General features: G+C 34.4%; 5 protein-coding genes across 9 annotated transcripts; 4 read left to right on the forward strand and 1 right to left on the reverse strand.

The window, feature by feature from the left end:
• Positions 1 to 1593: 1593 nt before the first annotated feature.
• On the forward strand, positions 1594 to 8187 carry LOC140055494 (uncharacterized). The gene is made up of 9 exons (XM_072100836.1): positions 1594 to 2003; positions 2363 to 2463; positions 3043 to 3229; positions 3694 to 4665; positions 4776 to 4939; positions 5058 to 5230; positions 5414 to 5450; positions 5930 to 6242; positions 6898 to 8187. The coding sequence occupies exons 1-8, from the start codon at positions 1759 to 1761 to the stop codon at positions 6226 to 6228; spliced, it is 2178 nt and encodes a 725-aa protein (XP_071956937.1). The 5' UTR covers positions 1594 to 1758; the 3' UTR covers positions 6229 to 6242; positions 6898 to 8187.
• Positions 8188 to 8375: 188 nt separating this feature from the next.
• LOC140054882 (uncharacterized) lies at positions 8376 to 27166 on the forward strand. 2 transcript variants are annotated; one of them, XM_072099988.1, is made up of 8 exons: positions 8376 to 9948; positions 20640 to 20869; positions 21494 to 21597; positions 22206 to 22416; positions 23151 to 24075; positions 24503 to 24676; positions 24869 to 24905; positions 25228 to 27166. In XM_072099988.1, the coding sequence occupies exons 2-8, from the start codon at positions 20643 to 20645 to the stop codon at positions 25524 to 25526; spliced, it is 1977 nt and encodes a 658-aa protein (XP_071956089.1). In that variant the 5' UTR covers positions 8376 to 9948; positions 20640 to 20642; the 3' UTR covers positions 25527 to 27166. The 2 variants fall into 2 exon arrangements, with proteins under 2 accessions (XP_071956089.1, XP_071956088.1); XM_072099987.1 differs by lacking the exon at positions 8376 to 9948 and adding an exon at positions 10016 to 10188.
• A 322-nt stretch (positions 27167 to 27488) lies between these two features.
• LOC140053938 (uncharacterized oxidoreductase YjmC-like) lies at positions 27489 to 34834 on the forward strand. 2 transcript variants are annotated; one of them, XM_072098693.1, is made up of 12 exons: positions 27504 to 27606; positions 28090 to 28218; positions 28440 to 28594; positions 29262 to 29450; positions 30089 to 30204; positions 30975 to 31073; positions 31453 to 31518; positions 31731 to 31811; positions 32272 to 32379; positions 32791 to 32886; positions 33092 to 33202; positions 33738 to 34834. In XM_072098693.1, exons 2-12 carry the CDS (start codon positions 28115 to 28117, stop codon positions 33786 to 33788), a joined length of 1176 nt encoding a protein of 391 aa, XP_071954794.1. In that variant the 5' UTR covers positions 27504 to 27606; positions 28090 to 28114; the 3' UTR covers positions 33789 to 34834. The 2 variants fall into 2 exon arrangements, with proteins under 2 accessions (XP_071954795.1, XP_071954794.1); XM_072098694.1 differs by lacking the exon at positions 28090 to 28218 and having other exon boundaries at positions 27489 to 27606.
• Positions 34835 to 34842: 8 nt separating this feature from the next.
• LOC140053939 (calumenin-like) lies at positions 34843 to 40372 on the reverse strand. 3 transcript variants are annotated; one of them, XM_072098697.1, is made up of 7 exons: positions 40284 to 40360; positions 39852 to 40188; positions 39520 to 39601; positions 38195 to 38306; positions 36896 to 37135; positions 36439 to 36638; positions 34845 to 36031 (listed from the first exon to the last, which is right to left on the reverse strand). In XM_072098697.1, the coding sequence occupies exons 2-7, from the start codon at positions 40079 to 40081 to the stop codon at positions 35927 to 35929; spliced, it is 969 nt and encodes a 322-aa protein (XP_071954798.1). In that variant the 5' UTR covers positions 40082 to 40188; positions 40284 to 40360; the 3' UTR covers positions 34845 to 35926. The 3 variants fall into 3 exon arrangements, with proteins under 3 accessions (XP_071954799.1, XP_071954798.1, XP_071954797.1); XM_072098698.1 differs by lacking the exon at positions 38195 to 38306 and adding an exon at positions 37677 to 37785 and having other exon boundaries at positions 34843 to 36031; positions 39852 to 40372; XM_072098696.1 differs by having other exon boundaries at positions 39852 to 40372.
• A 1560-nt stretch (positions 40373 to 41932) lies between these two features.
• On the forward strand, positions 41933 to 50363 carry LOC140054666 (F-box only protein 47-like). Its single transcript, XM_072099741.1, has 10 exons — positions 41933 to 41975; positions 43359 to 43546; positions 43708 to 43884; positions 44166 to 44242; positions 44670 to 44817; positions 45158 to 45358; positions 45794 to 45943; positions 46644 to 46786; positions 48277 to 48427; positions 49130 to 50363. The coding sequence occupies exons 1-10, from the start codon at positions 41953 to 41955 to the stop codon at positions 49228 to 49230; spliced, it is 1359 nt and encodes a 452-aa protein (XP_071955842.1). The 5' UTR covers positions 41933 to 41952; the 3' UTR covers positions 49231 to 50363.
• The last annotated feature ends 1100 nt before the right edge of the window (positions 50364 to 51463 follow it).

Consider the following 51463-nt stretch of genomic DNA (forward strand, 5'->3'; position numbering starts at 1 on the left):
TACGTCGTACGTTGGGTGTGCGCGAATATTTTTTGTGAACTGATTACATTATTGTATCTCGGTATTTCACCTAATAATTTGTCAAAATAACAAATTAAAATCTAGTTCATTTTGTATACATACACTTTACATACATTACTCGTTCTGAATGGTATTAAAAAATATTTTTTTAAATTCCGGATTTTTTCTAACTCCGCTCAGTATAGCTTACATAAGTAATAGATATGTTCACGCTCAGCGTGGTCCTCACTCTGTTGTTTCATAAAACGTGGCCAATTTACACAGACGAGCGATAACGTGGCCAAAATAATTGTAAAGGCCAATTTAAAAGTAATACAAATATAGAAGCTTATGTTATTTCTTATGACCATTACACAAAACGCGGGGCGGGCGGACGATTTCCGCTCAGGACAGATACAGATTCTACGTGTGGGACAAGCTATGCGGTTTTCCGGTTACTCTCGCTAAATTTACCTTTAAGCCATTTTAAAAGCGGATTTATCGGACGTTAAAAAGTTTTGTATTTGGATTTTTTTTGGAAAATTATTGTTCAGATTTGGTAAACAAGCGGTGTATGGGTGTAATCCATAATGACCTGAAGTAAGGCTAAATATAGCAACAACAAACGCAGTATTTCGCAAACTTCGGTAATTATAAAATATGGTGTTTGTAATCAAAGGGATTTTTTTTATTTAACTTGAATAGACAACGAGATAGCATTTTAAATGAATTGCTTTGTGTATTGTTAACCAGTCTTACAAAACGTGTCATAAAAAGGTAGGCCTAAGGGTAATTTCATTGTCGCCACTTTCAAATAATACCTTTTCTGTATATATTTAGTAGCCTATATGCCTATATATATTATATCTAACGGCAATTTACTGAACAATTTAAATGCTGTGAGTATCAGTGGCTGGATATCAATGGAGATACAAATAAACTAAGCAAAAAGCTCAATCAAAACGATAAAATAAAACATCCAGAAAAACACTATAGCCCTAATTCAGAGAAAGTAGAGTACTTGGATATGACGGCGAATATAACGCAGACAATTGCTATATATCCAGTAGATTTGAAATTTATTTTATTAACATAATATAATATACTTCCCGAAGTTTCTTTGGATGGATGATGATGGATGATTTATGAAACCAAACACAATAAACATTTAAGATTCGGGACTTTCCCCAATGACGCAATTCACACAGTATTGATAGCATAATAATATCCGTCTGTTTTGCTGTAATTCTTTAAGTCTGGTATTAAGTAATGTTAACAATCCCAGATGCTGTAATGTTACTATTTTTAATATGCCTAATTCTAGTTTAAATATTCACCGTATTGCAACTTGAACATTAGTATTATTATTAAACTACAAGAGAAAGTTAGTAAAGATAGTGCGGTTACTGCAGTCAAGGTTTTCCATTGTAAGTAATGTTTTCCATTGTAAATAATGTTTTTTAACTTGTTACATAATTACTACTGTAAATGTATAATGCAAAGGTATAACGATATTTTAAGACATGACCCAGAGCATGTCAAAGCCCGATAATCATCCTGTATTTTTCAACAGGGAGCCTATATGTAGTCCTACTCTCGTTATGATAGACAAACGAACTAATTTGGTATGATCAATTGCATTAAAAGGCCCGTCTGAAAATGAGGCGTCATAATTTGAAGTAAATTGTTTCTCGTTCTATTAAATTCTAGCTTAGAGTAAAACAAAATCAGAACAAAATTTTATATTTTTTATAGATTATGACGCCTTTAAAAATCGTTTACTTCTGTTTACTTGCAATCAGTATGGTCAACGGAGTGTGTAGTATGCCTACAGGTCACAATTCTGGATCGGACATCCTAAATATCATTGGACCAAGAAATAATTGTTCATCTGTGAGACTGTGCGATCTTCATCATTATGAACTAGCTTTAACAGCGACTGAAATCAACAGGTTTCCTAAAGAGCCGATTTCATGTTATTTAAATAAAAATCAACAAATTAGGTAAGATTATTATAATATTAGTAAAAGGTTTTGCCCTACTCTGACGTTTGTACTTTATACTGGCTTGCTAGTGATCATGATGTCGTGGGTTCGAGCCGGACCCGAGAATTTTTGCGCAAGTAGGTCTACTCTCAATGTACTTAGTAGTACAAATTAGAGACTGACGAAATGGTACTTCACAGTATCTACAAACAATTACAGTTATTATATTATAGAGATATTGATAATCATAATAATATTGATGATGATTGATAATGATATGCTTATTATACATGTTTCGATTAATGAGGAATATCTTCATAGAGATTGATTTTTAAAAATAAACTAAACTACCTCAATATTGTATCATATTTTTACAGATACTACATTTGTCGCAAGTGCTCTGTGTGTGAACCGTTATCTGCTGTTCTTCTTGAATGTGGAAGAAAACACGATACAATCTGCTCCAATCATTCAAAAGGTAATTTCAAAACATAATTTTGTACTAAATAATTCTTACCTTAGCATTAAAATTCTGAAGTTGCTTTGATAGACTCGAGTTCTGGTCGCTAGGGCGGCCGGATGTGATGGAGGAGAGGAAGCTTCTTTAGTGGAAAAAAAACCACTATAAATTCACTTTTAATTTATCGCATTTTAGAAAGCAGTGGGAGGGGAAGACGGTTCGTCGGCTACGAGCCTTCGTCATTCCCCTCAAATATTCATATTATGCACATATAACCTAATCAATGTTTAATACCATAGAATATATTGTTAATTAAAGATGTATTGTCCCCCAAAAACATGACAAATTAGGAATAATTAAATTTGAATAGGTTATTTTGTAAAAAAAGTTTTCACTTATAAAACGACAAAATAAATGGCAAAATTCAACCAAACAATTATTGGCTGGCCAATTTTAATGTTTTTTGCGTTAAATTATATAGATACATTTTTTGGTCAAAGTGAATAACTATTCAAATGGCATATTCAACAAAAATTGTTTAAAGAATTATTTTTTTCAGGTGGAACAATACATTATTAAATATTGTTTTTTTAACAGTTGAGTCAAGAGGCACCGTTGCATCTTCAATAAAAAGCTTGTCCACATTGACCATCGAAGAAACAATCCCTGTGGATGCAAATACAGAAAATAAAGATAGTAAACGGTCGCTATATATCATTGTTACTGTTGGTGTAGTCTTTCCAAATGTGATTCTTGTATATTTCTATATCACGCTAAGGAGATGGTTAGTTATACTTTCTTATTTTTACTTTTATGTTGAAACCTGACATGCGAACGAAAAACAATCACTTTAGTTATAAATCTAACGTAAGCCTATGTATACGCTATGCAATGGTGGTATAATGCCATACAGACTGGAAAATAATAATGGTATTAAGAAAATATTGTCCAAAACGAAAAGATTTGAACACGAAAACTTTAAAGAAAATATACTATTAACTGACCGTTCAATGATGCGTACTATATTGCACGCTATGTGAGCCACAATCGTCTAATCAAATCACAGGAATTGTTTAATTACATAAGTTATAAATTCACATTCTTTTGACAAAATAATAGCTTCTTTCAAACGCGTCATGGATAGGTCTATACTTGATAAATATTTTGTTTACAGTATTATGAATATTTAAAATAACTATGATGTAGGCCTACGCAGTAATTTTGAATATCAAATTATTCCTCTTTCAGGAAACGTCTTTTCAAAAGAATTTGTGCAACAGCAAAGCTTACAAATGAATCCACTGTCAGCGTAATTCCCGCATCGTCTGAAAGAACATCAGTGGGAGTAACCACAACTTGCAATGTGTCTTTAGGAGGCACAGCCACTACTCCGATGACTATGATAACAAGCACTAAGAAGACATCATACAATCCATTCTGGCTTGAAATGAAAGCAACCATTGGACCAGAAGGTGGTGTTGTCAGTGACCCTAGATCTGGCGTGAACCTGATTATTCCACCCGGTGCTATTCCAGAAACTCACCCCAAACAAGAGATTATCGTCCGAGTTGCACTTAAACCATCTAATTTTGGGCTTAACCAGCAAAAGGATTTAACTCTGCTAGGACCAGTGGTTGAGTGTTTGTCGCCTGGTTTAGCAGAATTCAACTCTAATGTCACTTTGGTGGTGCCACATCGTGCTAAACTCAACCCAGACTGGAAGTTCCAGGTTCTACATTCCGAAGACAAGTACTCGGATCCCGTTTCCAAGTTTCGATGGACAGTAACAAGTTCTAATCACGATGCGAAACATGGTGTGCACTTTGAGGTTGACGAAAATTTCTTTAGGATCAAAACAAGTCACTTTACAACATACACATGTGCTGGGAGCTGTTCTAGAAAGGCGCCCTTGAATTTGCAGGTTGTGGTGTATGGGGACTATGTTCATATTGACGGGAGGAAACAAACAGTCGATCTACGGTGTTACGTCTGTGATACAATAAAGGATTATTCTCATACATTTCGTGTTAACGAGCGCAATGGTCCTCTGTGTGTACCACGACCAATCAACCATTTCTTTGACAAAAAGACAAAGAAAATTGAATTGTTTTTTCCAGAAGATGATTTTGGAACAGACTTCCAGTGGACATCTGAGACGTTTAACGATTCTCTTCCGAATTCAAGGGTAATTATCAATATTGATCAGTCACCATTAACACCGTTATCAGAATAAACATCATCATGATAAACATCATCATGATACACATCAGCATGCTCAACACAAGCATGATAAAAACCATCATGATCAACACCATCATGATCAACACCAGCATTATCAACACAAGCATGATCAATACCAGCATGACCAACACTAGCATGATCAACACTAGCATGATCAACACCATCATGATCAACACCATCATGATAAACACCATCATGATCAACAACATCATGATGAACACTATTATGATGAACACCAGCATGATCAACACCAGTATGATCAACATCATCATGATTAACACCTTCGTCATTAACACCATCATGATCAACACCATCATGATCAACACATATTGAACTCATTTTGCTAAGTTTATTGATTACACATTTATAAGAAATATCTTTGAAGCACGTAGCCCGATGTTGTTCAGAGGCGATTCCACATTACGAGGCCTTCACACTGAAACCTAAAGACGAGGGAACACGGGTCGACAGTTTAGAGATGACATTGAAAATTGTTGCGAATGGTTTAACAGAAATCATTGGTCCAATAAGGATGATTACAATGGTACGTTATACGAATAATATTGTAGTTGTTTGAAATCTATAAACTACAGTATAAAATCTAATTCATGGCAGTGTTAAACTAATGATATATTAAGTTGTAAGTACTCATTGTTAAACTAATAACGCAAATAGACAAAACTGAATGTGGAACCTTATTGATCAAATTAATGAATTTTTTATTTAGGATACTGGACGATCTCAATCACCAGCTAACTATACAGGTAGGCCTATGTGACATTAATTTAAAATAAGAAAATGTCACAAAAAATGTGATGACATCAGACATGATGATATCATAACACTACCATATTTGGGCATATCAAAACCATATTTGGGTACATCACACTTTTGTTCAAACTAGTTTAATTTAATGTCGTATGCACAGCTAATCCTTATATTTAAAATTTACATAAATGTGAAATAGTTATCTTCCTGTATAATGACGTTACTGTTCTAAAATCATATACCATGTATTCCCGTAGTGCATCCCGTATTGCGGGGATACCTAGAATTTTAGAACGGCGTAACCTTTTATGAAATGTATGCATATTTACATAATTATGATGCGGCGTTGATACTTCGAGGTATTGCTTCCAACGCATCTCCCTTTTATGTCTACACAAAATAGCATAAAGTAAAACTTTGCATCATTACATTATTGTATATAATAATAAAAATAATGTTTTTTGTTTAAATATAGATATTGTGAGTAACGAAACATTAAGAGAAATTTCACGAGAGATTCCCAGAGATAAGTGGAAAGATGTCTACCGCACATTACATGACTTTGCGAAGTTTGAAGGAAGCGCGAACATTGATATTGAAAATATCGAGCACAACAATCAATCAGAAATGGGAGAAATGAAATACCAGGTATTGATGCTATGGCGTACTAAAGCGGGCAGACAAGCTACGAAGACTGCATTAACGCAAGCCCTCAGGAGCTGCCAACTTAACAGTATCGCAGACGATTGCATCAAATTAGAGAGCACAATATAATTACATTCCATATTGTAAGCCTAGTTTATCGTTTGTGTTTATATTGTAAAGCTTAGTTCCCACTAGCGACGCGTAAGAAAATGCCCTTCCAATAATGTTGTTATCCCCGCCTGCGTAAAATCAAACCTACGATGTATTGCGTCGTCGGTTCCCATTTGTGATATTACGCAATACAACACTTTCCGTCGACACGTCACTGCGTTGCGTTCTAGTGGGAACCACGTTTTAGTACAGACAGACATGAACAGAACAGAACACATCTTGTGAATTGTTGTGACGACGTTAGGTTAATCCAGTTACCCCAAATAGGGGTGTTTTACGTGCTGTATACGGGTCGTCCCTGCTTAAACATTACCAAGACCTTATATTGATCATTTTGAATTAAAAATACAAACAGTGACCAAGCTAAAATTTAATTCAATCCATGTAAGCCATTTTGTAAATGTTCTTCATTCCCTTGTTCCGTTTATTACATTGTCTCCCCTACCGATACATTGTTTTATTGCAATTAGTCTACGTTATTAAAACACTTATATATACCAATTGTTCTATTCAAATAATTCTTTCTAGGAAATGTTCTTAGACATCAGTGTGTACAGTAAAAGCTTTTAATCACATCATGATGTAGGCTCATTTATTTATTTTTGTTTTTTTCCATAAAACTTACAGATACCAAACAATTGGGCGGCATTGGTTGATTGATTCTCTATACAAAGATAATAATAACAATATTATTCAAGTAATTTTCTTTTGGATGATCCAAAGTCAAGCTTTCGCTGGTCAACGACGCAGTTAATCGTGAGTGAGTCTCTGTGACCATGAGGAACCTCCATGCTGTGACTTGGACTTGTTACCATTAGATCTCGTATTTGGTATAGCGCCATCTATGGAACGTTCAGGTTTACCCAAATGGGATTGTCGGGGCCTCCTCTTTAGTAAGTTGTATAATTTTGGGAGTTCCAAACCGCCGTCTTCTCTGTTCATAGTGTTAGTTAATTAAATAACACTATGAACAGAGACGACGGCGGAGTCTGTCCATGATAACATTACATTTTTTGAATGCATTCTTACCGTAATTGTTTACCCTATTTAAAAATAGAAGTTTTGCCTGTGACGTCATTTATAACAATTGCTTCTCCAGTGAAGTGAATTACGACATTGTCGGGGTTTTCCGTAAGATTTAAATAGATAGCAAAATGTTAGATAGCAAACAATTAGATAGCAAATAATCGGAGAGGGTAGGGAGGGATGGTGCTGAAAGCGAAGCGAAAATCACTTGCCAGAGGGTCAGGTTGCCGCCAAGAGCGAGATTTACCGAAGCAACGGCGTTCTAGCGTAATTTGAGACCGTTTTAATATATTTTAGAGGCGAGTTTTTAAAGTGCAAAAAATACCTAAGAATATTAAAAGTTTGACTGACAGGTAAAAAAAGCTACGCCGATGAACGAATTACTAAAAATCGTAAAAAAATCCTCTTATTTTAGGGTAAAGTAGGCCTACGGATATTGCGCCTCTTTTCATCCATCAACGAATGTTCTCAGTTTAGAAAATTTGAGCGTATCTCAACATTGAATAATTGACAATAATTTTCAGTGACAAGTATTTTTATATAGGCAAAAAGTGTGCATCTTCGACTGGTAGTTGTTGATATCATTTAAGCCAACAAACGCGAAATTATTACTGGTCACTGATCCTACTTTTTAACTGAGAGGTATCAAGTGCATTTTGTTTAGTCCGTAGTAATTAGTACAGTCTTTTTGTTTATTTTTAATTCATTTATGTGTAAATTTACTTTGTATGGACCAGAGATTCCGAAATAAAAGATTGAATGAATAAAATAAATGAATAACCAAGAGGACGGCATTGTTCATTGTCCTCTTATTGATACCCAATATAATATGGTTTTACAGATTTTAACATAAAGATTCATCAATATAACTCTATATATCTTTATATTTTGCAAAGCACGCTCGTTGAGCTTGTGCACTTTTTGTGCTCATAATCAATGTACCATGTCCCGCATAACTGGCTCAGCCTATATATTGTGCCAGTTCTGCGGTACATATTATTTCGAAACCTGAACTGCACTGACGAGATCTAATAACATCGAAACAGTACTGTCTGCAGATTGGATATTACGCTCCTCTACTTTCTGCTATATATAGTATTTTGTTTTGTAGAGCACTCTTCAGTTCGAAACGGTGCATTTTTTGTGTGAATACTATTAGCATTTTGCAAAGCACGCTCGTTGAGCTTGTGCACTCTTTGTGTTCATAATCAGTGTACCATGTCCCGCATACCTGGCTCAGCCTATATATTGTGCCAGTTCTGCGGTACATTTCATTTCGAAACCTGAGCTGCACTGACGAGATCTAATAAGATCGGAACAGTACTGTCTGCAGATTGGATATATATATATATATCGAAACTTCACATAAACCATTTAAACGATTTGTTACGAAAATGACGTTCCAAAACACTATTTTACAATCCTACTTTTAAATTGTCCCGGCCCCCCGGCTGTCGTGTCTGTAGTGTCGTATTGAAAATTGCTTTGGGAATAATTAGAACCAAAATGCAAAATAAGAATTGTTATTATAATTATTTAGGAATTATAGCCATACTCACCTGTGGTGGCGCCAGGTTGGAATAGGTGAGGGAAGGGGGTTGTTGCTAGTACGTGAAGAAATTTTCGTAAATGGTTCACTACACGGGGTTTCGACGTGCGGAATGCATTTCATACACGTTTAAGATTTATTCATTGAAAATCAAGTTCTTTAATGAGGTAGAGTAACATATGTTAAAATCTGTAAAACCATATTATATTGGGTATCAATAAGAGGACAATGAACAATGCCGTCCTCTTGGTTATTCATTCATCATTCATTCAATCTTTTATTTCGGAATCTCTGGTCCATACAAAGTAAATTTACACATAAATGAATTAAAAATAAACAAAAAGACTGTACTAATTACTACTGGACTAAACACAATACACTTGGTACCTCTCAGTTAAAAAATGACCAGTTATAATTTCGCGTTTGTTGGCTTAAATGATATCAACAACTACCAGTCAGAGATGCACACTTTTTGCCTATTTAAAAATACTTTTATCACTGAAAATTATTGTCAATTATTCAATGTTGAGATACGCTCAAATTGTCTAAACTGAGAACATTCGTTGATGGATGAAAAGAGGCGCCATATCCGTAGTTCTATACTTTACCCTTTGATAGACTATGTAAGAGGAACGAAATAATCTAATTTTCATTAAAAATGTTTGGGTTTTATTTGTGGGAAATATTTGATTTGTTCAGCCAATCACTATGTTAAACAACCTCATTCATTCTAAACCGGGCGGTTTAGAATTAATGTTCTTTGCCTGTTGTGTTTTATATATATATATAATATATACATATATATAAATCCAAAGGCAAATTACTGAAAAAATGGCAATGCTGTGGATATCAGTGACTGGATCTCAATGGAGATACAAAAAAAAAGCGAAGAGCTAAATCAAAACGATAAAGTAAAAGTTAAAAACAGCCAGAAAAGTTAGCAGAGCTTTCGGGCAACACTAGCCCTCCATCAGTGCAAGTAAAGGAATTTGGATAACGTCATAGTATAAGAAATGGCAAGTGCTGCCTGGGTGGACAGGAATAAAAGAAATACAACAAAAGGAGACAGAATGGAGTCTGAATAAGAGTAGAAAACAAAGAAGGTAGTATATTATATATATAATTATTATACTGTTGGTTTTTCCATAAAACTTAAATAGATACCAAACGATTGGGCGGCATATATTGGTTGATTAATTCTCTTATACAAAGAAAATAATAACAATATTCATTCTTTTCTTGCGCCTAATTGGTTCTAAAAATTCCCGAAACTTTAATATTAGTCGACACTAGAAGCTTCACTGATGCAGCCGTGTACGGGACAAGCTGTAAAAGTAGGGATTGTAAGTAGTGTTTTGGAATGTAATTAGTGTTTTGGAATGTAATTTTCCTAACAAACAAATCGTTACAAATTAGGTAGTTTACTGGAAGTTTCGAATTACCGACTGCGATAAAGTACACTTTGAAATCCCGAAATTAAACCAGTGAAGAAATGTTGGACTTAACTATGGCAAACAGCATTTATTTGAAACTTCGAGTTTGCGACTTAAAGAAGGTTGTGCATACTAGAGTCTGTCCATGATAACATTACATTTTTTTAATGCATTCTTACCGTAATTGTTTACCCTATTTAAAAATAGAAAACTTGTCCTGTGACGTCATTTATAACATTACGACATTGTCGGGGTTTTCCGTAAGATCTAAATAGATATCAAAAAATTAGATAGCAAATAAGATAGGAATGCAAGGGCGATATTTACCGAAGCAACGGCGTTCTAGCGTAATTTGAGACCGTTTTAATATAATATTTTAGAGGCGAGTTTGTCATTTTTTAAGTGAAAAAAATACCTAAGATTTATCGTGACATTGTTATGTAATAAATATAAATATTGAAAGTTTGACTTGGTTTAGTGGCCAAGTATTATCAATAATTATTATTCTATAGAATGTTAAGATCAGGTAAAAAAAGCTAAGCCGATGAACGAATTACTAAAAATCGTAAAAAAATCCTCTTGTTTTTTCATTGCATTGCACATTGCATGAGGTTGTTTAACATAGTGATTGGCTGAACAAATCAAATATTTCCCACAAATAAAACCCAAACATTTTTAATGAAAATTAGATTATTTCGTTCCTCTTACATAGTCTATCAAAGGGTAAAGTATAGAACTACGGATATGGCGCCTCTTTTCATCCATCAACGAATGTTCTCAGTTTAGACAATTTGAGCGTATCTCAACATTGAATAATTGACAATAATTTTCAGTGATCAAAAGTATTTTTAAATAGGCAAAAAGTGTGCATCTCTGACTGGTAGTTGTTAATATCATTTAAGCCAACAAACGCGAAATTATAACTGGTCATTTTTTAACTGAGAGGTACCAAGTGTATTGTGTTTAGTCCAGTAGTAATTAGTACAGTCTTTTTGTTTATTTTTAATTCATTTATGTGTAAATTTACTTTGTATGGACCAGAGATTCCGAAATAAAAGATTGAATGAATGATGAATGAATAACCAAGAGGACGGCATTGTTCATTGTCCTCTTATTGATACCCAATATAATATGGTTTTACAGATTTTAACATATGTTACTCTACCCCATTAAAGAACTTGATTTTCAATGAATAAATCTTAAACGTGTGTGAAATGCATTCCGCACGTCGAAACCCCGTGTAGTGAACCATTTACGAAAATTTCTTCACGTACTAGCAACAACTCCCTTCCCTCACCTATTCCAACCTGGCGCCACCACAGGTGAGTATGGCTATAATTCCTAAATAATTATAATAACAATTCTTATTTTGCATTTTGGTTCTAATTATTCCCAAAGCAATTTTCAATACGACACTACAGACACGACAGCCGGGGGGCGATTTTTTTTTTCGTACATAAGTTGGGGACCCCCTCATGAAACGTCACAAAATAAACATGAATAATTCATCAGTTAAATTTTCTTGTTCCGTGTGCACCCAAGCGTATAGCAACAAGAAGTGATTACAGTAGTTTACACAAGTGCGGTACGATTCTAGGCCTATCTCCGCTGTGGTTGCCGCGTGCGATTTCATAATAGAATAGCGGCGTTTTGTGTGGATTGTCGAAATAATCAGCCTTTAGTTTATGGTGTGTTTAATATAATTTATTACTAAAGAATTACGTGTTAAAATTATAGTTTCTATTGATACTATTAGGCCTAATTACTATTCTCTAAACCCATGTCTATTCTAGTAGTAGCTGTGTTGGTGTGTGTGACGTGTGTGTTAGAGTCAGCAAAATTAAACAATAAACATTCAACAAAAATACATTTTTTATTCTCGTGGGTCTAACCTTCCCATCTCATGTGTTCATATACGCGCTGTTACCGTAGGCGTCCATCATAAATAAATTACAAATTTTGTAGATACTGATGTTCCTTTATTTATTCTCTGAACTATCTCTTGTATCTCTACAAATTACAGTATCATTAGCAACTTGAATAAACACCGTGAAAACTATAATAAAACAAAGATTAGCATTACAATGTAGGCCTAATCATATCATCATTGTACAGGCAGACAAGCACAGGTCTGACTCATGGGGCCGGGGAACATGGTACCCTAAGGCCTAGGGCTAGCTCTCAGCAATGAAGTAAAACTCAACTAATTAAAAATACAAGTCATAAGTTATAATTACAATCACATGAATAACCATGTGTAAATACCTTGTAGCCTATTTGGAGCCTATGGTAAAGATACTTTTAACAATGATTATCTCTAAACTTTATGTCATAAAATGTGTCTTATTCTCTCTTATCACTTTTTATCTATCTGAGCTCTAGAGGGCCTCCTGTAAGTAGGCTGCAGTTACACTCCCACCCAAATCATCTATGATTTAACCTAAACTTCCACCCGTGCCAGAATAAACACTAGCAATGCAAAACTGGAAGTACCTTAACAATATTTACCAAAACTATTGAAAGAATAAGTTAACAGTTTGTATTTTCTAAAATCAAGGTTAGTTTATGAATTGGCCTTTCCAAATATGTTGCGCGTTTCAACCGTTTTCCATCATTATCGATATTTGTGTCTGCAACAATTAACCTAACTTTTCTCACTAGTCCGTCCTCACTTGGCATTAATTCAGATATTCTGGCCAATTTCCAGTCTCCGCGTATCAAATGTTCTTCTTTTAGTAGTACTATGTCTCCTATCTCAAGGTTTCGGCGTACTTGGTTCCACTTAGCTCTCGATTGAAGGTTGGTCAAATATTCCTTTTTCCATCTTGACCAAAATTCATTGGCCAGAAACTGAACTCGACGCCATCTTCTTAATGCATATACGTCTTCCTTGACAAAGAACCCAGGCGGTGGAAAAACGATTTTCGATTTCATTGTGAGTAGCTGGTTTGGAGTTAAGGCTTCGGGTCCATGTGGATCATTTAGATTTTCGGTTGTTAGAGGTCTACTATTGACGATAGCCATCGTTTCGTACAGGAATGTACGGAGAGACGTGCTATCTAATCTTGACTTGTATTGATTAAGAATGGAATAGAGAACGTTACGGATTGTTCTTATTTGTCTTTCCCAAATGCCTCCCATATGACTGGCGGAAGGAACATTAGAAAAGAAGTTACAGTTTTGATCTGCTAGGAACTTTCGCACCTTATCTTCTTTAATCTCCTTAAAGGCCTTTGTGAGCTCATGTTGTGCTCCCATAAAGTTACTGCCTTGATCACAACGAAATTGACGAACATTGCCACGTATAGCAATGAAGCATCTAAGAGCGTTGATAAAGGCGTCTGTTGTCATGTCGTCGAGCATCTCTATATGAATGGCTCTTGATGCCATACATGTGAATAACAATCCATACCTTTTTAATTCTCTTCTTCCCTCCTTAACCAAAAATGGTCCAAAACAGTCAAACCCAGTATATGTAAACGGAGGGGTTGGTTCCAATCTTTCATTTGGTAAGTTTGCCATTTTTTGGTCTTGATTACGCCCACGTAATTTTCTGCATTGAACACACTTGTAGATATGGCTTGATACAGCTGAACTTATTCCAACTATCCAAAATCCATTGGATCTAACTGCATTGGTCGTAAAGCCTCTTCCTTGATGGGCTGTTTTCTCATGGTAGTGTTTAATTATTAAATGTGTTACATGGCTTCTTTTTGGCAATATTGCAGGATGTTTAACACCCATATCTAGAGAGGTGGCTCGTTTCAGGCGACCACCAACTCGCAGTAATCCGTCAACATCTACGTACGGGTCTAACTTCGCAAGATTGCCTGTGCACTTGGAAGATTGCTTGTAGAGTTGGTCGATGTCTTTTTTGAAGAACTTATGTTGGACCATTTTGATGATGGTCTTTTCAGCTTCGATTCTGTCTTCTACAGAGGTAATGGTATAATGATTTTTGGTTTTTCTTGTTTTGATGAATTTCTTAAGAGCGGCAACTCCTGTAACTGCTCTCTTATAATCGGAAAAACGTTCTACACGATTTAGCAAGCAATTTTCTTCAGTGGAATTTATCGCAAGCACGCTAGCTTGGTTTACTTCCGGATCGTTGGAAGATACGTCAAATTTTTGATTATTTTCCACTATATTTCCGCATTTCCAAAGGAGTTTTGGTCCTTGAAACCAGTTGGATGTCTGTAAGTCCTTTGCTCCAAGACCTCTTGAAGCATGGTCGGCTGGATTCTCATTCGTAGATATGTAGTTCCATTGTTCAGGATTTGTGGTATCTCTAATGCGTTGGACGCGATTAGCTACGTACACATGGAAACGTCTGGCTTCGTTTCTGACATAACCAAGTACTACCTTCGAGTCAGTCCAGAAGTAGTGTGCTGAATTTTTATATTCTAGTTCTTGATATAGAATGGTACTGACTTTCGTTGACAACACCGCGGCTTGTAGCTCTAATCTTGGAATACTAACAACCTTTTTGGGTGCCACTCGGGCCTTTGCCATTATCAGCGCACAGTGAATCTCAGAGAAGTCATTTTCAAGTCTTATATACGAGCACTGCCCATAACCAGAATTACTTGCGTCGGAAAAGTGATGAAATTCGACCTTTCTTTGTTGGAAATCTTTTGGTTTGAAGCACCTATTAATCGTAATGGTGGCAAGCTTTGGAAGGTCTAATCTCCATTTCTCCCATTTTGGACGAAGCTCCTCGGAAAGTTTTTCGTCCCAGTCTGTTCCCTCCTTGCACACTTCTTGCAGTATTTGCTTACCCTTGAGTGTAAATGGGGCAAGAAGTCCAAGTGGGTCGAAAATTGATGCTACAGTGGATAGAATTCCTCGGCGTGTCAATGGAGTGTCTTTCATGGTGATTCTAAATTGAAAGTTATCTGACTCGACGCACCATTGTATTCCAAGGGCCCTTTCAACTGGTAAGTCTTCGAATGATAGGTCTCGATCTACGGTTCCTTTAGCCTGTTCTGATTTTGGGATGGTAGACATAACGTCTCGTTGGTTGGAAATAAATTTATGTAGTCTAAGTGAGCCCTTTGCACACAGTTTTCTGGCATCTTCTATTAATTCAACTGCTTCAGGTACAGTTTCTACGCTCTTTAGACCATCGTCTACATAAAAGTTGTTCTTAATGAAGTTAACTGTCTCTGGTTTGTGTTGTTCGGCAAAGTGTTCCGCCATGTATTTTAGTCCGAAATTAGAGCAACCTGGTGAGGAAGCGGCTCCAAACAAGTGGACCTTCATTCTGTAATCTATGGGTTGCCTTTCGAGATTTCCATCTTCCCACCACAAGAAGCGTAGATAGTTTCTGTCATTCTGGTTAACATGAAACTGGTGAAACATCCTCTCTATATCACACATTATGGCTATGGGTTCTTGTCTAAATCTGCATAGTACACCTATGAGTGTGTTGTTTAGGTCTGGTCCAGTAAGAAGATGTTAATTCAAGGCTGTACCTTTGTAGTTAGCGGAGCAGTCAAAGACAACACGAATTTTGGTGGGTTTCTTAGGGTGGTAAATTCCGTGATGAGGTATGTACCATGCTGGCTCTTTTTGTATTTCATTTGCTGGTACTTTCTCGGCATCTCCATTTTGAAGTATTTCTGTCATAAATTTTTGATAATCTTCAAAGTACTTCTCATTCGTCAGGAAACGTCGTTTTAGGTGGTTCAATCGATGCAGTACACAAATTCTGTTATTCGGTAATACTGGCCTCTTTTTAAAGGGTAATGGCATTTCGATATGTCGGTCTTCATTGATATGGACTTCCTTTTTTAGAGTATCCATAAACTGCACGTCTTCTTGAGAGAGAACTGTGTCTCTTGTAACTTTCTCCGTGAAGTCGTACTCCAAGGCTCTTATTGCATCTAATGGAGTAACTATTTCTTTAACAGCTGTTTTTAAGACATAGTGAACTTCTTTGGTTGGTTCCGATTTCAAATTAGATTCGTACGTTAAGTGTAGATCGTTTGGAATTTCCTTCACCATTACTCTATGACTGTGACCGATTTTATCTTGAGGAACATAAGATGTCTCAGCTCCTCCTCCTACCACACTCCAACCCAATTGAGTTTTGATAGCGAATGGTTCATTTCCATTTCCTGAAATATGGTCTATGGGTGCCAGAGCCTGTGGAACGTTATACCCAATAAGCAACCCTATTTCACAGTTTTGTCTAGATGGTATCTGTTGACTTATCCTTTGTAGATGAGCATAACATCTCGTCTTTTCGGGTGTAGGAATATGTGATTGGTCAACTGGTATGTATTCTCTAGTATATGCCGTTGGTAGCTGAATTTTTGTTTCTTCAAAGAAACCTCTAATCATTAGGTTGTTATACTTCTTGCAAGATACGACTTCCCTTTTAGACGTCATCGTAGTCAATCTTAGTGTTGCTGGTTCGCAACTTGCACCAATTTGGTTTGCAGTATCTTCTAGCACAAAGGTTGTGTCGGATTGTGTGTCTAATAGGGCATATACAAGATGTTCCTTTTCAGGTTTATGTTCATTGGATATCCAGACGGGAACTATCATTGAAGACATTGTGTTGTTTGTGTTTCTGCGGACATTTTTGCAGTTTGAAGTCTTTACTGATTTTACCACTTCAGACTTAGCGTCACCATTCGGCCGAGTCTCGGCGTCAATCTCGTTAGCCTGATCTCTCTCCTTTACATTTGAAGTCTTTACTGATTGTACTACTTCAGACTTAGCGTCAACATTCGGCTGTGTCACGGCGTCAATCTCGTTAGCCGGATCTCTCTCCTTTACATGGAGACTTGTTGGATGTCTCCTTTGGCAAATTTTACAAATACTTTTCTGGTTACAGTTCCTTGACACATGGCCATGTTGTAAGCAGCTGAAACATAGACCATTTTGCTTGATGTATTGCTGTTTTTCGGTATCGGGTTTTCTGGCAAACGCTCTGCAGTCACTTAGGTGATGGTTATTCATTTTACACATGAAGCATGATGGCATTCCACTGATACTGGTGGCTAGCGTTTGAGATTGGTTTCGATATCTTGAACTTTTTTCTGTGAATTTTGTTTCATTTTCTGGTATTAAGGTAACAGGATCGCAAACAATTTCAGCTTCGGTCGTCAAAAATGTGGAAAAGTCATTGAATGTTGGATAACTACCCTTGATTTGCATAGCGCTCACTGCGTTTCTTCGCCATCTATTCACTAACCAATCTGGTAATTTTTGAAGAATTTTCCGGTTTTCTCTGCTGTCATTAAGAACTTCCAAGCCTTTCATTTCCTTCATTGCTATGTTGCATTGGTTCAGAAAGTCAGAGAGTCGCCTAAGGCCATTGTAATCTCTTGCTTGAATCCTTGGCCAGCTGTCTAATTTGTCTCTAAATGCTTCGGAAACTATAAATGGATTTCCATATCTTTTTTCTAAAACTGATTTAGCGTTTTCATAAGCATGTTCACCTTGTAGCAGAAAGTGTCCACTGACAACTTCCTTTGCTGGGCCTCCTATGTATCTCTTAAGGTAGTGAATTCTGTCTGCCTTAGAAATTCCTTTATTTTCGATTAAACATCTAAAGGATGCGTTCCAATCATAGTACTTAAGAGGATCGCCATCAAATATTGGTGGCTCTGGTGCTGGTATGCGGTTCATCCTGAAGGCTGAAGAAAAGGCTTCTGCTAAAGCGTTTAAGTCTGTGGTACTGCTAGATTGATTTTGAGGCATTGTCGATTGGGCTGTTGTTGCTTGTGTCTGTGTCATTAGAGGTTGAGGTTTGGTTAGGTTGCGAAACCTTAGTGCATGATCATTTGAGGTTTGGTGTGGGGTGGTCATAATTTCTCCATATCCGTTCTGAATTTCCTGTTGAATTGCATCAACTCGTGCATTCTCTACAGCTGCAGCTTGTTTAGCCTCTAAAACTTTGAACTCTGCTTCAGCTTTGGCATGTTCTGTTCTTTGCTGTGCTTCCCGCCTTATTTCTTCAAGCCTTGCTTCTGCTTTCTTAATTTCCATTTCAGCTTCCTTTGCTGTAAGGTCTGCTTTCTGTTTAGCCATTTTTTCAGCAAATTGAGCAGTTTTGTTGGCTGCAGCAGCATTCGCCACAGCTTGAGCTTTAATGCTAACAATAGATCGACATGAACTCCTTGATGCTGCAGATTTTGAGGCTTGACACTCCAGGGCTAATGCATGTGCCCTATCCATAGCGCTTGTTATACTAGCTTGGATGGAGTTGGTAATGGTGAGATATATGTTCTCATTCTCCAGGTGATCTTCGCGATGAATACCATCTCTATCTTGTGCATACAATTTATTCAATACGCACCAAGCATCACTATATTCCTTTAATGCAGCTTTAGCTTTGCATAATGCAGTTTGTATCTCAAATTCGTCGCTTGGAACATCTTCTAGTTCACTTGATGCTTCTTGAGCCTTTCTCTGAGTTTGAGTCAACAGTTTTACTTCAGTAGCAATGCTAATTGACAGGGCCTTAGCTGTAGGGCGTCTCTCACTCTGTTCTCTTAGATTCATTGAGTTTTCGTCAGCTAAGTTTTCACTGTTACCGTAGGCGTCCATCATAAATAAATTACAAATTTTGTAGATACTGATGTTCCTTTATTTATTCTCTGAACTATCTCTTGTATCTCTACAAATTACAGTATCATTAGCAACTTGAATAAACACCGTGAAAACTATAATAAAACAAAGATTAGCATTACAATGTAGGCCTAATCATATCATCATTGTACAGGCAGACAAGCACAGGTCTGACTCATGGGGCCGGGGAACATGGTACCCTAAGGCCTAGGGCTAGCTCTCAGCAATGAAGTAAAACTCAACTAATTAAAAATACAAGTCATAAGTTATAATTACAATCACATGAATAACCATGTGTAAATACCTTGTAGCCTATTTGGAGCCTATGGTAAAGATACTTTTAACAATGATTATCTCTAAACTTTATGTCATAAAATGTGTCTTATTCTCTCTTATCACTTTTTATCTATCTGAGCTCTAGAGGGCCTCCTGTAAGTAGGCTGCAGTTACACGCGCAGTTCCTTTGATTACATGCATATTGTTTGATAATAAAATAGCAGAATTAAAAAAATACAGTACACAAATTATACACATTCTTTATTCTTGTGGGTCTAAGCTTTCTTTGGGCTATGTCCAATGAATTACTACTTAGTGTAATGTCTTGCCTAGCTGTCGATTAGCCTCGACTCGACACATTTTGCATAGTGGTGTGCGTGTGTGTGTGAAGAAGAGTGCGCGAAGGCAGTCACGTGAATTGACTTAGAATCCTAGGCCTACTGTAAAAAGTATCGTATCGCAGTTGTGTAATCACTTCTTGTTGCTATACGCTTGGGTGCACACGGAACAAGAACATTTAACTGATGAATTATTCATGTTTATTTTGTGACGTTTCATGAGGGGGTCCCCAACTTATGTACGAAAAAAAAAATCGCCCCCCGGCTGTCGTGTCTGTAGTGTCGTATTGAAAATTGCTTTGGGAATAATTAGAACCAAAATGCAAAATAAGAATTGTTATTATAATTATTTAGGAATTATATCCATACTCACCTGTGGTGGCGCCAGGTTGGAATAGGTGAGGGAAGGGGGTTGTTGCTAGTACGTGAAGAAATTTTCGTAAATGGTTCACTACACGGGGTTTCGACGTGCGGAATGCATTTCACACACGTTTAAGATTTATTCATTGAAAATCAAGTTCTTTAATGGGGTAGAGTAACATATGTTAAAATCTGTAAAACCATATTATATTGGGTATCAATAAGAGGACAATGAACAATGCCGTCCTCTTGGTTATTCATTCATCATTCATTCAATCTTTTATTTCGGAATCTCTGGTCCATACAAAGTAAATTTAAAAGTAGGATTGTAAAATAGTGTTTTGGAACGTCATTTTCGTAACAAATCGTTTAAATGGTTTATGTGAAGTTTCGAGTGTTACGGTTATTAATACTGACTGAGAAAAAGTACACAATGTAAGGTATTGGAACCCCGGAATTAGGCCTGTAAGGAAGGTAGGATGGTTTATGAGTTCCACCGAGTGGCGCCAAATATATTTTCTTATTTTTTAGACGTTTGTTTGATCTCCGAGTTTGCCACTTTTGGAGAAGTATGTGTATGTCCATCACATGACGTCTGTTATTTTTACATTATTATTAGTTGTTTTCCGCTTGTATAAATACAAATATACACTTTTTTCTGTGATCTCATTTATAATAACACCTTCCAAATAGTGTATAAGTGAATTACAACATTACTGTTCATGTTTTTATACACCGTATAAAAGTTTTAAGCATTGCCATTTTTTTTACTGTGACAATGTGCGCTTCACATTTTATTTTTAGATTATGATGTCTTTCAAAATCAGTTGCGTCTGTTTACTTGTAATCTGTATGGGAAATAGATGCATGTCTAAACGTTACGACATCTCTAACTTAAGAGAAACATGTTCAACGACAAGCCAATGCGGTCCTCATCAATATGAACTAGGCTTAACAGAGACTGAAATCAACAAGTTTGCGCCGAAAGAGGCCAAGACATTTCCATGTCATTTAAATCGGAATCAACAAATCAGGTAATTTAGAAGAATTATCAAATTTATTTTATTGTATTGATGATTTTGTTATATTGTATTTATTCGTTTGCATAGCACCTCGCCACGAACAGAGCGAGAGAACAGCTGATATACTACTTGATAAAAAGAAAATGCATACGTTTAAATAGAGGCACCAACAACAGGAAGCATGTCCCAGATGCATGAGGAAAAGGCCACCAACTTTCCTTTACATAATAGTTTTGTTACAAAGAATAACAGTAGATAATATAATATTAATATACATAAAATGTATAATTTTAAGAAAAAAAAATGTTGAGTATATACTGTAATATATAAATTACCTCTAATGATTAAACCATTAGTTACGGCATTTTAGTTTACACCATGCTGCATCACATTTCATTTAAATATTTTTTTCTTTATTTGTTTTAATCCAACAATACAAATTTCATAATAACATTTTCATAAATTACTACCGGTAATGGCAAGAAAAGGAGGAGGAATTTAAGGATTTTAATCTCTTCCCCCCGCCCCACTTTTTTTAATCGAGAGTAATTGTTTAATGACATGGAATGGAACACCTACTCTGAAAAACATAAATACTTCAATTAATATGCGAGTTTATTTTATCGTTTATTGCAGATACTATATTTGTCACCCGTGTTCTGTATGTGAACCACCATTTACAGTTCTTCTTGAATGTGGAAGAAAACACGACACAGTATGCTACCCCAATCATTCAAAAGGTTATTAATTTTACCATTTGTTCTAATTTGATGCAAACACTCAACATATATATTCAACAAAAAATATGATAATAAATAGGACATAACCCAAGTAATTTTACCAATGAGAAGCGTGATAGCTCTTTTGCGTTCATTTTCATGAGAACTTGGTTAAAACGTGGTTCCCACTAGGACGCAACGCAGCGACGTATCGACGCAAAGTGTTGTATTGCGTAATCACAAGTGGGAACCGACGACGCAATAGTGCTGCAAACATCGCAGGTTTGATTTCACGCAGGCAGGGGCATCCAAACACAATTATTGGAAGGGAATTTTTTTATTTTGCGTAGATTGCGTTACGTTGCGTCGCTAGTGGGAACCAAGCTTAAGAAAAGCCCAGCCAAGAGAAGTATGCAAACGAATTAAATTGTTACGATGATCCGCCCTGATAATGATATGAGCAGCTCTGTTCTGCATCTTTTGAAGCTGATCGGACAGACCCTTACCACAATTTCGCAAACTAAATCACAATAATTAACGATTTGTAAAGTAAATTGAGTTTGGTTGTCAATCTTAATCAATCTCCATCTACCGCATTGTTTACCAAAATAAGTTTTTCTTTTTAACAGTTCAGCCGAGCTACATACCTAACCCTTCAACAAACGTGTCCCCAAAAACCATATTATATAGACAGCGTTTGCAAATAACTGCAGCCATGGATATACCGATCAATGAAGATAGTGAAAGTAATAATAGAATAAAATGGCGGTTGTGGATGATTATTACTCTTGGTATAATTATTTGCGTTAATGTGGCGTTGGTTATCATAGTGAGGAAACGGTAAGTGTATGACATTTAAAAAAAAAAAAAATTAATCCTTAAATGTATTATTCTTTAAGCGTGGTTCCCACTAGCGACGCAACGCAAGGACGTAACGCAACGTAAGTGAATTGACCAATCACAAGCGATGGCTTATTCGCATGTGATGTGTCTATAACTTCGCTTGTCATTGGTTAAAATGCTTGTTTGTTTGTTTGTTTTTATTTTTTGCTCATATAAAAATCAACAGTGGTACAGAAAATATATATACATCAAAAGTCGCAGACTTAACAAACAACAAAATCAGAACAAAGACAACAACAAAAAACGAGTAGGAGCAAAAGATAACCCTCTAAACCCGGAGGTTTGCGTTGCGTTTCGTCCTTACGTTACGTTCTAGTGGGAACCAAGCTTTAAAGCGTGGTTTCCACTAGAACGCAACGCAGCGATGTATCGACGCAAAGTGCTGTATTGCGTAATCACAAGTGGGAACCGAGACGCAATATAGTGCTGAAAACATCGCAGGTTTGATTTCACGCAGGCGGGGGCAAACACAATGATTTTTACGTTGCATAGATTGCGTTACGTTGCGTCTCTAGTGAGAACCAAGCTTAATGAACGGTGTTTTTAAACGCTGTTCATTAACAGATAATCAACACGTAAACAAGGACACTCAATAGCTGCTGTAACTGAAAAAATACCTGCGAAAGTGCACACAACCATTAATTTGAATACACTATATTATTACATTTCAGGAGTAGACGTCCTTCCAAAAGAACTTTCAGAAATGAATCAACGGTCAACGTAATTCCCGCATCATCTGAACAAACAGCCATAGGAGTAGACATACTCACAAACTGTAATATATCTTTAAGCACAACCACTCCGATGACTATGATAACAAGCACTAAACAGACATCATACGACCCATTCTGGCTGGAAATTAAAGCAACCATTGGACCAGAAGGCGGTGTTTTATGTGACTCCAGATCTAGTGTAAGCTTAATTGTACCACCCGGGTCTATTCCAGAAACTCACCCCAAACAAGAGATTATCGTCCGAGTTGCACTTAAACCATCTAATTTTGGGCTTAACCAGCAAAAGTATTTAACTCTGCTAGGACCAGTGGTTGAATGTTTGTCGCCTGGTTTAGCAGAATTCAACTCGAATGTCACTTTGGTGGTGCCACATCGTGCTAAACTCAACCCCGACTGGAAGTTCCAGGTTCTACATTCCGAAGACAAGTACTCGGATCCCGTTTCTAAATTTCGATGGACAGTAACAAGTTCTAATCAAGATGCGAAACATGGTCTGCACTTTGAGGTTGACGAACATTTCTTTAGGATCAAAACAAGTCACTTTACAACATACACATGTGCTGGGAGCTGTTCTAGAAAGGCGCCCTTGAATCTGCAGGTTGTGGTGTATGGGGACTATGTTCATATAGACGGGAGGAAACAAACAGTCGATCTACGATGTTACGTCTGTGATACAATAAAGGATTATTCTCATACATTTCGTGTTAACGAGCGCAATGGTCCTTTGTGTGTACCACGACCAATCAACCATTTCTTCGACAAAAAGACAAAGAAAATTGAATTGTTTTTTCCAGAAGATGATTTTGGAAGAGACTTTCCGTGGACATCTGAGACGTTTAACGATTCTCTTCCGAATTCAAGGGTAATTATCAATATTGATCAGTCACCATTAAAACCGTTATCAGCAACATCAGAATAAACATCATCGTGATCAACATCATCATGATCAACACAAGCATGCTCAACACCTGCAGCATGATCAACACCAGCATGATCAATGCAAGCATGATCAATACCAGCATGATCAACACCAACATGATCAACACCATCTTGATAAAAACCATCATGATCAACACCATCACGATAAACACCAGCATGATGAACACCATCATGATGAACACCATCATGATAAACACCATCATGATCAACGCCATGCATGCTCAACACCATCATGCTCAACACCATCATGCCCAATACCATCATGCTCAACACCATCATGATCAACAACACCATCGTGATCAACACATATTGAACTCATTTTACTAAGTTTATTGATTACATATTTACAGGAAATATCTTTGAAGCACGTAGCCCGATGTTGTTCAGAGGCGATTCCACATTACGAGGCCTTCACGCTGAAACCTAAAGACGAGGAAACACAGGTCGACAGTTTAGAGATGACATTGAAAATTTTTGCGAATGGTTTAACAGAAATCATTGGTCCAATAAGGATGATTACAATGGTACGTTCAATATTATACCTCTATTATTGTAGTTGTTTAAAATTAATCAAAAAACTGTTTACGAATTCCTGACAGTGTTAAACTAATGATATACTAAATTTGTTGTACTTATCGTTTGTTAAAGTATAAAGGCAAATAGACAAAACTGAATGGGAACCTTTAATTGACTAAACTAATACATTTTTTATTTAGGATACCGGACGATTTCAACCACCAGCTCACTATACAGGTATTTGACATTAATTTAAAATGAGAAAATATTTGCTTTTTCAAACTGCGCTTGACTGTCAACACATTAAGCTTTGTCTACACTATCAAACTTTATGTGATGTGTCCATATATAGACATGATGATGTCATAACACTCCCATATTGCGGAGGTACCTAGAATTTTAGAAGAGCGTAACCTTTCATGGTATCTATGCATATTTACTAATTATGATGCGGCGTTGATGTTTTGAGCGCGTCTACACAAACTAGCATAAAGTAAAACTTTGCATCATTAACCTATTGTATATAATGATAAAAATAATGTTTTTTGTTTAAATGTAGATATTGTGAGTAACGAAACATTAAGAGAAGTTTCACGACAGATTCCCAGAGATAAGTGGAAAGATGTCTATCGCACATTGCATGATTTTGCGAAGTTTGAGGGAAGCGCGAACATTGATATTGAAAATATCGAGCACAACAATCAATCAGAAATGGGAGAAATGAAATACCAGGTATTGATGCTATGGCGTACTAAAGCGGGCAGACAAGCTACGAAGACTGCATTAACGCAAGCCCTCAGGAGCTGCCAACTTAACAGTATCGCAGACGATTGCATCAAATTAGAGAGCACAATATAATTACATTCCATATTTCAGCTTGGTATAATTTGACGACGTGTCTAATAGGCTACAAACAGGAAGTCCATGAACAGGGAACCCACAATCCTCAAATCAAATGGCAAGATTCTACTTAAGTGTGTTATAACTTTATCATTATGTAGTCCACCCTTCACAACCCAAACGACATGTCACAATATTGTACACTTTAACACATTATTATTTTTGTATTGTATATTACCTGTATGATAGATAAAACTAAGACTGAAAGGATCCTATCATTGGTCGTCCAGTGCCCACTTTGAAACAAGAAAGTGCATAAAGCCAATCATCTGAGGCAGATACTAGATGCAGTCTTTCAAGAACATGTCATTTTTTAATAGTCGAGAAAGATTATTTAGGGGGTTAGGTTTAGTATATTTAGGAAGTAGATCAGCTATCTTGCAATTCTTTATAATAACAAATATTATTATCATGATTTCTGTCTCAATTGCATAGAAAAAAAAAATAATACTCCCTTGTCCCATCCAACTCTACTAACCGGACCAACGTTGCTTATTCGGTGATCTGACGTGAACCAGTGTTTCAACGTGGTAAATGTTTAAACCTGTTATGTATAGCAGCCTGGTAATGATGTGTATTAACATTTTATAAATATTAACGCTAAATTATAAACAATTCTCGACATTTTGCTCAGATATATACGTACCCATACCAAAACAATATCCATTTCAAATAAAAGTGACATATTTCAAATGTGACCTGCTCTGGCAAAGTGAAACATAAGTCGAAAATTAAAATGTTTCAGATTTGTATTCTATCTGGTAGGAAATGTAATATCCTTTACAATTATACGAAACTTAATATTTAACAATATATAATATATAAGGGGATCTTGAGATATTGTACATTATGTCGAAGCATGTATAAAGAAATACAAATAACTATAATAACAATAATCGTTATTTTTATAACCTACGGTTATAAAATTAACTATTACATTTTATATACAAATAACAGTTTTGAGAAAATCATGATTGCATGTAAATTAATGTTGGTTAATCTAATTGTGTATACTTTATAAGTATCACACATTCACAAAATATGATACAACGAAATGTTTTTTTTTTTGGGTGGATATTGATTACCTTACTGTGCTATGCTATGTTAAGTACATACTTATGTTTCTTTTAAGCACTTACTTAAAATGGTAAAAAAAGGGGTAAATTAATATTTTTTACACTGAAAAATTGTATTATTCTTTAAAATAACTTAGGCCTAAACTAATGTATACATTAAATTAAGTTATATAACATTACATACCATTTCTTGAACTACTGGATTTAAGTACATTCTTAAAAGTGTACTAAAACAATTTAAGATAGCCTTTGTGTACGGTTTATTAACCGGTCAATTGAATTATGTCGAAGCTCAATGTGTGATCTTAATTTCATTTAATCCATGTCTTGTTTTTATACTATATTTTGATAATTAAATTTTAATGAATATTATAATTATTAAGCGTTTCAGTGTACTGGTATTAAACGGCCCGGTTTTGGCCATGAAATAGGCATACTAATAAAAAAATAACGGATATTATGAACTCAAAGGTCCTTAACCTAATAAACGGCTTGTTAAACCTATAAAACATGGTAAAGATCAGAGACTTTAATAAACATTTTATCTGCACTCTGGCGGCCCACTGTTCAATTTTACTTTAGGCTGTATTTGTTTATTTTTTTCTCCTTTTTAAACATGTTTATTGAAAATTTCTCTGCTCATGTATTCTGGTAAATGTTGCAGTTTAGCATAATTAATAATGCCAACAATTAATAGAAACTGTGTCGGACGACGGGGGGGGGGGGGGGGGGGGGCGGGGGGGGGGGGGGCTGCCAGAGAGAGAGAGACCTGGGAAACTTATTGAATACTGCGCATGTGCCGTACGATATTGCCTCATTTAACAACAGCCCAGATTCTGCAGGCAGAGAGGCGGTCTAGCTTGTACCAAAAGAACTTGTGTTATAAGTTCTTTGCTTGTACGTGATCTTGACTGGTCGTTGTCTCGGAAACTGGGCTAGATTTTAAGGATGGCAAGTGCACGGTAATGTTTTGTTTATTTAATAATGAACGGTATGACTATGATGGATGTCCCTACTACTACTAGCCTAGAGGCTAGACTAGGCCTAAAGTAATACTATTTATTAGAAGTAGGGCCTACTAACTACTCTAGCTAGCTAGGCCAGGCCTACTAGGCCTAGCTAATAATATTAATGATAATAAGTAGGCCTAGCTAGGCCCCTAGGCCTAGGTCGATTTACCGCCTAGGCCTACTACCTATGCCCTACCTAGGCAAGTAGTAGAATCTGTCTACAAATAGAGGTAGGCCTAGCGAAGTCTACTAGGGCTAGGCCTAGAAACTAGCTCTTCCTTCCTAGCTAAGCTTAACTAGAAGCCAGCTATCCTAGCTATAGGCTAGTATTACTAGAAGAAGCCAGTTTTCAACCGTATGTAATTCCCGGTATTAACTATTAATGGTATTTTCAAATTCAAGAGACAATATTAATTATTATTATATTAATTTCAGAAAATAGAATTCGTCCTATTTATTTATGCAGTACCAAATAAAAATGAAGGCAATTTGTAAGAAATTAGTAGCATATACCACTTTTCATTTTATGCCTAACGTCCAGAGTTGTTCAAGAATTATAATTAGGTATGTAAAAACTGCATTTCAAACTTTAAAAAAGACCTTATTTCCTGATTTCACATCCTTTTTACTATAAATATAATATATATAGTATAGATTTGTCAGCTAAAGTCACTAGATAGTAGTAGTGGGTGTTTTGGGAAGTACTGTTTGCAGTTTTCCTGGATTTGAGTAACGTTGTTTATTTTTTATAACTTACAACTTCATTATTATTATATTATTTACAGGGATTACCACATCGTTCCTGTAGAGGAAGCTAGATCTTTCATACAAAGATGTATGGTGGCAACAGGGACGAGGGAGTCACATGCTAACGATTTAGCAGAGGTTTTAGTAACAGCTGATCACCGTGGTCATTATAGTCATGGAATGAATAGGCTTGGTATGTGAAATTAAAATTAGGTGAAGTGATTTGCCTAACGGTGGGACCCCTTGTTCGATAATAATTAAGCTGCTTTATGATGATGTCAGGACAGTGGAACTGCTTGCTAAAACACAAACTGCATTTTTCTGGCCAATAGTGTATTGTCCGTAACCATCAATACACATACCTAATTATGTGGTACAGTAAATCAAATGCAATTACTTATTATTACAGTAATAATTGTATTAATTTTGTACATTGCTATGTTTGGCTAATCTTCCCTTACATCGCTCTGGTCCTCACATCAGTCATGTGCCACCTTAGCCTCGGGGAATGTCTTTATCTGCTAGAATTGCCCCAAACACATGTAAACTATCTAGCCAGTTCTACTTCAACTTCAAAACCCTGCATACAAGTCTTGTCTACCATCAATTGAAATCTTACCAGGTCAAGGTTTACAACAAAACCTTTACTTTTGTATAAAATTGTCCTTTATTTAAATCACAATATATTTATCTTAAGAGAGATAAAAGAAATATTTGAAATTGAATATGATTCAATTGAGCAGTTGGCTGACAATAGTATATGCTGTGATTTTTTTTCCATTTTATTGTATCAAGCTGAATATCATTTTTTAATGATTTTTGATTTAATTTATTTTATTATTATTTGTATTTTCAATCAGATATGTATGTCAATGATATAAAAAATGGAATCACAGTCAGCGATAAGGATCCAGTTATCTTAAAGGAAACGGCAGCAACAGCCTGGGTTGAGGGAAACAACGTCTTGGGACCGGTCGTTGGTAAATTCTGTACAGATATTGCAATCAAGAAGGCAAAGGAGGCTGGTATTGGATGGGTAGTGGCCAAAGGTTTGCACTGCTTTGTGCTGTAAATATATGCTGGGATGTAAGGCAGTTCATAATAACATACCACTGTACAGTAATACTGTATTTACTTAATACAGTGGCAGATCCAAGACTTTTAAATAGTTTAAGTAGGGGTGTCTGTGTCTAGAAATTGTAAAATTAAGTGCATTTTGGATCCACCCATGACCTATTGTACCCAATACCAACTTAGCTAAAATATCGGGTTGATTTTGTTGTACAGTAAGTATCAACACATCCTTGTAGTGTTCTCCCAATATTAGAAATCAAGTCTGGCAAATTGTCTATCAAACTTACAAAATATAGCCTTTGATTTGGTCTATGTGTATAATGGCTAGGCCTAACCTACAACTACTTGATAAGTATTAGGTTATGTATAATTTTCTTCTTATACTTTTTTATTACCGATTAGAGCCAATTTAGTCCGGCAAATCTTACTGGCAAAACCTGCTTTGGTAGACTACCCTTATCTCTTTTTGAACAGTGAGTTTTGTGTACCAATTTGTATTTTCTGCCAAAGTAATAAAATAATCACTGTCGGGCCTGACGCTTTTTTTTACTATTGACATTTAATGTAAAAACTACAATTTAAGTATATACACTGGGTACACTTCATCTTTTAGGTAGTAACCACTACAGTATAGCAGGTTGGTATGCATTAAAGGCTATGCAAGAAGGTTTAATCGGAATGTCTTTTACAAACACGTCACCGCTAGTAACTCCAACCCGTGCACAAAAGGTAAGGGCAGATATTGTAGTTAATACTTATTCAGGCAGCTGGAAATCCAACATTAATATGCAGTAGGTTTACCACCAGATTATGATTAATTTTACACAGAATTATAAAATGTGGATATAAGCCAACACACTGCATATTTGTTCTCAGCCAAAATCAATTAAAAACAAATACTATTTCAACCATCAACCAAGAGGGTAACCCTTACAGTTTGGGCCAGTGGCTTAACTGATATTCAGCGGCCCTCTTTATTAAAATTAAAATACATTACAAACAATAATATTAACAATAATAATTAACAAGCAATCATCAAAACTCATATATATATATATATATAAAATATAACATTAAATTAGGAAAATCAGTATCAATATTATATAATATAAAATCAAATAATGTAGTAACAAATAAATCAATAGGTCAAAAGTTTAAAATATACCTTTTCAACTTAAGTATATTTTCAATTTTGCCTCAGTGGATTCTTATTCTAACAGTTTCATTTCATTATTTTTTTGGTCTATTTAAGTATATACAAAACAAAAAAAACTGATATAATACTGCACATACTTTTACAATACCAATGCAATTTATTATTTAATTTTTATCAAGTTATCAAAATAGAATAAAGTCATTGAGATTTTATTATATTATTGCTTATAATTACATATTGCCTAATTAATTTAATTTTGAGTACACATAATATTTTCAAATTGCTGTCTTTGTAATAATTTCAACTTGATGAAATGATATAAAATCTTAAATAATATATTCAGCCGTCACTTGGAACAAATCCTATAGCGTGTGGAGCACCAGCGAAAGATGATGATGGCTTTGTTTTGGACATGGCAACTTCAGCAGTGGCTTTAGGAAAGGTACAGTAGTGAATTTATATATTTTAAATTAAACGTACTAATCTGCCCGCATTACTTTTTGCCAGTGTTTTAAGGCAGAAATTATTTTCAATGAAAAGAATTTTAAAGATAGCTGACATATTTTGTAACTGAACCTAACCCTGAAAAATATTCTCTAGCAGATATTAAAAAAACAAAGAAACCAATGGCACTGAACTCAGAGCTTGAAATCCAGCCTAACCATTCACTGGCTTCAGATATCTTAGTTTTCTAGACACCCTCTCAGAAAGGCTATTGTTATAGTTTCATTTATGTCCATGCTTATATAGCGCCCTCTATAAGGATATATGTCACAACTATGCTCATAACTATACTTTTTTTTACCATTATTTCTTAATAGATTGAGTTGAATGATCGTAAAGGCATCCCAATTCCAGATGGATGGGGCTCTGATGCCAGTGGAAAGGTACAGTAATTTTCCCTATAATCCATAATATTTAAACAAAAATTAATAAAAATTCTCCATTTCAATTATTCAAATTAATTTTTTTGAACTTTAAAAACTTGATTTACTCACAATGAAAATAGTGTCATAGCATTGTATACTATAAAAAAAAACACATTAATGTATTTACTGTACTAAGATCTTATTTTAATATTTTATATAATATTTTTTAGGTATCTAATGATTCCAAAGCAGTTTTGAGTGGAGGAGGTTTAATGCCGCTAGGAGGTACAGAGATGTGCAGTGGTTATAAGGTACAAGTACTTCAAATTGACCCTAATTTATGTAAATTTTAGCTATTTTATCTTTATGGAAAAACGTATATATTAATTAAATAATAATACCAATCACTTTTCACAAAATTAGTATTTCTATTACAAATAGTTACCTCTTCATCAAATTAAATTGATTGATATTGTAATTTGAGCCATTTTGCTTGAAGGAAAGTGGTATATAATTATACATAAGAAAATGCTATTTCTATTACAAATAGTTACCCATTATACGAGGTCATTGATAACCCTATCCTATCTAATATTACAAACAATTTTAGCACTAATTTTTTTCTTAAAGGGCTTGTATAATTGTTTAAAAAAATAGAAATGTAAACCATTTTGGTTGGAATAAGTTCCTCTAGATGCTATAATGTTTAAGCATATCAGTGGACTGTGTCTTGAATTTGCTAATCTTTTCCATTTACACATTATTTCCTAGGGTTATGGATTGGGAATGATGGTGGAACTATTTTGTGGCATTCTTGGCGGAGCAAACTATGGTCCAAACATTAGGAAATGGAAATCGTCTAGTGAAGTGGCAAATCTGGCAAGTTTTATAATGCTTTTGTTTTAGGTGACCCACTTAATTTAATGCTTTAGTTAATAATTACACTTATAGGGCACTTACTTTCTATCATGTGACCAACAATCATCCAATCAAATGACTGGATTCTATTTACGTGTTATATATTTGTGCCTAATGCATTTTTCTCAAATTCTTTTCTATGAAAGGCTCTGAAACCTTATAATTGATCGAAATGACACTTTACAATTAATTTCACTCTTCCCTGGCTATATTAAATATTTTAATGAACACTGTAGTTAAGATGATCGTTTGATCATTTCAATGTGATTGTTCGGTGGAGCTATTGTATTTAGTGGAAAAGGGCAATACACAGATACATTGTTAACAATTTTATGATTTTGTGTTTGAAAAACTGCTTTATTTTTTTTATAGGGACAATGTTTTGTAGCCATTAATCCAGAGGCCTTCGCTCCAGGCTTTCCAGACAGAATGCAATCTTTTATTGATGACTTTCGTAATTTACCGGCAGTGAGTAATTAGTTTTTTAAATTATTTAATTAATTATAAAAAATTAAATGTTTTGTTGTATTAATAATAATAATAATAAATTTGGACTTTTAAGTGCATAATGCATAAAGCCTTTATGCACTTCACATGAAAATAAAAGTAATCCATGAAATAAATAAAATAAAAAGGCTATTTTAATGTAATTCTTCATTTTGTTAATTTCTAGGCTGAAGGTGAAACAGAAGTGCTTGTGGCTGGAGATCCAGAGAGAAAACACATTGATAAAGTGAAGAAAGATGGAGGCTTATCTTATCACAAAAATCTTATTGAACACATTGTAAGTATACAGTGTATTTTATATATATATAGCCGAGAATGTTAAAAAGTCGCTATCCAATCGAGTTTGAACAATACCATGAAAGCCCCAGTGGTCTAATGGTTAGGACATCTGCATATCAAGCAGGCGGTCCGAGTTCGAGTCTCGGTAGGGGCGACTTTTTCTCATTCTCACAGATTTCCTCATCTTTATCGTTTCAAATTAATTAATTAAATTTCAGTATATCACCGGGCGGTTTAGAATTAATGTTCTTTGCCTGATGTGTTTATATATATATATATATGTATATCAATAAGCTTCACCATTGTTTGACATACCGCGTTCTACTATTTTGTGTCATTTATTCCTGGGCAGGGTGCAGGAGGCAAGTGTAATTTTTGTCCATATTTTCTTCAGTCTTCTTCTTTTTACTTTCGCTAGAGCTAGTTTTGCAGGTGCATTTATTTAGTTTAATTTAGGTTTACTTTTAGAAGGCATTTTTCATCCAAGTTTAAATGCTAGCTATCTTATAATTTCTCTCTGATTTTGTTTACAGAACACACTTGCCAACAGTCTTAATGTTGAGCCAATAAAGACCATAGATTAATAGCAGAGTTTTATTAGTAATTGAGTATGTATACAAAGGTTTTATACTTTTTATAATTCGTTTTACTAATTTTACTTGATATTTACAAGTATCAATAATAATAATAATGTTACTGTATGTCAACAATAATATCAATAAATATTTAAAAAAATCAGATTATATATTACATTAATTTGATTGTTAACATTTAGATGAAAAAAATTAATAATATTATGCAACTGGGCTTTCATTATGGTATTTTCAAAGAGGCTAATGCGGTCATTGTTTTATGTTATGCTACCGTTACTATCTATTTTCCAGTAAACAGATGTCTTAAAAATATAAATCTATTAGGTGCTGCTTCTCTAACTGCAGTTTACCCGTCCATATCTAGGCTGTATCATGTTTATATCATATAAGTGTTTTGGTGGGTGTAGTATTTTCCTGCTTTAAAACAAATTAATTATATTTTTGCATAACATTTTACCCACGCAATGAAAGTTATTTTAATTTAACGTTGGTTTTAAGATGTAATCATGTAAAGATAATGAAGTATTATTTTAAATCATGATCTAACATATATATTTTTAAATTGCTAAATTGTATTAACTTATAGTGTAAATACAGATATCAATAAACAATTATTCATAAATCCATAAGCTGATTCTGTATTATGATGTAGACATTAGCGTATTCTGTTAGAAAAGCAACACTGACAGATTCCCTCTGCCTCTAGGTTATTTTGTACTTTTGTCTAGAAAATGTGCAATTCAACACACTTGTAATTTTGTATATTTACAATGTACAATATCCACTTTACTATAGATGGTCCAACAAACAGTCCCCAACTCTTTTGAGTCGTGTTTCGTTTTTTTCTGTGTTTACAAAGATCGACCGCCTTTCTGAACGATGATGGCAGAATATAGGCTCTTTCTCATAAATGTTAATTCCTTACTGTACATCTTATTTAGATAAAGTAAAACAATTGAAAATGATAACACTTCACAAATCATTTTTTCCAAACAAATTTATTTGGTAAATAAGAGCAGCCTAGCAACCCTTGCTAGAAATTAAAATTTAAAAAATTTGCATAATAAGCTGAAAATTTTCAAGATATTGCCCCACCCCTCCCAGTACTTTGCAACAACATTTATTTTAGACTAAGTAGCACAACTAATACTAAATTTACTCATTAAAACATGCACCATATGATACTGTACTTTCAGAAAATCTTTGTTTTAATAGAAATCAACAATAGCAATTGAAAACCTGTTTCTATAAATGTTGATTGTCCATCAGAAATCAATCTCTAGGAAATGTTATCCACGATGTATGAACAATTATCATTATTTAAAAAGTTAGATAGATAGAAAAACATTACTATACTACTTTCATGCAATCCAATAAGTACTATGCTGTTCACTAACAGGCCTTGTCTTTTGAAAATCATAGGTGTGCTACAAATTGCACTCCTCAATACATTCAGGGGTGCTGTAGGTGTGCTGTTTGTATTTTCGGTGTAAAAGTTTACCAAATTAAGGCGTGTTGTAAATCACACTCCTCAAGGGCACTTTAGGAGGGTGTTAGGTGAGTGATCGCACTCACTCGCCTTAAAAGACAAGGCCTGCACTAACTGCTAAATTAAAATTTATTAAAATCTAACACAGGTACAACAAAACATGTTAACAAATTTAGAAAGTTTTTTTCGGTAAAAAAATATTTCTTATCAAGCTGAGCTTTATTGGCATAGTATTCAATGGTATATTTATCTTATAATTATATTTTTATCAAATGTACAAACTTACAACTTAAAGAATATGAACATTTACATTAAAAGTCACTGTTGATCACCTTTTGCAACTGTACCGAGCGACAATAGAAAGCATACAATTTTGATATCATTGTTTAATTCTGTAGATACTAATGCTTGTCATATGATGTTTGCTTTTTTAAAAATAAATATACAAGACCTGAGTACTCGGACGACAAACAATATAATGACTTATGGAGTTGACAAAAGTATTGACTTTGTTTAATGTACACTTATTTAACCTAATTTAAAAATATGTTTAATAAACAGATTCAAATTGCTTCACTGCAGCAGAATTGTACAAAAATAGCACCATAGAAATAAAGTTTAAGATTTAAATTGAATGTATTTAGAATTCGTCGTGCTTGATGAGAGCCTCTCCGAAGTCCGTGACTTGGCTGCCGACAAAGAGATCATACTGATCTAGAATTTCTTGTTTAGTAAGTTTCTCGTCCTACGCAAAAAAAAAAAATGAAATCAATATTAATATTATAACATTTCTTATAAGTGAGCTTACAGAACGTTTCGAAACGGGTTTTATTCTCAACTGACGTTTCCTCGTCTGGCGTTGTTTATCCTACGACAATGATGAGTTGGTATGGCACCACCAATAGGTCCAAAAGGACGTGCCCACCCTCCTCTTTCTTCAATAGTTGATCATATATGTGTGACAATTCATGGGCTCTCTTATCTCTGTTCATGATTTTCCCATGCTTCCTGATGTTAATCAACTCTTTTTTTCCCCTCTTTTGTTTGCGTATTGCATTCTTTTCCAAGAATAGCAGCATCCCAATCTAGGAGGTGATTGTGCTGTCACACAGATATGATTATGATTATCTACCTATTGTTACCATTACTTACTTTATCTTTGTCTGACTCGTGTATTAAATGCTTTGCTTCAGCTTCAGCATGGTCGTAGTCTCTGGGCATAATCCAGTCGCCGATCTCCTCCCTGTCCATCTTTCCATCCTTGTTCTTGTCACGGTGTGTACTAAATTGTTCACGCTCCGTCTTTACCCAATCTGGTTCTTTTTCTCCGTTTTGAGCAACAAACATATCGCCTGTAGGTTATCAAATTGAATGTTAAATAGTAAATAACAGGTAATATGTAGTTTCAAAATATGTAAAGAATTCGTAAGGCATTGGTGACACCCTGTTAGGTCCCAAAGGTGTCTTCTTTAATATGGCTTCTAATGTAAAGTAAGCCCCCTTTCTTTCTTGTATCATTCTGCCTATATGTTATTACTTTAACTGGCCACTTAAGACCAGAAAGATCACATCCAGCAGAACATTTTCTGGAAAACAAATATAGTCTTACCAATATATTCTTCGAGTGAGACAGAGCCATCCTGGTTCTTGTCAACATCTTCCATTGTCTCATCAATGACAACCTCTCGCATATGATCAAACTCTTCTGGATGAAGGAAAGCAGTTAACTCCTCTTTGTTCAAGTTGCCATCACCGTCTTTGTCAGCAGCTTTCCATCTCCTTTTATCTCTCCTGATCATCTGTTTGAAGTCTATTTGTTCAGCTTCATCAAGCTTTAGAAGTTCTTCCTCTGTTAAAAAAAAGAATTATCAGTAATAACTATTTGCAATTTTGCACATATAGAATTCAAATGGTAAAGACAGTTTTATCTGCTTAAGTAGTTCTTGGGTATAGTAATAGTATTGAACATTTGAAAGCATTGTAGTAGTTGTGTCAAATATAGCAGGTATCAATTTCAACAATTCAATTTGTAGGAGCATTTTTTTACAAGTACTGTAAATTTGTGGGAATAACTACATGTCTTTCTCAGTCTAAATGGGCTGAATTGCGCACAGAATTGGACAATGTACATAACATTGTTCATATTGTACAGCTGCCATTCGTTTGTCCACAATGACAAGGGCTGAAATGGATCAGTACAACAGGGTAACCACCTATTCTTTGCAAAAATGTTTACAAGTTCACACAACCCATATAAGTACAGACTACACAAGACATCCAGTTTTATGAACTCCTCCGTTGAGGAGAGTCTTAACCACGTTTGTGGCGCTCCTGCCTTAACTACACTACCACTCGACAAATGATTTTAAGTAAGAGGATAGAACCCTCACCAGTAGTGGCATATGTAGACTTGATGTATTCATCCAACGTCACATACTTATCACTATCAATATTGTGCAATTGCCAACGTTCATTGACTTGTATAGAGATGTATTTATTCTGTGTATTTAAAGCATATTATACATGTCATAGTTATCAACAATTCTAATACACAAACACATTTTCTACAATATTAACAAGTAGAAATATACAGAATTTAGACAAGATTGTGTTTTAGTACACAGTAGCTACAGTATACCATACTATTTTTTTTTTGTTCCCTGGAGTGACAAATTTAATCAAAAGAATTTGGATGTGTTTATGTATAAAAACTGTTGATAAGACCTAACAAAAATAGTTTGTTTGCTGTCAATTATTACATTTACATTTAACCTTGGTAGCAGTTGACCCCTCCTCACCCCACTTTGACAATGCAAAAGATAAGAAACAATAGAATGACAATAAACAAAGCAAGCTTTTTGTTAGGTCTAAATTTAGTCCTAATTTAAGGACTGAAATAGAAGCTCACCGGGTAACCCGCTGTATGATGTTTTATTATATTCATCAAATGTAATTTTGTCGTCCCCATCCACATTGTGGCCGGTCCACTGGGTGTCAACATCTTTAAACACATAAGTTTTCTGAAAGTGAAATTACGAAAATAAGTCTGTATTTTGAAAAACAAATTTAGTAGTGGTCATGCAATAATATTTAAGCCAAAAATAATTTTAATTGGTAAACATGCATTTAAAGACCAACAAGTTTTGTTGTATGGTAAATTATGTTTGTGTAAGCACCAGAACAAAACCAAAAATAAATGGGAAATACTGTATGTACCAATTAATAATAAGACAAAATAAAATTAAAAAACAAGCTAGTAGTAGGTTGTTAATTTTGATATAAAATTTGCGGTACACCATGTGTATTAGTTCTGAAAAGAACTGTTGAGTTTCTCGACGTTTCGATCAATATACTTTGTTAATTGTTAGTAAAGTACATCATTTATGACTACTGTGTAATGAATTTAATTGGTAAAGGTCAGGCAGGGAGTTGTAAAATAATCTAAAATTATTTTACAACTCCCTGGATCAGGCAAGCTTCTCAAAAGTATGAAATACAGAATGAAATAGTTATCAATGTCCTTCAGCATGACTCTATTCATGTGTTTTTAATTCTAGTAAATGAATCTTCATATGTTCATCCTGTACAGTATATTTGTTCCAATTCAATTTATTTGTCATGATTTTCCGAAAGAACCAATAAATATGAATTATTAATTGTCAAGAGATTATATGATTGTTTATAGGAAAACATTAAATTTGGTATAAATTGTTATTTTCTACCAAAATGTGTACACAAAAGATATTGTATGTAATCATTCAATTGTTGTGTTGTGCCACGTTTTAATAGAAAGCACACATTTCTACTGGTATATATTTCTCTTGACCTCTGGGGCATAAACACTTAGAAGGTCAACAATTAGGAAATGCATGGTGATGATGTGGCACTAATCTATTTTAAAGCAACAGACTTTCCTTCCATGCAAAATATACATAATTGAACTATGATAGACTATAAATAATATTTTTTTAATTGAAAGTATTCATTCTTTGTTTTCAATTACCCCATCCATCATAAACATACAAAAATAATATTTTATTTTTATTCATATTATAGCAAATAGAATGGAGGCCTATGATTATACTAGCAGTTTAATATCAATGTATCAATATTAATTAAAATGTTTAAAAACTGAAAAAAAAGTGTTAATAAAAATAGCTAGTTAGTACGAGGTTTGAAGCATTTCAGTGTGATTTACTAATTAATCATTAATATATTAATGTAGTTTCTTACCTGCTGATTTTCAACCCATAATTTCAATTCATTGACATCAACTTTTTCATCATTATTGGTGTCAATTTTATCAACAATTTCACTGAAAATTTAAAATAAAACATTATTACTATTGTCAAATATTTTATTATTTTAATAATTTATTTATATTATCTTTTCCATATCATCTTATTAGTTAGACTAGCTAGGAGGCTACTGTAGGTCTAATTAAATTAGTATATTATATAATTGCTTCAAAAAAGAAATAATAAAAAGACAATTATTTTCAGTTTCAGTTATTGTTTAGAGGCTAGGATAGATCAAATTAAAAAAGGCTACTAACTACCACTTACCCGAGCCTGGCCTTGCTTTCTTCTGGACTAAGATCTTGAAATGTTCTTGCCTCTTCTTCGCCTAAAAATGCATCATGATCATAATCGGCATTGTGTCCATCACCATGAAAATGATCTGCATGACTTAATTTGTGCCCCCGATTATTACCATTGGGTTGATTTTCGGCTGGCTTGGCAGCGACTATTCCAATCAAGAAACATGCTAGGCTGAGGTGTACGATTGTTTTCATCTTTCTTTTTGTCTGGCGGCGTTGATTGGGTTTCTCCGGCGGGACAACAGTTCAACAATGTGGTAAAACTAAAGGCCTTGAATCGTTTTGATGGGTGAGACTGCTTGCTGTTTATATTAAACCAACGAAATTAATTATAAAAATGTAACAAAACAAAACAGTATTTGATGTTAAATTGACGTACCAACAAAACTAGGCCTACCTCTGAATTATACGAACACAATCTCAGCTACTTCGACGTTACAAATGAAGATAACCCAACTTTCGGAATTTTTATAGCACACGGCGTGCATAAACTTTGTGTATACTTCGTGTCAATGTTGCCAGCGTGGAAAACTAATTGACGAATCACAAGCGTAGAACTGTACCATGTGTCAGTATTTGACGAATCCAGTGATACCTTTAAAAAAACTCCTTGAAAGTTAACCTTCATCCAAAGTATATATTACGGTAAGTCTCATTGGATACATTTACCAGTGTTAGCTTAAACGTTTTTGATTGGTGCAATGTAGCCACGTCTTCAATCTCCCAGGGACGTTTTATTTTTATCTTAAAGGCGGGAGGAAATCTACCCGGCAGGCGATAAATAACTAATGGAATTGATTTACTTAGGTTACTATTTACGGAAGATGACGTGCGAAAAGAACTTCTTTCATCATCCAAAACCGATGGTGATGTGGCAACCTAAAAAAAAAAAAAAAACACTTCCAAAAAGAGGCTATAAAATTATAATGATACGGATATAGGCCTAGATTGTTGTTTATTACTCCTTTTGGCTAAAATCATCCTATTATGATCCATTGGTTATTTTTAGGCAGTAAATTTCAAGTAGAAACAAATTGACCGCTACTACTACAGGTTTATACATAGGCTACACCTAATTATACATTTTATTCATAAAAGTGAAATCAGCATTTATTACTAATCAATATGCCGTATATATACTGTTTACGTTCTTTATTATACAACATTCTGGAACTCAGAAAGTGATTAAAATTTCAACACAACTTTTGGTTTAATCAAAATTTGCATTTTCTATATCTTAATACTAGTAGGGCCTATTTCATGAAATCCTGGGCTAACTACAATGTCTTTTTTAATTCTAAGTTATCAACTCATCATGATTGGTATACTGACTGGAAAAAACATTGGCCAGAATAAGAATACTGTATTTAATTGGCGTCGGACCCTCGACTGGATCTTCTTTCCGTGGAACATTCTAGAAATTCTATTGCGTCATCTTCACAATCTAATTCGTGAAACGGATTGAAATTAGTCAACAAAGGCCTCGATTACGTATTTTCAGTCCACTTTGGTCCCGCAGATATATGATGGCTTATTATTAGAAACAATCCTTTTGGAGACGTGACATTTGGCTTTTATTTTGATTGAATTTTGCATGCGCACGTAGCGTAAAAGTTTAGTACCAATCATGGAGTAAAGAATAAGTTATTTACTCCATGGTACCAAATATTATTTTGTGATAACATTACAATTGTTGTTTATGTAATACAGTAGTTGCAAATGATTCGTATTTTTCATTTGATTTTTTATTGAAAAAAAAATAGTTTAGGCATATATTACTGTATATAAATTTGATAGCAATTAAACCCAAATCACAGTTAGCTATTAGACCACTATCGCAGAAATGTGGAGAAAAAAAAGATCTGTTCCTAATTAGTTTAAATTAAGAATAATAAGGCCTACGGAAAAAGAAAACAATTTAAAGAATTCCAAATATGTCTGTAAATGTGCCCGAGCGGTGGCGCACTTCAATTTAAATCCCACCCGGAAATTAAAAGGCGCTGAAATCAAAATAAGGCAGACGGTCATCGTGTAGCCTAGTACTACTGCTCTGCACAACAAAAATCATGAAGATCAAGAGTTTAAAGAGGTTAGTTAGGGATGTCAGAGTATATTTCCTATATTATAGTACTAGGCCTAGCCTAGGCCTAATTAATCTAAAATTATAAGGAATGGATAACAAAATCGTGAGGTTTCAGTGCGGTGATACTGCTGTTTTTTCAGGCCATCCATTCATGCATTATCGACCGAGAGGCCGAGGCCAAGTCGTGCAGCCGGCCCCACTATTTATTCCAATGTCTACTAGCCTAGGCCTATGAAGTACAATGCAATGGGGAAAATGATCTCGGCATACATACTAGTCCTAGGCTTATACTATGATAGATACTGACGGACTTAGGGATTAGGCCAAGTTGAGCCGCCGACAAGTTGAGCCGCCACCAGAAAAACGTTATTTTTTATGGAACGCCAAATGCTAACTTTCGCCGGTGCTCGTTCAATTTATATTATTAGGGATCGATGTACATTCAAAAGTTTATACTGTATATCATGGTTTTTAGTATATATATTATTAAATATATAATTAAAGAAATAATTATGAAAATCTGGCTTGTAGATTCCAAAATATAAAACATCACCGAAAGTGATCGTTTTTAGCCAAAAATGACGTAAACATGTTGCCCCTCAGTCGGCAGTTGTATGAACTAGGCTTACTCCATTTTTCGGTAAAATAATTACATAAAATCACGTTTTTTAGTAAAATATTTTGTGTATTAACATTGTAAAATTCAATAAAATATGATATTAAAAGATTAGTAAATAAAAAATAATATTTATTTAACCTCATTCAAAGAATGTTAATACTCTATTAATTAGTCCTGAGAGAGGACAACGTGACTTTACGTGGTAGGCCTACACGTGGCGAGAAAAATTATGAGTGCACTGAATTTTTTCCTCGAAAGATTAAAAACAATTACATTATTAAATATTACTTATGTAATATGAACTTATGTACTAGGACACCATCCTAATCGCTACGCGAAATGTCGTAAAAGACGGATGCACTGGGCGTTTCATAGAAATCACCGGCGGCTCAACTTGTCGGCGGCCCAACCGGTCATATCCCATACTGACAACTGTATAGCCTAGGCTAGGCGTCCTCCTAGCTAGGCCCTAAAGCTACCTAGCTAGGCATGGCTATAGTTGTGCCTAGCCTAGTCCTAGACTAGAGGCCTACCTATTTCCTTGCATTTCATTAAATTGGTCAACGCCATCCCCACCACCTTTAGGCCGAGCCTAGTTCTGCTAGGTTCTAGCAGTAGGCTCTTGTCTAAACCCAATAAATGAATACTTTATTCATATTCTTTGCAATATGAATAGGCTACTAGGCCTAGCCTAGGCCTAGAAGTACTATGCAGTATGACGAAAATATTAATAAAGTCAATTAATAAGCATTTAATAAATTTTTTTACAGAGATATACTTAAAAAGGACTCATCCAAGTCTTCTCTGAAGTTGCATACATTTGAATGTCGACGCAGTAAAAGAATTGAGAGACGTGTTTTAAGCCGATGTTACACAAAACTTGTCACTGAGAGTGTTCTTGGCTATTTTGAGATATTACCTGCTGAAATTCAATATCATATTATGAAATTTCTTTCAGGTATATGCTGTTTAAATAGTATAGTTTTTTTTTCTAATACTGAGCCTGAAAGATGAAAAAAGCTGAACAAAAAAAATAATAAATGAAAATTGCTAAATACAGTATAATATAATTAAACTTAAACATTGTTATTATTATTATTATTTTAATGTTTGTTTTAGTTGAAGAGCTAAGTATTCTAAGTTTGGTGAGCAAAGCTGTTAGAGATTTTGTACTGAAGTATATGTTAACTCCAATCAAAACAAATCAGTTCTACCCTCGTCCATGTGATTCGATTGGAAGACAAACCAAATTACTGCGCATGTGGATTGTTGTTTCTAATCATTTTAAAAATCTTGGTAAGAAATTGTTATTAATATACCAGGTGATATACTTTCAATCAAATACAAAAATCAATACTGTAGGCATTGGTATAACGCACAAGGCAAAGGTCCCTGATTTAGGCCCCTCCAACGCTGGGTAGTTGCATTGAGCTCTGGGGCCCCTTGGTTTAGCCAGAGAGTCCTCATAGCAGTTACGCCACTATATGTAGGCCTACTACTAACTTCATAACTCCAAAAATTACATTCTGAAAGAGTATTTGAAGTACAAGCTTAAATTCTTTTTATTTCTTAAACAGGACTTTTGGTTAAGAGAGCAACATGTCTTTTTCCAACAAAAGAAAGACTTAAAATAATGGAAAAGTTTTTTTCTCAGGTGGGTTCAATTGCAAAATAATTCACCATGTGATTCATTTACATGATATACAGTAATTCATTCAATCTTTTATTTCGGAATCTCTGGTCCACAGTTTAAATAACATGATCAATTCATTTAAGTAATTTGCAATGATAAATTTGTATTAAAAACACACATATTTGTTGGTGTAAACATTACAAATGTCAGTACTAGCTGTCAGTCCACCAAACAATGAAATGGGTGCATTAATTGTAGAAAGTAACAATGATAAACCTTCTATCTCTCACACGCATACTTAATGTATAATATTTTGTGGTTTGTTGTTTATCAAGTCAATGCAAAAGTAACATTTAATATTTCAAAATTGATTGGTTGATTGTTGTGCCTTTTTATGTCACTAAAAATATATTGATTGCATACTGTATTTCTTATTCATTTTTTTCAGCTTGCATATTTTTCCGATTCCACCTCACATGATGCTCTGAGTTGCTATGGCAGTTTCCTCTTTGTGTTTGTAAAAGGATGGGAAGAGAAGGAATGCCATAGAGCATTTACATATGTCTCAGATATGCACAATTTTTACAAAAAGCTTTGTAAGTTATAGTTTAATTTTTATTACTAAACTTAAAAACCCCCAAAAAGGTTTGTCTACATTATCAAATATAGTAGTGATATGCCCAAATATGGTAGTGATATGATATCATTATGTCCATATATGGACCTGAGGCCCCTGGTAAAGAAATGTTAAGTGGCCCTCCAACCCTGGAGGCCTTTTTTGGCTTGTTTTAATGCCTTTTTTGCTGTTACACCACTGAATGCAGCATATATTGCTACTGGCATCAAGGTATTTTTCAACATCCTCAAAGATTTCTGCAGAATTTGTTTTATGAGGTATATAAAGCAATCATTATTATAGCATTATTCTTTTTTTAGTACCAGTTTTATCCAACAAGCCTGGTTTCCTAAAAGATCAAGAACTCTTAGTACGGTGTTTCTACCGATGTGTGTTCCTGGACAGATGTGAGAACAGTAATGAATTTGGTGTTTGGCTCAGCTTTATACTACGGTCACTTCCAATTGTCTACCAGGCCAGGTTGATATTCATATTGTATGGACCACTTTCTAATGCTACAGGTATTATAACATCATTGAATTTTTTTATTGGTTACTGTACAAAAACTCTCCTACTATCAGAATTTTTAAACCAAACTCCCCGAAACCAGACTTCTCTTAAAGGCCAAAGGGTCCCAAATTAATTTTTACTATTAAAAACACATTCTGAATACCAGACTTTCCAGAAAACCAGGCAGATTTGGCCAGCCCAAGGATTCCAGTATTGGGAGAGAGCCCAAGGGTTTCTGGTATTGGAAGAGTTGACTATAGGTTTTTATCAAATTTTAGTAGTACAGTAATGATATCTTTGCATTTTCATTTAAATGAAACTTCTTTTTTTAAAACATTTCTTCTTTTCTATTTCATCCAAAAAAAGGAGAGAAAACTACTACACAAAAATGATCTCTAAATTATTTCCAAAAACAATAATTTTTATCTATATTTTCTCGTTGACAGAAGGCGTTAACTGGAATGCAATGAGTGAAGATTCTGACTCGTATAGTAATGCTGGAGATCTGGCGGACCTAGCCTTAGCTATCAAGGCATTGTTTAAGCACAAAAGCTGCTCTGATGATGATATTATCAGTATTCTTGAAGAATTGACATGTAAGTCACTTATAGTTATTGTTAGAAATGTGTACGTGTTCTGTTTTTATAACTTATGATCTAGATGTGTGGAGCCATTGAAACACTCGCAATACTGAACAACCCTTTACTTTATTTACTCTCCACCCACGTGTACAAAATGGGTACCTGGTAAGGTCAAGACACAACTTTGTGCGCTGATTACCAGCTGCGTTGTGGGAGTTTGTTTCTATACATGTTTTATCCATGTGTAATAATAATAATTTATGTATAGAGCTTAAAAGTTTCACGCTTTATAAATACCGGATGTTATGTTATTATTTAGTGTATAATCACTTTGCTGACACAATACTGTTTTGGTTTAGAAAAATTTAGTGCTCTATTTACCCGATTCTCAGTACTGCAGTGTATATAGATTTCTGCAGTATCATAGAAATATTTGATAATACAATATCACATGTGTTTCGCATGTATCATATACCATAACCTTACACAACTTAACCTTACATGATACAGGCAACACATGTGATACAAATAAGAGGCTGTATTACTAAATTTTCCTACTATACAATTATTGTAGGATGTGGAGATAGAGCACTGAGAATTGGGTAATTGAAAAAGTGAATAATTAATAAGTGACATTAAAATGGCATATTCAACAACAACAAAAAACAATTTTTCTAGGGGGACAATATATCTTTAACAAATAGTTCTTCCACAGCTTGTCCAAAAGAGTGGTTAATGGAAAACACATCATATCTGTTAATGCTCTGTGGTGAATCGATTTGTTACAAAGTACTGGGCAGCAAGGCTATCAATGGTAAAATGAAAGAACTTGGTAGAATAATAACTTCATTTGCCGTGGTGAGTACTTTCTTACTTTAGTAAGGTGTTCTTTGACTTTACTTAGGCCAAATAAAAAAATATACTTGTTAAGCGTCACACCCTCATAAATTTTCAGGGGCGGGGGGACGGTTTTTTTTTTTTTTTTTTTACTTTTTATAGAGGTATATTTTTGCGCGGTGGACGTTTTGCCCCACTTTTTTAGGACGAAACGTCAAACTTTTAAAATGCGAAACAGAACAAAATTGACTATGTATGAAATATTATTGCTTATGACAAAATTGAGTTTTGTATTGTTTATATCCAGACGTAATTAAAACATTAAATTTAATTGCCACCAAGCGAAATTGTAGGCCTTAGGCTAACTAATCCGTCCAAGGTGCTACCCCAACCTCACTCATCGGCCATCCGCCGTCTCTCGCTCGACTCATCTATCCAGGAAATTCCCTATCGCGAGAAGCATGATTTGGTCTCAATAATACTAAATAGTGGGCTGATTTATAGTTTGAAAACAGCTTACGGTTGAATTTTTATTCAACGTATTCATTCTTCTTTGATGAATCCTTTGCCAATTGCTGTGTAAATCAGTATTTAAAGTTGTGATGCAAAAAGTGTATGTAATTATTCCAGGCAGGTAAACCAGGCATAAGGAAACCCATCGCCCAACAGGACCTCGTGGTGTGCCGATCTCGAGCGCGAGATCATCGTAAACAAAATTGGTAGAGTCCATTATGTATGGGGTGTTTCCTATTTACGAACCTATAAAAAAACGCGCTTCGACCACTGTGTAGGCAAAATATTTATTTCGTTAAATCCCTAAATTGATAATCGCGTATTCTGTAATCACGTGACTGATGATGTAATCCTCAGCGACGTACTAAATGCACATGATTTAATGTGTTGGGGAAAAAGCTTGCTGTTTACCACATTACATGATTCACGGTGCTATTCGCGTTTCCTTTACGTAAATCGGCGGCGTGTAAATGAAACAATTGTTTTCACCAATTTGCCGTTGTCGACATAGAGCGATCGGCGGCTAGCGTTGTCTAAGCTAAAAAGTATGTATTTTTTCAAAAATTACACTAGCCTAACAAACATTTGCTAGTTTTGAAATTTTCAAATAGCAATTATGAAGAATCTACTAGCAAAATGCTAGTTTGCTAGCGTGAATTTCGAGCCCTACTCTGGAGCTGGGTCGGGCCGCTGAACTTTCCGTTGTATATTGGTAAAAAAAAAATAAAAATAAAAAGAGAGGCGGCTGGATAATCAAGAGCGGGCGGTGACGCTTAAAAAGTATGTTTTTTTATTTGGCCTTATCTCAAAACATTAATGAGTAAACAATAAGAATATTTATGGACACATAATGTCATTATGCGAGTCTCAAAATAAAAATAAATACTTTGCGATGAGAGAGATTCAAGATTCAGGACATTTTATTTTACACCTCTGCATGAAGAATGACAAATTTAACAAGATGACAACATATCCAAATTTAAACTACTGTTTTCCAGGTGTTTTTGCATGAGGAACTGTCAATTCACTGGGTTGTTAAACTTGTCTTGGAGATAGCTTTCAATCTAGGAAGTACAAAGGAAGTAGGATCATTCTTCACCTCTATTATGCATACATTCTCGGACTGTCTGATGGCCCTCCATACAGAAGGTGAGTCACGGCATCCTGCCTGGTATTTCTTAGCTTCCACTAGGTGTCTGTAAATAAATTAGGCTTATCATTGTTTGTTCACTGGTGGTGTTATACTTATCAGTTTTGTAAGTAGGGACTTTATGAAACAGAACGGTTAAGGGAGGATGACAAAGATTCTGTTTTGGCTAGAGCGTAATATCATAAACAGACAACATAGCCATTTTATTAGTTATTCATAAGCACTGTCCCATGGCTTCTCATTCTGTTTTGTATAGTCCCTATTGTTTTGTGAGTATACTTGGCCCTCTTGGTAATAGAATTGTACTGAAAAGATTTCCTAGTAAATAAAGAAAAAATAAATATAAAGAAAAATGGAAATGAAATAAATTTGTACACATACTTGTAAATATGTCGATATATATAAAATGCTATACTTCATAATCATATTACTATATTTGATAAGGCATTTAATTCATTTGTTTATTTATTAATCTTTTTCAACCATTAGCGGTCAAACACTACTGTTATGCCACAATTTGATCATTCATAAACGATATGAAAAATTGAATATTAACTAAAAATATTTTAGATTATTAATTTTTATATGATTTAAAGTATTAGTCAACACGTTTCACAAGTCTTTTTCCGCAAACGCAAAAATTAAATTAATTCATCCAATTTTGGAATAGATATTTTATAAACAAACTGTTTTGTTTGTAGGTTCCGATGCTGAGATACAGTCAATGCTGAGAGCGCAATCTGAAATGCTTAAGGAGTTTATGCTGCTGTCAATCAAATCTCAAGTTTGTAAAACAAAGTAAGACAAACTTATATACTACATCGAGACTGTAAATATTTGTCAAGCTCAGGTAGGAAGAAATTATTGTTTTCTTTTGAAAATTAATGTTATTTATTTACTGTATATACTGTATTTATATGTTATTTATTGCAGAAGTCGTTTTGGAATAATGTTATTAATGTTATTTATTTTTAACTGAATATGCAATGTATATTACAAAAATAGATTTTTTATTACAGAAGATGTATAAATTTTATTTATATCAAAAGTTGAATTGCTAAATGCATATATTGTGCAATAATATATAATAATCTGCGAATAGTATAGGATTGAAGGAAAATATTTATTTATGCAGAGTACCTCGCTATGTTTCACAAGAGTGTGAACAAATTATTTTACTCAAAACAATAAAAAAAATATGTATGTAGCAACATGCGCAGTATGTGCTGCTCAGCGTAAACTCACTTCAACAACGATTAGTCAATTATTTTTCATTTACTTTATCGATGCCAATTTGGTTTTACAGTATTATTAATATTAACTTTTTGAAGACCCTTGAACAAATACATAAAGCATAGAGATATTATATTATTATTATTATATTATCTCTATGCATAAAGTAACTAGAAAAACTTTAACTTTTCTGCTAATTTTAAGTATTTAGGATTAGGTAGTATAAGGAGGTGAGCCCTCTATAGTAATAATAGGCCTAATTGTAGTGTTAAAAAGTGTTCATTTTATTCTAATCGTTCTTTCACTTGTTGTCAGGTTAATTTAAACCAATTATGCACAATATTCTTGTTTTGAATTTTTTATCATAGTAAATATTACTTAAATTATGAAATACTTCAGTTGAGTATACTTCAAAGAGATTTTTATTTTGCAATTGACAAGTAATGGGAGTTTTCAAAACTACTATAGTACTATTGTGCCTTGATTTATTATTATTCTAAACAATAACTGAGCAAGCAAAAACATTTATTGACGATCACAATACATTTAATTTTTTTCTTTTATAATATAAAATGAATACGATTAATGTCAGAAAAAATTCAGATGTGTTATTTTCCTTTATAGCTAAAGTTGTCTAGATTTATTACTTAATTTAGTTACATGTTATGCATAGTTTTGTAATATTATTTAATGTTTGAAAAAGAGGCCTTAAAAAATTATATCAATAATATAATAGAATTATTATATTATTAGTGTGTTAGTTAGAATTGACATGTTTTAATTTGTTTGTTAAAAAACTGAGTGAATAAAGTGCAATTTTAGAATCTATTATTATTTTAGGTTTTGTTTTGTGTTTAGATAGATGTGTTCATATTTAATCCTTAATAGGTTAACGGAGCATTATAATACAGTTCGTAGGCCATCCTGCTCATTTACTTATGGGATCACTTTAACCTTTATTGTAGAGTTACTGCTGCATTATAAAACATTAAAAGTCCCTATTCTGAAATATAATAATGAATAGTAATACTTAATCATAGAAGAACAGAAAAATAAAGCCAAAATCATATTTATAACTTAGTCAGTTAGTACATACCGGTTTCTAAAATGTAGTTCAGCAAAACGGTACCACCACAGACTAGCTGCTTAACTTTAGGGTTGGGCTTGTATTAAAAAAAAAATAATTGATTAGTAAGGCTCCCATTTACTTTAATGCGATTATAATCATATGCTCTTTGTACAATACTAACAGTCCCATAATAATTCTTAATCATAATAGGACAGACAACCATAACCTAGTCAGCAAGTAGTACCCATCGATTTCAAGAATGTAGTCCAGTTAACAAAATGGTTGTGATGTAGCCTGAATAACTTTCAATATTGAGGTAGCTTGCAATCATTCTTTCATTCAATCTTTTATTTCAGAATTTCTGGTCCATAGTATGAAAGGTGATATTTTACTATAATATTAATAGGAATGCCCGATTTCTTATTGGATTACTTTTATACTCATTATATAATTTGTATATTGTACAATATTAAAAATCTCTATTCTCAAATAGTATACATAAATAGTTATTTTTAATTATAATAGGACAAAAAATTAAAGCGAAAACCATAACTTAGCAATTTACCGGTTGGTTCAAGGAATGGAATATAGCCAACGGTTCAACTGAGAATTGTAGGCAGACCACCATATTACCTCCTTAGCTTTCAAGATTAAAAGCTTACAATCATCAGAATAAATGGTTATTTTTCACTATACAGATAAGACTGTATATTTAGTGTTGTCAGCAACTTCT

This window comes from Antedon mediterranea, chromosome 7 (assembly GCF_964355755.1).
Source record: "Antedon mediterranea chromosome 7, ecAntMedi1.1, whole genome shotgun sequence".
Classification (NCBI taxonomy): Eukaryota; Metazoa; Echinodermata; class Crinoidea; order Comatulida; family Antedonidae; genus Antedon; species Antedon mediterranea.

Coding starts and splice junctions, on each gene's coding strand:
- LOC140053938 (XM_072098693.1), top strand. CDS start 28,115: ATGCAGTACCAAATAAAAATGAAGGCAATTTGTAAGAAATTAGTAGCA. Junction 28,219..28,439: donor TGTTCAAGAATTATAATTAG/GTATGTAAAAAC, acceptor TATTATTTACAG/GGATTACCACATCGTTCCTG. Junction 31,074..31,452: donor CAGCAGTGGCTTTAGGAAAG/GTACAGTAGTGA, acceptor ATTTCTTAATAG/ATTGAGTTGAATGATCGTAA.
- LOC140054882 (XM_072099987.1), top strand. CDS start 10,150: ATGCAGCCGTGTACGGGACAAGCTGTAAAAGTAGGGATT. Junction 20,870..21,493: donor AATCGGAATCAACAAATCAG/GTAATTTAGAAG, acceptor CGTTTATTGCAG/ATACTATATTTGTCACCCGT. Junction 21,598..22,205: donor CTACCCCAATCATTCAAAAG/GTTATTAATTTT, acceptor TCTTTTTAACAG/TTCAGCCGAGCTACATACCT.
- LOC140054666 (XM_072099741.1), top strand. CDS start 41,953: ATGAAGATCAAGAGTTTAAAGAG. Junction 44,818..45,157: donor CAATTTTTACAAAAAGCTTT/GTAAGTTATAGT, acceptor TTCTTTTTTTAG/TACCAGTTTTATCCAACAAG. Junction 45,359..45,793: donor ACCACTTTCTAATGCTACAG/GTATTATAACAT, acceptor TCTCGTTGACAG/AAGGCGTTAACTGGAATGCA.
- LOC140055494 (XM_072100836.1), top strand. CDS start 1,759: ATGACGCCTTTAAAAATCGTTTACTTCTGTTTACTTGCAATCAGTATG. Junction 4,940..5,057: donor CACCAGCATGATCAACACCA/GTATGATCAACA, acceptor CACATTTATAAG/AAATATCTTTGAAGCACGTA. Junction 5,451..5,929: donor ATCACCAGCTAACTATACAG/GTAGGCCTATGT, acceptor GTTTAAATATAG/ATATTGTGAGTAACGAAACA.
- LOC140053939 (XM_072098696.1), bottom strand. CDS start 40,081: ATGAAAACAATCGTACACCTCAGCCTAGCATGTTTCTTGATTGGAATA. Junction 39,602..39,851: donor GAAAGCAAGGCCAGGCTCGG/GTAAGTGGTAGT, acceptor TTAAATTTTCAG/TGAAATTGTTGATAAAATTG. Junction 38,307..39,519: donor TATGGGTTGAAAATCAGCAG/GTAAGAAACTAC, acceptor TTTCACTTTCAG/AAAACTTATGTGTTTAAAGA.